This window comes from Molothrus ater, chromosome 25, assembly GCF_012460135.2.
Source record: "Molothrus ater isolate BHLD 08-10-18 breed brown headed cowbird chromosome 25, BPBGC_Mater_1.1, whole genome shotgun sequence".
In the NCBI taxonomy this organism is placed as follows: domain Eukaryota; kingdom Metazoa; phylum Chordata; class Aves; order Passeriformes; family Icteridae; genus Molothrus; species Molothrus ater.
This window is the reverse complement of record NC_050502.2, coordinates 5,860,404-5,929,791: the sequence shown is the minus strand read 5'-3', so window position 1 is coordinate 5,929,791 and position 69,388 is coordinate 5,860,404. Positions and strand designations below refer to the sequence as shown.

Genomic DNA, 69,388 nt, shown 5'->3' with positions numbered 1-69,388 from the left:
TGGTTCTCAAGTTACTTATTTTTTCTTCCTGTAAATTAAGAATACATCACCCTTCTGACTCTTAGCTATTTATTTGCTATTTCTGGTTCTTTTGATTTTTTTTTTCATATTTTTTTTTAATCTTCATGTTTGCATCTTCCTTCTTTCCTTATCTCCTGCCTGCCCCAGAGGCTTATTGCTGCTTTGGCAACATGCTAACTTGTTTAGGAACGATAAGACGTCTAATTAATAGTTTAATTAGCAGTACAAGGTCTTAATAGCTTATTAAAGGAAATACATTCAGAAAATTCTTTTCCTCTCCTCATGCTGGTACAATACAATTTCCCAGCAAATGATAAAACAGTTTGGAACGTTCAGATTTTAGAGAGGGACGTGGGGCTGTGTTGGTGATTTCACGGGGGATTTCGCAGCGCTAATGCCATTATTTTGTTGTTGTTGTTTTAAAACAATTTAAGAGATTAACAAAAGCGATTGGGACGGAGCAGGCGGGGCAGGCAGGAGAGAGGAATGAACAACTGCTTTCCCTGCTCGTGTTTATAAACAAGTCCTGGGGAAGGCGAACTTGCTCTTTAAGAGGCTCCGGCTGAAATGTCAGGTGGAGGTCGGAGCGGGGCACAGCGCTGCCTCCTCCCGCTCCTTTCCCACTAAATTACTGAAAAATCTTTCACTGAAACCGAGGCGTCCTTGGCTCACCAACTCCAGCAGAGTCTGGCCCAGCTCTGAGCCCGGTGGCTGCCTCTGGCTTTGGGCAGCGAGGATGAGAAACCCGGAGAGGAGAGGAGAGGAGAGGAGAGGAGAGGAGAGGAGAGGAGAGGAGAGGAGAGGAGAGGAGAGGAGAGGAGAGGAGAGGAGAGGAGAGGAGAGGAGAGGAGAGGAGAGGAGAGGAGAGGAGAGGAGAGGAGAGGAGAGGACACAGAGCAGGACACAGCAGAACAGGGCAGAGGAGAGGAGGGCACAGCACAGCACAGCACAGCACAGTAGGGCACAGCACAGCACAGCACAGCACAGCACAGCACAGCACAGCACAGCAGGGCAGAGCACAGCACAGCACAGCACAGCACAGCACAGCACAGCAGGGCAGAGCACAGCACAGCACAGCACAGCACAGCACAGCACAGCAGGGCAGAGAGCACAGCACAGCACAGCACAGCACAGCACAGCAGGGCAGAGCGCCGCCGCAGCTCGGCTTCCCCCGCCGCCGTGTTTTTCCTCTGACCCACACAAAGATTTCTTTCTAAATTTATCGCAGCGTTCATCGGCAGTCCCACTTAGCGCAGATTAGGCGGCTGGGCGGGCAGAGCCCATCGCAATGAGGGCAGGGGAGCCCGGAGAACCCCGGGAGAGGGCGAGGGGACCCATCCCCGCTCCCCAGCTCCCCATCCCCGCTCCCCATCCCCGCTCCCCCGGACCCCCAGCTCCCCCCGGTCCCTGCTCCACAGGATGCCCCCGGCGGCCGCAGTGCCCCCACGGTGGCAGCGCCCCGGCTCCCGGCCGGCTCCAGGGAGGTTTTGCCGCTCCCCGGAGGCCCCGGCGCTGGCACCGCTGGGGAATTTCCACTGGGCTGCGGAATTCTGCGCAGGGCGCGGAGCTGGAGCAGCGCTCGGGGAGGGTCGGAGCGGGGCTTGGTGCGGCTCCCCCGGGCAGCTGAGCGTCCCCGCGCCTCCCCAGAGCTCTCGTGTGCCCCCCGGGTTCTACCTGCGTGTCCTGGCCGCCTCTGCGGCGGCAGCGGAGCCGCGGGTCCGAGCCCCGAGGAGCTCCCGGGGGGGACACGGAGGGGTCCCGTCGCTGATTTGAGCTGCACGCTCTGCAGAGATGAAGCCCTGCCCAGGGAGTCTGAGCCGTGTTTGGAATCACGCAGGGAAATTATGCAGTCCCAAGGATGGCATAATTGGGAGAACGCTTGACTAGCGCAATTTTCTTGTGTGCCTGTCAGCAAATCACTTAATGTGTGCTGTGCCAAGTTTCCCAGGCGTTAAATGGGGAATGATTATCCCACCACTTCCTAAGAGGGAGCGAGGATAATACCCACTAATGACTGTGGAGGTCCTGGAAGGTGGTCCCGGAGTGGTGCAGCGGCGCACGCAGGGGCTGCAGCCCTGCAAGGAACACGCAGCACTTTAAACCCGACCGCCAGACATTTATTTCTCCTCATGCTGCTGTTTTTGTTTTTTAAATCCCGAAATAGATCCGCGTCTGTTTGTGCCGGATTCTCAAAGACTGCGCCGTCATCCCCTGGGATGGGACATCCCAGCTCCGGTGGGGAAGAAGAGGAAAATGCCGGGGGAAGGCGGCTCGGAGGGGTCTGGAGCGGACCCCTCACTCCCGCCCCGCTCCCCCCGGGCCTTTTCCCGGCATTTCGCTGCCTCCTGGGAACTGGAGGCGCTGCGGGGTGACCTTGGCGCCGCGGCCGCCGCCTCTGCGAGGGATCCAGGAGGGGCCGGGGGGCTCGGCCGCCTCCGCCGGCCCCGCTCGGCCCGGGCTCCCCGCGGCGCCCCGGGAGCGATCCCGGGCCGGGGATGCTGCGCCAGGCGAGTACCGGGGGCGGGGAGCGGGGGGATCGGGGCCGGGCACGGCCCGAGCGCAGCCCGCGCACATCCCGCGCACGTCCCGCTCTATCCCCGCGCACATGGCGCGCACGTCGCGCTGGATCTCCGGGCTCATCCCGCGCACGTCGCGCTGCATCCCCGCGCACATCCCGCGCACGTCGCGCTGCATCCCCGCGCACATCCCGCGCACGTCGCGCTGGATCTCCGCGCTCGTCCCGCCGCGTCCCCGCCGCACCCGCGCTCACAGCTCGCTGCATCCCCGCGCACGTCGCGCTGCATCCCCGCGCACATCCCGCGCACATCCTGCGCACATCCCCGCGCACATCCTGCGCACGTCCTGCGCACATCCCCGCGCACATCGAGCTGCGTCCCTGCGCACATCCTGCGCACATCCTGCGCACACCCCACTGCATCCCCGCGCCTCCCGTGCGCATCCCCTGCCTGCATCCCCCTGCCCATCCCCTGCCCATCCCCTGCACATCCCCTGCATCCCCTGCCCATCCCCTGCATCCCCTGCATCCCCTGCCCATCCCCTGCATCCCCTGCATCCCCTGCGCATCCCCTGCATCCCCTGCATCCCCCTGCCCATCCCCTGCATCCCCTGCACATCCCCTGCATCCCCTGCACCCCCTGCCCATCCCCTGCCCATCCCCTGCTCACCCCACGCCCCCACTCCCGTCCTGCCCCCCGCTTTTCTCCCCGCTCCTCGCAGGAGCCGGGACCCCCCCCCCCCCCGCCACAGCCCCGGGCCCGAGGGGAGGGACTGGCGTGGGAGAGGGATGAGGATAATTTAAAACCATGATAATGCTGATTATGATGGTGATTATTATGAGAATGTCAATAGGAATAATAATAATAAATAGGAATACTAGAAATAATAACAATAAGAATAATAATAATAAAATCATAATAGTGCTGATAATGATGATGATTATTATGATAATGTCAATAGGAATAGGAATAATAATAATAGGAATAATAATAATAAAATCATGATAATGCTGATAATGCTGATGATTATTATGATAATGTCAATAGGAATAATAATAAATAGGAATACTAGAAATAATAGTAAGAATAATGATAATGATAATGATAATGGTGATAATGCTAATAATGGTGATAATTATATCATAATTATGTTACATAATAATAATAATAATAATAATAATAATAGTGTTACATTTAAATAAAAGGATCCAAGTAGATAAAATCATAGCCAGCTCTGCCCAGGCTCCCTCCTTCCCAGTGGATAAGTGGGACTGACAGCCCCAGGCCAAATGGGAACATGAGGTGGAATTCAAGGGTCTCTCATTCCTCCTATTTTAACCCAAGGCCACGGGGGTGGAAGGAGCTGCTTCGTATTTCCCGTTTTCTATTTAGGGATAATTGCTCCACACAGCATTGTAACTTCCATGCCATGGGCTCTTACGTTCCTGCTCTTTTTTTTCCTCCCAGAATATATGATGCAGGTTCTGTTTGTGGACTGCTTTAATAGCGAGGTGGCTGAGACAAAGTTTACTCAATAAACTTGCTTTTCCCCTTGAGCAGCTTTAGCTTAGATAAACGGGCTTTAAAGTCCCGCTCTAGCGTGGGACTAGGACTGTTTACCATTCATCATTGTTAGTTAATTGCTGTTTGCTTAAATATTTAGTTTGGATTAAGTTCTTTTATTCCCTTTTCTTTAAAAATAATAAATAAAGGTGTGTTTAGCCATGTGGTAAAAGGCTTTTTAGAAGGCTTTTTAAAGACACTGCAGGGGGGAAGCTCCATAAAGTTCTTTATTTATATTTTGCATTTAAATTATCTTATTTTTAGTCTGCTGTGTTGTTATATTTGTAATTAGCCAGGCTGAAGCAGCAAGGACGTTTCACTGTTTTCTGTAGAGGCTGCAGACATTTTTATTCCTTATTTCAAAGAGAAAAACCCTTTGAATCATGGACTGTCCATAGCTGGAAGGGACCCATGGGACCATCCTGGGACCCTGGGACCCATGGGACCCTGGGACCCATGGGACCCTGGCTCTGCAGGGACAGCTCCAAATGCAATTTTTAGAGCGGGTTAAAGCCACCAAACCCAGCTGGGGGCCCGCAGGTGGATTTGTTCCATGGGAGAGGACAGGGGAAGGGCAGTTGGGGAAGGAAGGGCACCCAGGAGGATTCCCAGCCCTGTGAGGTGTCCATGAGCAGGGTGAGGAGCCGAGTGCCGGGGCCCAGGTCCCAGGTGCTGCTCCCTGCACAGGGCAATGAGCAGCAGGAAACTGTGGGGACGGGCTGGGGGAGGCCTGGCAGAGAGCAGCAGAGCTCTGGAAAGGGCCTTTTTTGGTTCAAACCGCCGTGTTCCACAGCAGCAGTGACCCAGTCGTTACGTAAACAAGGGTTTAATTTTGGAACTTTAATATTTCACGGCTTAAGTTTCCTCCCCTCGTTCACACAGGGCCTGGCTGGCAGAACTCATCTCACCGCTGTTATCAGCCACTAAAGGCATGTCCTGTGCTCTGCTCCAGCTCCGGTTCATGAATATTTCATGAATATTTGGTTTTGGGACAGTTCTGTGCCCCAGCAGGGCTCTGCCAGCCTGGGCAGGGTTTGGAAGGTGCTCTCAGCCCAAGTGGCTCCTCTGAGTTCTGCCTTGCCCAGGGAGGACAAGGAGCACCAAAGGCTGCTGGTTTCTTTCCGTATCCTCGCAGTGAAGGTGCCACAGGTGTCCCCTGGGAGGGGACAGAAGCTCTGCCTGTCCCCTGCTGCCAAAGGCAGAGCTGGATTCTCACCTGTGGTCCAGCCCTCCCTCCTTGGCTGGTCTGTTCCAAACCAGCAGAGAATTCAGGAACAGGAGGTAAATTCCATCAGAAGTGCTTTGAAGGAAGGAGTTTCCATGGAGATGGGGACTGGGTGGTTTATTTCAGGTTATTAGGAGGCAGCAGGTCCTTCCCAAATGAACCTGTGTGGTCTCCATCCCACGACTTCTGCCTTTCCTTCCCCCTGGGCCGTGCTGGCAATGGTGGTTCCATCCTCTCCACTCATGGAATGGCTGCAGCTCCAGCTTGGAACCATCCCTGGACCGTTCTGAGCATCCCCTCCCATCCCAGTGGGATGGATTTCCCTGTCTTGGGTCTGTGAAAAGGATTTAGAGAAAGGTTTGTGTTGGGGCCTTTCAAACTCACCTCATTCCACCCCTGCCATGGCAGGGACACCTTCCACTATCCCAGGGTGCTCCAAGCCCCATCCAGCCTGGCCTTGGACTTTTCCAGGCATTCACAGAAGTCAATTTTTGTTCTTTGTGCTGCAGGAATAACCTTGGTATTCCAGGAAAGAAATATTTGCCTTGAAGCTGCAATGGAGCATTTCCCTTGTGTTCCCAGCCTTTTCCTACCTGGCTTTCCCTGCCACAGCATTCCCAGCCAGCTTCCACTCCCACAGAGCACCGGGAGAGGGAATAGTGGGGACTTTGCGCCTTTCAGTGTGATTTAATGTGCATTTCTCAGTGCTGGGCTGCGCAATGGGCAGGGATGTGTTCGGGCACGGCCTGGAGCTGTCCCTGCTGTGCCTACCTGGCACCCCCAGGTGCTGTGTGAGCCTGGCCCGTCACGCTGCCAGCCCTGCCAGCCCTGCCAGCCCTGCCAGCCCTGCCCAGCCCTGCCCAGCCCTGCCAGCCCAGCCTGGCACGGAACTGGCACGGGGCAAGCACGGGGTGAGCCCTGCCCTGCCCTGCCCTGCTGGGGCTGCACAACCCGGCCTGCCTGGAGCTGCCCCTGCACACAGGGGTGTGATGGGAGGGACTGGGGGGTACTGGGATGTGCTGGGATGTGCTGGGATGTGCTGGGGTGTATTGGGATGGGCTGGGATGGGCTGGGATGGACTGGGGTGTGTTGAAATGTGCTGGGGTGTGCTGGGATGGGCTGGGAGGGACTGGGAGGGACTGGGATAGACTGGGATGTGCTGGGATGTGCTGGGATGTGCTGGGAGGAACTGGGATGGACTGGGGTGTACTGGGAGGGACTGGGATGTTATGGGGTGTGCTGGGGTGTACTGGGGGATGCTGGGGTGTACTGGGATGGCCTGGGGAGTACTGGGATGTACTGGGCTGTGCTGGTGGAGGATCCCTGGGCGAGGGCAGGGTGTTAATACCAGGGGGTGACGGGCACCTCTGTGACATAACTCTGGTTGCCATGGTTACAAGTGGAAATCTGGGCTATGGGTTACCTGGGGCCAGTGGCACACGGAGCAGAGCATCCCGTGCCATTTGGGGACACCTGAGGGGGTGTGAGCAGGGCTGGCGGCCACCAGAACCCCCTGAGCCCCCAAACTAGACCCGGAAACTTCCCCAGAGCTCGCAGACAGGAGGGGCAGAGGGGAGCAGCCCCGGGCATGGCACGGCTCGGGCGGAGCAGCCTCCTGTGACAACAGGCAGGAGGAGCCAGCCCCAGCCCTGGCACCTGCTGGCACTTCTGGATGCTAGCACCCCAGACTGGGCTACCCACATTTGGGCAACCCACGTTGTAAGGCTGCAGCCTGGGCCAGTGGAAGACATGCCTGCCCATGGAACAAGATGGGATTTAAAGTCCCTTCCAACCCAACCCATTCCATGATAATTTATTCTTATTTTCTCAGGTTTATTTGGGAAGGATCAGTATTAGATGCTGGCTCAGAGGCTTAAACCCAGTCCTTGCCCTTCCTCAGGTGCTGGCCCTTCCTGCAGGATGAACGAGAATCCTCAGCTTTTTTTTTCACCTTTAAATGAGTAAAATGGGCTGGGAAGGAGCTGGTTTATGTGGCGTTTTTTAAGAGGAAAAGAATTGGCAGGTACATGAGCAAAGCTGAAAGTATTTTCATCTGTTTTGGTTTGTAATGCTTAATGTTTTGTTTTCTACTTGACACGCTATTCAAAGTAATCACTCAAAACAAAGTTCTCCCATTCTGGTATGGGGAAAAAAAATCTGTGTTGGGACTAATGAGATTAACGGCAGGTACACGAGCAAAGCTGAAAGTTTTTTCATCCGTTTTGGTTTGTAATGTTTAATGTTTTGTTTTCTACTTGACACGTTATTCAAAGTAATCACTCAAAACAAAGTTCTCCCGAGTGTGCGGCTGCTTTGGGAGGCACGACGGGGCTTGGGAAACGTGCTGTGATTGATGGGGGAGCCTCAGCCCCGCTCGGCCCCGTTCGGCCCCGTTCGGCCCCGTTCGGCCCCGCTCGGCCCCGCTCGGAGCCGCTCGGCCCCTCTCAGCCCCGTTCGGCCCCACTCGGAGCCGCTCGGCCCCTCTCGCCCCCGTTCGGCCCCACTCGGAGCCGCTCGGCCTCTCTCGGCCCCGCTCAGCCCCGTTCGGCCCCGCTCGGCCCCGCCAGACGCGCTCGGAGCCGCCCCGGCTGCCAGGGAACGCCCCGAGCCTCAGCCTCGCTGCCACGCACAGCATTTATTCTGCTCCGAAATTTAAAAAAAAAAAAAAAAAATCCTGAAGTGCTTTTTATTACCGAAAATTATCATATTTGGGATTATCATATTCATCAGCTCGGCTGGCCGGGGTGTTCTGCTGCTCCTGATGGGATTGGTGCTGGCAGCGCTGCCTCAGCTTTCTCCCTGCCTCTTGCCTCAGCCTGGAAACTGGGACTGGAAATTATTTTGGCCGGGGATAAACTGGCCTAAATAATTTGCTTGTACAGCGCTGAGCCACTGTGGCCTCTGGGTCTCAGCTGAGCCTTCTGGAGGCTTCTAAAAATAAGGAGTTCTAAGCTATTATCTTTTAAAATACTTGGAAAAAAGAGGGGGCAAGACGAGGATTCTTTCACAGTTGTTTTGGCCTCAAACTGCCAAGATTTATTTTTTTAAAGTGTGTTTTCTTGATCAGTTCTCTCCATAGCCTTTCATAAAAAAAGGGCTCACAAATTTAGGACAGGTGTTTTGTACTTCTATAGCAAAAATTATTTGAAAACCACCACTAATTTCTAAAATCCAAGCTACCAGTAATAAAATGAAAATTGATCCTAAAGCCATGTTTTTATGCATGAGTTGATTACTCTTCCCAGCCTGGAATTATTTTGCAAACAAAACTCAATTAGAGAATGAACTTTTCTATTTTTTTCCTAAGAAAAAACAGACATTGTCATTTTTGAAGATATTTTGGATTTTTTTTCTTGCCTAGCTAATTCTCATTAATCTCATTAGTCCCAACACAGATTTTTTTTTTTCCCCTTACCAGAATGGGAGAACTTTGTTGTGAGTGATTCCTTTGTATAACTCATAAAGTAGAAAACAAAACATTAAGCATTACAAACCAAAACAGATGAAAATACTTTCAGCTTTGCTCATGTAAAAAAAAAAAAACAACACATAAACCAGCTCCTTCCCAGCCTATTTTAAGGTGAAATCGCCCCACTCATTTAAAGGTGAAAAAAAAGGTGAGGATTCTTGTTCATCCTGCAGGAAGGGCCAGCACCTGAGGAAGGGCAAGGACTGGGTTTAAGCCTCTGAGCCAGCATCTAATACTGATCCTTCCCAAATAAACCTGAGAAAATAAGAATAAATTATCATGGAATGGTTTGGGTTGGAAGGGACTTTAAATCCCATCTTGTTCCATGGGCAGGCATTCTTCCACTGGCCCAGGCTGCAGCCTTACAACGTGGGTTGCCCAAATGTGGGTAGCCCAGTCTGGGGTGCTAGCATCCAGAAGTGCCAGCAGGTGCCAGGGCTGGGGCTGGCTCCTCCTGCCTGCCCCAGCCTGGGCTCCCCTGGCAGAGCTGGTCCCAGTGGGCACAGGGGCTCTGCTGCTGGCCCAGCAGTGCCAAACGAGCTGCTCAGGAATGCCCAACAGGTTTTTTGTTGGTTTTTTTTTATCCTGTTTGTTCATTTCCCAGTGGGAAAATGTTGCTTTGTTACGCGACAAGGTTGGCAGAACTTTTAATGGGAGGTTTTTGTGTACCCAGGGTGCAGCTCCAGGCAGCTGGGAGGTGACAGCAGGAGGGACAGCCAGGACTGAGGGACAGCCAGGAGCTCTGCCCTGGCCCCGTGGGACTTCTCTGGGGAAGCCATCAGGGCTGTGCAGGGGAATTTCTGCCCAGCAGCCCACAGGTACCAACTGCTCCGCACTGAGTCTGTCTCATTTAAATAAAAACAAAATTAAAAAGCCAAATCCTGGATCTGCATTTCAGTGCAAAGGGCGATTGAGCCCTAGAAGTGTAAATGGAATCTTTTCTGATCAGTTCTAAGCAGAAATACTGTTGCTCCTCAGCACATCCAAACCCTTATCCCCACTGAGAGCTGCCTGCCAGCCTGGACACGATCCTGCCTTTCTCAGGGCTGGGTCCTGGCATTCACCATGACTTTGATTTTTACATAAAATATCCCATCAGGCTCAGTTGGACATTTAAATAAAGCTCATGCTGTTCCCTCTGTACCTGCAGTTGTTCCTCAGGTAAATCCAAGATGTTAAAGTTTGATTTCTGCCACAGAAACTAAAAGAAACCCCAGAGCATTCACTCCTGGTTTCTGATTAAACAAAACTAAGTTGTTACAGCTGAAGGCATTCATTTTCTGACTAAATATTTAAATTGGTAATTAATATCCATCCCTTTGGTGGGAAAAGAGCTGTTTGCCAGAGTTTCCCAGAGTGAACGGGACAAACAAACTTACCAGAGTTTGGAAAACAGAGGCTTAAATCTGTTTATTTCCCACTAAACATTTTGCAACGCTGCTGACAAGAAGCAGCCAGAGAAGCAGTCAAGAGGAGCAGAGAAGCAGTCAGAGAAGGAGAGGAGCAGCCAGAGAAGGAGAGGAGCAGAGAAGCAGTCAGAGAAGGAGAGAAGCAGTCAGAGGAGCAGAGAAGCAGCCAGAGGAGCAGAGAAGCAGTCAGAGAAGGAGAGAAGCAGTCAGAGAAGGAGAGAAGCAGTCAGAGAAGCAGAGAAGCAGTCAGAGGAGCAGTCAGAGGAGCAGCCAGAGGAGCAGAGAAGCAGTCAGAGAAGGAGAGAAGCAGCCAGAGGAGCAGAGAAGCAGTCAGAGAAGCAGCCAGAGGAGCAGCCAGAGGAGCAGTCAGCTCGGAGCATTGTCCCAGAGGAAATCAAACTAGCCAGGATTGCTGGCACAGCCCTGCTGCGGGGTTTAAGCAGAGCCTGGCACGGCAGGAGGTGCCCAGGGCTCGATCTTCGGGCAGGGAGGCCGCGGGAGCTGCAGCCGTGCCCGGCAGAGCTCGGGTCACAGCAGAGCCGATCTGCAGCGGGGAGTGCAGCTAAGCCGGGCTGGGCAGCTGGAGCTGCAGCCAAGGCCAGCAGCAGGGACACTGCTGGCAATGGCACTGGCACTGGCACTGGCACCCTCCGAGCCCCCAGGTTAGGCAAGGACGGGCACCGAGTGCCCCCGGCCCCGCTGCGGCCACCCGGGCACGGAGCCCCTCTCCAGTCACAGCCCCTGTGCCCACGGGGAACCTGGGCAAAGCAGAAGTGTGGCTGTAATTGGGATTAATCTATTTTTAGCAGGCTGTCTGCTGCCCTGTCCACGCTCCAGCTGAGATATTTAATTCTGTCCAGCTCGACTCTTTCTGCAGTGGCACCCAGGACTGTTTTTTCTTTCCTTACAAACCTTGAATTTGTTTGTTGTTTTATTTTTTTTTATAATTCATTGTTATTCCTTGTTTTGTTTTTTTAAAAAATCTTTCCCCCCTCCCCCCCACATACAATAACTGGAAAATCCATCACTGAAGCAATACAAATGTTGCTGTATTAAAAAAAAAAAAGTTATACAACGTTTACTATCATTATTATTCATTTTACTATGGAGTTTGGAAACCTCGTCATAGATCAGGAATGTGTTGTACCCTGCGCTGCACAAACAGCACAGAAGGAAAATTGCCTCTTCCAAGCTATATTGGATAAAAACGCACAGTGATACCAAAAGGATTTTGGTTAAACAGCAGCAGGACAAGACGTTAAAGCCATCTCTGAGCACCTCACCATTTACTGACCCCGCATTTAAATACCTGCCGTTCGTATCTTTAACCTTTTATGAGGTATTTGCAAAGGGAACTTCGAGATTAGCACTTGGGAAAACACCCTGGAACACAGCTGGACCGACATCAAGAGGCTCCTCCGGCCCGGCAATGTTTGCCTTTCCCAGATCCTCCCGCCCGTGCCAGAGCAGGACCCGCTGCCCGGGGATCGGTGCCTTCAGCAGAGCACGGGGCAGCCGGGGCAGCTCCTTGGGCTCTTCCTGCCCATTGGGAAGATGCTCCGCAGGGAAAACCAGGCACCCGTGCCGAGAGCTGCCCCGCAAACCCAGCCCGGGGCCGGTTCTGTGGGGTTTGGACCCTGCTGGGCTCGGACCCTGCTCAGTTCGGACCCTGCTCGGGTTTAGACCCTGCTCAGTTTGGACCCTGCTCAGTTTGGACCCTGCTGGGTTCGGACCCTACTCAGTTCGGACCCTGCTCGGGTTTAGACCCTGCTCAGTTTGGACCCTGCTGGGTTTGAACCCTGCTCAGTTTGGACCCTGCCCGGCTCGGACCTGCCCGGTTCGGACCTGCCCGGTTCGGACCCTGCCCGGCTCGGACCTGCCCGGTTCGGACCCTGCCCGGTTCGGACCTGCCCGGCTCGGACCTGCCCGGCTCGGACCTGCCCGGCTCGGACCCTGCCCGGCTCGGACGTGCCCGGCTCGGAGCCTGCCCGCCCCAGCTGTGCCGTGCCGGGCCGGGGTGACTCACGGAGCTGCGGGTGCTGAGCTGGAGCGCGCCTATTTCCGTGCTCCCCCTGCAATCCCCGCTCCTCCGGCTGCGCTGTCAGGCACCTCAGCACCCCCGCCGCCTCTATTCTTAGCAGCTAATAGCTGAAATAATTCCTTTTGTCTCCGCGCTGTTGGCTCCTTGCTTTCGCTGCCCCCACAGCCGCTGCCAGCGCGGGGAGGGCGGCCGGGGGTCCCGGGGATGGGGGCGGTGTCCTTGTGCCCACCGGGAATTCTGGTGTGGGCTGAGCATCCCAAATACCCCGGCCCCGACTCCAACACGAAGCGGTGCTTTGAGGCAGCTGGGATGTAAATGCGGTGCCACCTCTTTGAAAAGGATCCTGGCTCTTCCAGCTGGGTTTCTTAGATTTCACCGGAAAAAATCCAGGTTTTCAGAGGGAGGGCCAGGTTTTCACCTGCGGGCTCTCATTTCAGTGCCTGCTCTGCGCCGTGGGCTGGGTTCGCACCGAGAATGCAAACGCTCCATGCAAATGCGACTCCCCAATGCCAGCACAGCCGTGCCAGCACATCCCCGACAGCGCCCGGGAGCGAGCCCGCACCTCTGGCAGTGCCGGCAGATCGCAGCACCAGCTGTTCCACACAATTCCCTTGAACCACCTCCCGAGCGGCACTGAGAGCCCCCCGCCCCGCTCTTTGTGGGGCTGTCAGCTGTGCCCACCCAAACAGACGCACAGAATTGGCTTTGGAACTGTCTGGGAAGGGGTTTGTTGCTCTTTATCTGCCTGCTGCTCTTCCTCCTGCCGCTTGGGACCCCAGGGAAAGCAGCAGAGTGTTCCAAATGGAACAGGGTGCCCAGAGCACCCCTGGATCCCTGGAAGTGTCCAAGGCCAGGCTGGATGGGGCTTGGAGCACCCTGGGGCAGTGGAAGGTGTCCCTGTCTATGGCAGGGGGTAGCACTGGATGGGCTTTAAGGCCCCTTCTAACCCAAACCATTCTGTGATTCTGCTGGGCTGGTAAAGAAAGGACTCACTGGCCAGTTCTCTGGAATCCACTAAAGAAGCTTGTATGGAAAACAATAAACCTTTTGGAAAAAAATGAAACCTGAATATTTGTTGTGACTGTCCCTCGCTGAGGCTGTGTTTGTAAGGATGAAGTATCACTGGCAAATCCAACAAGAGCTACCCCACACCAGCACTTGAAAAACCAACTATTCTGCATTTTAAAGCAGCTTTTAAGCCTCTGGCTTGGTAAAGTGAAGAAACTTTTCCACTGCCCCGTCCACCTTTGCCCGATTCTTTGCTCCTTCCGTTGGTGCCCAGCCCCTCCCGCGGGGATGTGCCAAGCCTCCCCTTCCACGGCTGAGGTCGAGGGGTTACAGATTTACAGCTGCCCAGACTTGCTCCAGCCCGGGCAGGAATTCGCTTGGCATAAACGAGGCCTTTGGATTATTTATCTCAGCCTTGCAGTGAAACAGGAACATGCCCTGATTTTAACAATCGTGCTTCCTGCGCTGGGGGAAGGTGTGGCCGATGGCATTTAAACCGAAACCCGAGCCAAGGCTTCCCCGGCAGGAAGCTGGAAGTGCGGGCAGGACCACGAGGGTTTCCTTCAGCACTCAAAACACCAAGGGCCTCCCTCAGGTCATTTTATCACGCCCAGCAGCAATAATGATGCACAGGGTGAGATCTGGGGAGTGTCAGACTCCAGTTGTTGTTGATATTAAGGTCATCGCAGCATGACGGCAGAAAATTGCACAGGAGACGCTGGAGAAGGAAGGATGAACCTTCAAGTACAGCCTGGCACAGAAGCAGGGCAAGCCCAAACTTCCTCTGGAAGCTGAGGAATCGCTCCCTGATCCTTTCGTGGTGTTGAGGGAACTGTCAATGACAGCCTGGAGGGTCAGTCCCCTCCCTCCCTCCTCAAAAAATGGTATTTTCCCCAAATACCCAGCCTGAACCACCCCAGTTGCTAGTCCTGAAATCTTGTTAGAATGCTCAGCACTATAGAACTCTTAATTTTATTAATCAGCACTCTAAGCACTCAGGGCCCAGCTGTGATCAGCCATGGGGTCATTCCCAGTTTTGGAAGAGATTCCTACCTTGCCATTCCGACTGTGACACTGATCTCCCCCTGTCTCACACCACAGCCATGGATTATTCCCATTTTCCAAGCCTCCTTTCTAGCCCAGGACTTTGCACACTCATAGGCAGTTCTTACAAAACCAAAGCTCTGCCTCCTACTTTTAAAGTCTGGAAGGAAAAGAAAAAAAGCTAAAAAAAAACCCCACCCAAACCAGTTTCCACACATGGAAATGGGCTCCAGTTAAACCAGAAAAGCAGCCTAGATTTTTATAGTGGAATGTCGAAGATGCTCGAACCAGAAAATGCCAAATCCTGCCCAAGAGTGTCAGAAAATGACTTTATGTTTTTAGGCCTCGTCACTCAGTTCTGAGGGCTGAAGTTTTCCATTGCCCCAAGATTTCTCACAGTTGATTTCTCACAGCTCTGAGCTCTTCTTGGGAGCCTGAGTGCCACCAGCAAGTACCTAGAGGCAGGCAAAGACAGAAACACACCAGGGCTGGTGATTTTCAAAGGAAAGCAACCCATAAAATAAACGCTGCATTTCCCCTGAAAGCAACCAGAAAGAGTCATTTGGGATAAATCAAAGTCGGTTTCACCTTCCTGACACAGCACAGGCCTGACAAAAGCAGTGTGAGCCGACAGCACCAGCGAACTGCCCTGTTTCTGAGGCTCCCAGCTTTCATCTGGTGTCTCATCTCGCTGTGTCACTTCTGGAGCTCCCTGATCTCGAGGTGGGCTCTGCCTGCCTGCACAGCCTGGTGCAAACCACCAGGGAGAAGTGGGAACACAGAAAATTCGCCGTGGCCCCGCGTGCTGGGGCTCCTGAGAGAATGGGGGTGACTGGAAGCAGCACAGGCAGCTCCAGTCTCAGCAAAGCCCGGCCTGCTTGGGGGGATGACTCATTTCAGGAGCCTGTGCTCGCTCCCAGTCATTAAGGAAGGAGTTAATCCCTGCAGCTTTGGCCACAAAGTGGATGTGTAAGGCCTGGAGTCCCATGGGCTCGATTGCATAAGAAACCATGTATTGTGGCATTTAGTTGATCATGCACTACTTCTTCTGGTCACATGGAGGCTTGATTTCCCCTTGCATCAGCTACTACAGACTTTTCACATTTCTCATGCTGGTGTCTGTTCAGTTCACCGGGGTCATCCCCTTCACCCCACGGCCGAGCCCCTGCTGCTCACCCAGCCCTGACCCAGGGGATCTCGCCCCATTTTTTGTAGGATCCTATCAGAGGAACCGGGCGCTTGTAATTTTTCTCATTTGTGCCTGTGCGTAACAGGTGTCATTTTCAGAGTAGTACAGACAAATCCCAAAATAGCTCAGGCTCTTCAGACGCTGCGAGGAGAAAAAAAACCCGTGGTTACTTCAGCTTTGGTTGTAGTGAAAAACCCAACGCTCGCAGCCGGCTCTGAAGTCAGAATTAAAATGGCAGACGGAGGAGTGGAGCAGGGATCTCTCTGCATTCCGTGTTTCCTGACGGACTGCTCCTCGCTGCTCTGTGTGTGCACATCAACTCCCTCTCAGTGCTGCCTCTCCATCAGCTTCCCTGATTCCCAGGAGCTGCACCTACCACGGATCCTCCTCCACACTTCCCGGTGCTGGCAGAGCTCTGCCTCCCCTGCCGGGTGCCGGGGCTGGCCGGAGGCACCGGAGTTATTGCAGGGATCTGGGGGGCAGAGGCGAGGAGAGAGCGTGCAGCTGCAAAAGGCTCCTTGCCTGGGGATGATGCCTGCTGTGCTGAAATGCAGAGCTGCCTGTGGACTGTCTTTGTCGGGGATTATTGGATTCTGGTGACTCCAGGAGCGCAGTTATTAGTTCCCCTGCCTACGCCGAGCGTTTTGAATCTGTGTGTGTGATAACACTTATTAATGCTGCTCAGATTAAGAAGATCTTGTGGCTTTCCAGCACTTCCAGCACCTTATCTCACGCCATGCATCTGCCCAGCAGCTAAACCACGCTCAGATCAGTGTCTTGTGGCCAGCAGAGCAGGGGCTTGTGGGGCCAGCAGTAGCCTCATGCCCAGAAGTCCTGCATCTGATCACAGCAGCAGCTCCTCTTAAGCTGCCTTGTGTTTTAGGGGATCTGCCTGCTGAGGATTTGCAGGACATGGGCCTAAAATATTTCATTTCAGGAAGTCAAGCAGTGGTTCCTGTCACCAAAACAGTTAATCAGAAAGCACCAACTCTCCACTGCAACGTGTGTGTGCGTGCACGTGTTTTTGTTTTTTAGAGCCAGCAAGATTTGCTTTGGTTTTTTTAAAGCAGAAAACACCAAAAAAGTTGGCTGTGGTTTCAGCTGCTATCGCTCGAGATTTGTACTGCTGACTACCAATGCTAAAAGAGTTAACCTGTATGTAAGTATGACTCAGAAGCAGAGAAGGAGATGCGAGGCTGAGAGCAGGGGAGGCAGCACAGAAACAGAGGTGAGGAACAGAATAATTGCCAAAAAAAGGTGCAGAGTCCAGGAGCGACGCTCCCTCCGGTCTGCCTGGCCCTGGCACCGCTGGCACGGGCTCCCTGGAAAGCTGCAGTTCCGCTCTTATAACACAAGGAGCAGGCTGGAGAATTTAGAGCTGCGTCACAGAGCTCAGCGAGAGAGTGAGAGAGCAAGCTCCGTCGATAGGTCTACCAGCAACAGCCCTGCTGCAGCAAGAGGGGAGAGAGGCAGCAAGAGAGGCAGAGAGGGCTCCAGGAAGAGAAGTGGCACCAACACCACGGACTGGGCTCCTGCCACCATCCACTGCCATTTGCACCTCGTACTGGGGCTCGCTTGGCGTAGGAGGCTTCGCCCATTGACGATGCTGGAGACCCGGCGCGCTTAATCCCACGGGGAGGGAGAGTGGGCAGACACCGAAAGGGTTAACGGGAAGGAAATTTCTGGAACCTTCTCTTCTGCGGCGCTCCAGAGCGAGCGGAGGGCTGAGGACTGCGCAGATGGTGCACGGGCACGGCTCCTCGGTCCGGTTCGTCCCCCTCACGTACGTACCCTTTGATCAGGATGGGGCTGGAGCTGCAGCTACGTATTTGGATTATTTGCAGGGCGTCCCTTTCCCCCGGCGTCCCTGAGTTCGGATCCCAAAGTGCCTTTATTATTATTTTGGCTGGGTAGGATTGCTCTGTTCTGCGTCAGAGCTGTTTTCTCAATGGAGCGACGGCACAGGTTGTACTAATGTCACTCCTGCCGGCATTGCTGTACTGCAGAGGAGGGTAGTAGTCGTGGGGGAGAGATGACAACTTTGCAAAGACTGCTGTTTTCCCGGTTTGGCTGGGCTTTCTATCCCCCCCCGTGTCCCTGGAGGCTGGCATGTCGGCACGGGGCTGGTGCAGGGGTTAACAGGCGCCCTGCGATTCGGAGCTCGCAGGTTTGTCACTGCGTAGTTCGCAAAGTGGCAAACGGTGACGCAGTGATCATTGCAGGGCACGTCGTCCAGTTTTTAAAAGCACTGGGGACAGGTAGACGGGTGCCTTCCAGACGCTTCCACACCAGCTGAAAGGGGTTAAAGATGAGTCGAGCCGGGAAGCCAGCATTTAGGGATTAAATGTCATCATTTTGGCGTTGGAAAGTTGTTTACCTTGCTCTCTCGGTGTCTCCATGCTGGCAGGCGGCCAGCTCACATGTGATAGTCTTCCCTGGACTGCTGCATCATTAACGAGAGCCAGCGCCGGCTCCCATTGGCCGGGGAGGGCGCAGCGCCGGGGCCGCGCCGCCATTGGGCGCGCCGGGGATGGCAGGTGGAGCGCCCGAGCCCATTGGCCGTGCGCGGGTGTCAGCGGAGCGGGCACGGAGCGGGGCTGCCGTGCCCTCTGACACTGCCCGCCGCCGACACTGCCCGCTCCTATTCCCTGCCTGCTCACCGCCTGCTCCCTGCTCCCTGTTCCCTGCCTGCGGGTGTCAGCGGAGCGGGCAGCGAGCGGGGCTGCCGTGCCCTCTGATACTGCCCGCTGCTCACACTGCCCGCTGCCCGCTCCCTGCTTCTATTCCCTGTTTCTATTCCCTGCTTCTATTCCCTGCCTGCTCACTGCCCGCGGGTGTCAGTGGAGCAGGCAGCGAGCAGGGCTGCCTCTGCCCTCTGCTCACTGACACTGCTCGCTGCCGACTGCCTGCTCCCTATTCCCTGCCTGCTCCCTATTTCCTGCTTGCTCCCTATTCCCTGCCTGCTCCCTTTTCCCTGCCCGTGGGTGTCAGCAGAGCGGGCAGCGAGCGGGGCTGCCGTGCCCTCTGATGCTGCCCACTGACACTGCCCGCTCCTATTCCCTGCCCTGCTCCCTGTCCTGCTCCCTATTCCCTGCCCACTGGTGTCAGCGGAGTGGGCAAGCAAGCACAGCTACCTCTGCCCGTTCCCTGCTTCTATTCCCCGCCCGCTCCCTGCCCACGGGCGTCAGTGGAGTGGCCATGCAAGCAGGGCTGTCCCCTGCCCACTGCCTGCTTCCTATTCCCTGCCTGCTCTCTGCCTGCTCATGTCAGAGGAGCAGCCCTGAGAGCGCTGGGCTCCTGCCCTCTGCCTAAGGCCCTGCTCCTTATTCCCTGTTCCCCGCCTGCTCCCTCCTCCCTGCCTGTGGGTATCAGCAGAGCAGCCCTGTGAGTGCTGGGCTGCCTCTGCCTGAACGTTGATCCCAGCACTCCGAGTACCAGCAGCTGCCCCTGTCCCACTCCCTGCCTGCTCGTTGTCTGTTCCCCCTGCTCCCTGCCCATTCCCTACCTTCTCCCTGCCCATTCCTTAGCATGCTCCATGGCGGTTCCCTGCCTGCTGCTCCCTGCCCAATTGCTGCCCATTCCTGGCTGCTCCCACCTCCCTTCCCACTCCTGCTCCCTGCCCACTCTCTGCCCGCTCTCGCTCCATGCTCACCTCGGATCCCAGGATGCCAGGCGTCCCTCGGGCAGCAGGCAGGACAGGAGCTGGTCACTGCTGGCTCTGCTGGGTGCAGTCCTTCACCCATGGGTGCTCCCAGGAGGTCTCGTTTCGCCATCCAGTTGCAATGATGACGTGTCAGAGCTGCAGCCCACGGTGCAGGGGAAAGTACTGGGGTTCAGGGCTTTCCTCCTTGCTTCCTTCTCCCTTGTGACATGCTGGAGTGTTGGCAGCACTGTGAACTGCTTGGGGCAGGGATTGCACCTGGAAATTATGTCGTGGGAATAGTTAAAGAAATGAAAACGACTCTTGCCCAAACTCAGCTTTTGTTTGCACAAGTGTGAGTGTGCCACAGTCTCGGTAACATCACAGAGAGATGGAGACTGCCCTCAGTGATGGGTCTGTAAAGGTTTGCAAAGGAATAACAGCGTTAGAAAGCAAGGACGGAAGGACTGGGAACTGGTTAAGGATGACTGGGAGACTGAGAGCAGAGACCAGCTCCAGAGAGAGGGTAAGGAAGTGAAAGGGAGAACACTTTTCCCTCTTAACCGTTTACTATACTATTTTTTCACCTCTCTTCTTAAAGCGCCCAGCAATGAAGATGGCAGCTCTGCCTGGAAGTGCTGAGGACACAGCCAGCCTTGAGCTTGGTCCTTCTGGCCGAGGAAGTCTCCCGATTATGCAGTGGAGTGGTAACTTTACTTTCTCATACAACAGGGGCCATTATTCCATAGCCTTTCATCATTCTGAGCTTACCCAAGTTTCAGGATGTGCTAGCAGGAGTGTTTAATCTCTGTTACTCACCGGCTGACATCTCCAGCATCAGGGTTGGTTGTTTAGCAACAATCGCTGGGCTCAGGCACCGCGCGGCCGCCGTCCCCATCGCCTGGGCTGCAGCCTGGCCTCTGCAGGGTGCTCTGGGAGACAGGGAGAGAGGGCAGGGCTGGATTTACACCCCGGACGGAATTTTGGAGGTTCGGTCGCGCAGGCCGCAGGCGCTGCGGATTTTTCGCGACGCCGTCCTTTGCGCAGGGCCGCCATTTCCAACGGCAGTGCGGCACAGGGACGGGGAGGGAAGAGCCCAACAGACTGTACGTGCCACTCCCCACTTTCTTTCCTTCTTTCCCATCTCCATCTTTCCTCCTTCCCCTCCTTTCCTGCCAGATTCCATAGGGAATTTCAGCCTCTTACTGCAGTCATCACAACCCCTCCTGACTCACTGAGCCTTCGCTGGCTGTAGCTGGCTCCCTCGGAGCATCCTTGCCTCCCGCAGTGCCAGATCCGCAGAGCAGGGCAACAACAGGAACAGCAGAGGCAACGGTGGTCCCTGCAGACAGACAGACAGGCATAAATACACACACACACATGAGAACAGTCCCAGGGAGCTGTGGAGGGGGTTCTGTATGGCCAGGAGCTGGACTAAGGCATGATGCTGGGTTGTGTGGATGATAGGTGGGTTGAGTCTGTTTTCTCGAGTGTTGGTTGCATGGACAGCTCTTTGTGGTTTTCCCCATCATGGTTGTGGGGTGGAGAAGCCCTGACTTTGTAAAGCTGGTGCTGTTTCATGGCTTTCAAGGAGGTGCCACTGGCTGCTGAATGTGTTCAGCACAAGGATGTATTTGGTTTAATACTTTTTGCCGTCGTGTTTTGGCCGCAGCGATTGTTTAACTGTGCCTAAACGCAGGGAGGGTAAGGAGACGGATATAAGAGGAGTTATTTCAATGTTAAACTCCAGCTGTAAATCTCATTACTCAGGAATTGAGGTTACTGTCAGCAGGTAAATCTGTGGGACTGGCAGGAAACAAGGCTAAGAAGGGGACATGGCATATTTCTGTAGGACAGCAGTGATTGTGTGCACAGGGGTGGCACCGTCACCGTGCGCTGTACCTGGGTAACTGCTCCGCGATCGTTTTCCGCACAGTGCTGCAAAAGGACTGGGGAAAGCTGTGATTTCTCCCTCCCTCTGACACTTGTGTGTGTGACACCGTATGAGCTGATTCATTTTCCTGTATCTGGGTTTCCCTGCTCTGGGGAGTGGGGTTTGCTCTGCCTCGGCCTTGGTGCAGCATCGTGACGCAGCGTTCGGTACCACGCCGACAAAACACACGCAGTTTTCTCGGGCGTTCTGACCGCTCGGGGACCACGGGGTTCGGGGAAGGAAGGGCAGGATTTCACATGCCCATGATATAAATTTAAAAGCATTACCTCTTCTTGTCTGCCAGTGAAGGAAGGCTCTGTGAGGGACGAGACAGCCGTGATCTCCTCCTGCTCTTGTTTTGCCGATGGTCATGTTACATCTGTGACGCAGACGAATTTTGCTGTTAGTTCCTGTCGGTGCTTTAGGGAGTGGAGCTGATGGGGGCACAAGCTTGAATATGGTTAGAAATATTCATTTCATACTGATGTTAGGGTTGAAACTACACCTGAAGGGTCAGGGGTATCAGGTGCACCTAGTGACCCCCCAAATGGTGAAGGAATTTGGAAGAGCCCCAGCACCCCTGGCCATTTTGCTGCTCGCAGAGCAGGCTCAGAGCCTGCAGCTCTGCTGCTGCTGCTGTTCATTTCCATGTTATACAAATACAGCATTGGGCTCTGTGTCAGGAGCTTTCTGATGCTGTGAGAAGCTTAGAGTCTACAAGCAAATGTTTTTCTTTTCTTATTTGGGAACATTCATTAAAATGTCTAAATGCCAAGTGTTCTACCCTCTCTCCTCTGACAAATCTCTCCCAGACCTATCCAGAAAATTCAGTGCTGCTGCGTAGGATTTTTTTAAACTTTATCATGGTGCTTTCTTACAGTTTAATATGGGTATGGCTGGGGGGAAGAGTAAGATTTAATTTGGTTAAATATCTGTAATGCTGATGTTAATGGACAGGGATGTAGGCAAGAGATAAGAGTTGTCCATATCCTCTTTATCTCTGTATTTAAACAGTCCAAGCCCAGGCTGTGAGGAAAAAAGGGAATACTCTATCCCATTCCCACCCACCCAAACAATTTCAGTGCAAAGGCAGCAGGAGAAAAGGCCAAGCTGGAATGTCACAAAATGGTTCCACCAGCACTCAGAGATGCCAGTGCCGTTTATCCTGGCACGGCTCCGAGAGCGGCACCGTGAGCTGCCTGCTGCAAGGTCATTCCCCTGAGTCATGGTCAGCAACCAGTTGGTTCAGGAACTCCCAATCTACTCCTCTTGCAACTGTGCCCATGCCTAAACCTGGAGGGCAGGCTTGAGAATTAACATTACTGCAGCAGTGGGGGCACTGAGCCCAAAACTGTAGCTCCAAAAAAAATCCAATGTCTCTGAAAGATTTTAAAATCCATATCTGTAATTTGTTTCTTTGCTAGCTCCAAAAACTTTCCACTAGTTCCTTCATCCCCTTTTCCCCCAAGACTTCCTCTGGACTGCTGGGAACCAGGAGTGACATGTATTTAAGGGCTCAAACTCTGTTCTAGGAGGAAAACCTCCGTGTACATTTGCATTTCTGTGGCTATCAGGTGGGCTCTGCAGGCTCCCCAGAGCCTGTCAAGCCAGGGGTGTCTCTCAGGTGCTTTCAGTTTCAGGTACCTCAGCTCAGGAGCTGTCTTGTCCCCTCCCAGGTTTCCCCATTATTCCCTGGTGTTCCTATTTACCCATCTCACTTGTATTTTCAGTTGTCTCAGGACAACACCAGCCATGGACATGCTCAGGGCTGTCTCAGCCTCCCAGGCAGCAGAGCAGTGGTTAATGCCTGAGAGCAAAAGAACTTATTTAGTGCCCAAAGTTCAACCTGGGGGCACGTTCTGTGGACAGAGAGGGACAGGGGAGCAGAGCCCTCCTGCTCCCAGAGCTGCCAGCCCACCTCCTGACCCTGCCCACCATGAGCCTTCGCCTTCCTCATCATCACTGCCTGGTTTCCAAAGGGACAGAACCTGGCTGCCAATCCCGATGCCAGTGACGGCTCCTCGCCTACAGGGAGGCAGATGTGATGGCTCGTCTGCTAAAAACTGAGCCAACACACTGTGATTCAGCCCTCCAGCTTTCCAAGGAAGAGCTATTTCTGAGTGAGGCTCATCTCTGCAGCTCCCCCCACAAACACTCACGGCGCTCAGGAGCCCAACAGCAGCCCCTGGGTTTGCATTCGGATCTCCAGCCCAAAAGCTTCTTAAACACCGACAGTGGCTCTTGGACACACGGTGATATTTCAGGGATGGAATGATGGAAACCCTGGGAACAGGGACAGACCAGGGGCTCATGTGCCTGGGGGAGTCAGCCAGGAGTGTTTGGTCAGTGCTTTTCTCCAGCTGTTTTGCCAGGTCCTTGTACTGCAGGCAGTGTTAAACTAAAGGCTGGCTTTCAGCTGTCTTGTTTAAAGGCAAGTTATACTTCAGTGAACATGTGGCTGGGTTTGTTTCCTTATGCTCCTCCCTGGCACAGGACATTCTTTTGTCTCTAGAATGACACAAAAGAAAAATATGGCTTCCCTTGCCATTACCTGGAGGAGCTGGAGCGGTGGTGTTGGGGGAACACCGTGTTCCTGAACTGACTGTACAAATCACAACAATCATCTCCCTGTGAGAGCATTCAAGCCCTGCAATCAGTACTTTACATTCTAAAGTGATGCTTAGGTACAGGAGTTAGGAATAGAAAATGGCCTTTCTGGTTGCAGCTGCTTGGGTGGATCATTTGTTTGAGTGGAATGAGTTTTGCAATGTGCTGCTCACTCAGGCTGTGTAGGGCTAAATTTGATGAGTTTTCTTTCCTACTGCCCTTCCCTGACCTCAGCCACGTAAGTGCAGTGCTCTTCTCGAGTTTGCCCAGTTTCACCTCACTGTTCCCTGTGAATTCTGGAATTCTCCACAGGATCCAGGGGTTCAGCAGCTCCTGTGCCCTCCAAACAGGCTCAGGGTTTGCCCAGGAACTCTCCTGACAGCAAAGCTGGAGGAGAACTGGATGACTCCAGGCAAGTCAAAGCAATTTCAGACGAGCAGGGGGGATCACAAGATGGGGAACTACAGCACTAATATCTAAGCACACCTCTAATGGTCACCACGCTAAAACAGACACTGCAGAGTGCTCTGACAGATTCCCTTTGACAGGAATTGAAATCAGCGACTCAAACCACGCAGGCCTGACTGTCCCACTGCTCAGTTAAAAGGGACACAAAGCTGCACAGGCTTTTACCCCCATCCTGTCCCAGTGTTCAGCATTCCTTGGAGTTCTGGGGGATTTCAGGCACAGAGTGTCTGGCTTTTAACTCCATTTGTATTGCAGTTGTAAGGCTGCAAGAGTAGGACTGAAGGAATAAGCTACCTTCAATTCAGGACTGTAATGTGGAGTTTTTATTGTGGCCTTAATAAAGGAAAAAAAATATCTCCCTTATGCTTCAAACTCGTGAAGGAAGTACCTGTTCTTGCTGCCCATAACAGCAGTGGCCTTTTCAGAGCCATCTCCTAGGCACAAATACCAATTTTCCTGCTCTGCCTGCCCTCAGCCCAGGCCGGTGCTCTGACACACCAAGGGCTCCACACTGAGGACTGGCTCCCAGTGCAAGTCAGAGCACATTTGTCCACAGCTGACCCACGCAGCCCCAGACCTGCACAACAAAGAGATGCAGTTGCAGGCTCCCCACGCTGAGGAGGCTTTTTTTGAAACCTTAGAAGTTCACTCATTTCCATTCCCCTTACAGGTCAGCACTTGTCCTGTCACACCCCTTGTCCTGCACCTGGCCCTGGGCTGATTCATTCCTTCACTGGGAGGATGATGCATCAAGCTCAGATTCTCAGCATGTAAAACAGGGATTATTTTCTCCAGGGGAGACCAGAGCCTGATGAACCACGAGTTTCACCCCATGATGTGAAAATGGAGGAGAAAATTTATGATGCACACTGAGATCTGTTTTGCTTTCTGTAAAAGCCCCAGAACTGCCTTTCTATAGAAGATGCAGGTTGTGAAAAATCTGGTCTGTGACATCCAGGCTTGCCTTGCTCCTGCAGACTGAAGGTCTCAGGGTAGAGAGGAAGTTCCCTTTCACAGGGAAGGCAGGGATTCCCTTTCTGTCTTTGTCTCCTATGGAATGCATAGAACAGTGTGAAGTCCCTGAAAGGCTTTGAGCTGCTCCTCTGAAAGAAGCGACAGCACTGCCACTAAAACATCTGAAAAGGAGGAAAACCACAGAATGGTATTGTACTTTCCCTACTATTATTTAGTGGAAAGTCCAGAGCACTGTGATAAAGCCAAGCACAGGTGACAGTATTTGCTGCTCTCCACACAGCAAATGTTGGAGACCAGCATTGCTTCATTTTCTTCCCTGTGAGGGCGGGGAAGGGCTGGGATGGAATTCCCAGAGCAGCCCCACCCCTGGGAGTGTCCAAGGCCAGGCAGGAGCAGCCTGGGACAGTGGGAGGTGTCCCTGCCCAGGGCAGGTGTGGCACTGGGGGAGCTCTAAGGTCCCTTCCAACCCAAACCATGCTGTGCTCCTGTTTTCCTGCCCATGTGCACGTTGCCAGCAGGGAGCTGTGGATCACAGCATCCTGAGCTGCTCCCTTCTCCTGCCCAGACACACTGGGAGCCTTGGAAAGGAGAGCACAGACAGATGTACCCTTCCCAAATGTGCACCTGCACCTTGCCAAGAAGGGCTGACACCTTCTGGGGAGCTTGTGAAGGCAACAGGACAAGCTCCAGGTAGCCTGGAGGAGAAGCAGCAGCATCTTAATTATGCTGAAGTGAAACCTGGTTTTATCAAAACTATAAATAATAAATGAGCCATTGGTCTGCATCTGCTGCATGATATTTCTGGAAAGGTTGGTCTCCTTTGCAGAGGGGAAGATGTGCAGAGGTGTTCAGTCCTGCTAAGTCTCATACTTTGACACAAGTTCCCACTTTCAGCAGCACAAAATTAAGTGACGTTTCCTCCAACTATTTTTCAAAACCCTAATGAAGATTTCTTTGTAATGCTTACTACTGAGGCAAGGAAAAACCAAAGCCAACCTCAGTGTGAGCCTGTTTCTCAGAGATGCTGCTGTGATTCTGTGATTCTGCACCTGCCTCCCCTCAGCAGCAGCTCCTGGTGCAGCTTTTCAGGAGTAAATCTCACCTGCTAATAGAGGGTGCCTCCTAAATAACTGTGCCACACGGCAGGCACTGGGGAGGGAACCTGCTTTCCACTCGTCTCTCACCCTGTTGCCCCAGATAATGGATTTAGAAATGACAGTCAATATCCAGACAAGGAATCTAGTCCAGTTACTTCCCCTTCCTCCACCCCTCTTTCTTGGAAGGACAAGCTCCTGTCTCTGAGCTTCCCCTCTGCTGCCCGGGAGTGTGCATTAGGATGGGGGCACCAGAGCAGATTTTTGGATGTGGTTACAACAGGAATACACAGAGCTGCCAAAACCCCAGGGCATCAATAAGTGAAACTGCTGCCTCCAGTTGTGCTTTGTTCCATTTCACACTGGCCTCCACTCCAGCACAGGTCAGACACTTATCCAAGGGTTGATAGCTCCTGAATTATGCATGTGTGGAGCAGCTCAGAGGCTTCTCAGCACCCCCTCTATTCCCTCTGCTTTGAGCTGTGGACACTGCAGGTTAAGTGCTCAGCCCTGCTGCAGTTCCAGGAACCATCAGCCACTCATCTTCACACTCTCCTTCCTCGACAACTTCCACTGAACCATTTCCAGTTCAATTTGTGAGCGCTCCCTTTTTGTTCTGACCCACACTCAAAGTACTTTCAATCCAATTTATCTTCATCCCGCCTGCAGAATTTAAAAGCTGTCTCACAGAAATCTGCAAGTCCTGGCTTACTTAAAGCACAGGGACTGCTGACAGAGGAAGTTCCTTCAGGACACTCACATTTCCTTTCCCTGTCACAAAAAGCACCTGATCTGTCCCGTCCTCTCTGATCAGTGAGTGACAGAAAGCCAGAACACTCTCTGTCTTGGACAGAATGAGGTTTATAGCTTGGTTTCATCTGCAGTGAAATGGAAAAAGTGTTCCTGAAGCACACAGATTTCCCACACTCGCCCCATCAGCATCGTGCTCTGCACTAGCAAGAAATAAAACCTTGATCATCACTTGCTGGGAAGAACTTGAGTGCATTCCACCTGGCTAGGGCAGGAAACAACACTCACTGCCAGGCTGGGGGTTTTCCTCACCACATATTTCATTTCTCCTACACCAGCCTCAACCATCCACAAGATGCCACAAAAAAAGCGTGTCCATAAAGTAGCTAAGCCCAAGTAACTGTCTTGCTGTCTAATAAAATTAAATAAATGAATTTTTCTCTAGGTACGGTGGAGATGAAGGATTTTCTCCCTCAGCCTGCAGCCATGCACAAGATGTGTCTTCCTCTGGAAGCTGGTTTCACATGGTGGCTTAGATTTTCCCACTTTGTATCTAGCACCATTTGAAATCAGTGTTCTAGGAGCAAGAATTACAGCGTGGGAGGAGACCAAGCACTTCAACAACATCCTCTGCTCCTCAAATCAGCCCCTTTTCCAAAGGTGCTTTCTTTGCCAGCCATCCACTTTGTAACATCACCTGATTTCTAGACACTTCTCCAACCACTGTATGCACCCTCCAGGGCCAGGGCCACACCAGCACAGCCTCCTGCTCCTGTACTTCTGCTCAATAAACAATGGATATGAGTTCAAGGTGTCCAGAGTAAAGTGATCCGCAAGTTGCATGAAAACCAACGTGCTATTCCTTGTACCTGACAGGCAGAGTATGTTTGATACCCACAAACTAGGATCAACCTTGAATTTACTGCCTCAGAGCAAAAGGATTTCCACCTTCTGCTTGGGGGCTCCATCACCACAGGATTCTCATTTCATAGCTCTGCAAACACAGAAATTCCCCCCGACAATTTGACCTCAGCAGTCAGACACAGAAGCGCCTTCAGCAGTGCCAGACTGGCTTGGGTTGGAAGGGACCTTAAAGATCATCCTGTTCCAATCTCCTGCCATGGGCATCATGAAGATGCCACACAGCACACACAGAACCCACTCCCTTTTCCAGAACCACTTTTCAGCACACACAGAACCCACTCCTTTTTCCAGAACCACTTTTCAGCACACACAGAACCCACTCCTTTTCCCAGAATCACTTTTCAGCACACACAGAACCCACTCCCTTTTCCAGAATCACTTTCCAGCACACACAGAACCCACTCCCTTTTCCAGAATCACTTTTCAGCACACACAGAACCCACTCCTTTTTCCAGAATCATTTTCCAGTTTGCTGCTGGTCCCTCCCAGCAATATTTCACTTCTCCAGCCCTGCATCCCAACCTAGAATGAAGCTGAACTCTTTTTTTGCCCTCCCTGCTGCCCAGCGTGTTCCCAGACATGGAAAAGCTGATCCCTGTGTGGATGAAGGTTTGATCAGAGCACTGAGTAGTCATCTCTAAAGAATGCATAGCTGTCATCTCCAAGAGGATCCTTCTCTGAGCCAGGAAAACGTCTCTTACACAGGCTGACCGATTTCTCTTGGTGTTCAGAGTCTCAGTTTTTGTCTAGCACCATTTGAAATCGGTTATGATGTAGGGGGAAAAGCAACAGTAATGGGAAACTTCCTTCCCTCACCCCCCAGGTCACAAACAAACACCATCCTGAGCACCACCTGGCCTCCCCAACACCACTGGCTCGCTGTTCTGTGACCTGGAGTTCCCCCCACAGGCTGAGCATCCTGCACACAAGAGGACAGTCAGCATCCCCTCAAGTGAGGATGGGATGCTTCCAGACAGAGAGAAGCATCTCCTCAAACATAACTCAGCTTCTTCAACTCAAGCGAGCCAGGGCCTGGGTGTGACAACACAGCCACCCACCCTCCTGACCACTTCTACTCCATGTGCTGTTTGTTTGCCTTAACCTGTTCTTTACACAGATTTTTTTTTTTTTTCCTTCTGAATAAAATTGTGTGCTCTATGCTCCTGGGCTCTGTCTCAGGTAGAGAGATCACCTTGCTCCCTGCTGGACAACACCTAAGTGCTGCAAGTCTCTTCATTTCAGCCCCCAGCTCCATTTTCACCACCCTTAGAAGTATTCAGATTCAGAGAATCAGAATGGTTTGGCTTGGAAGGGACCTTAAAATCATCCAGCTCCAACCCCTGCTACGGGCAGGGCTTAATTTCTACTGATTTTAAGTGTGACACTGAAAACCCACCAACCACAGTCACTCCACATTATTTAACCCTAACCCACATAACTCTGGACCTGTTTTGTTACTCCCACTGCCTCTGTCGCCAGTAGATGGCAACAACTCATTTTTATTCCATGCAGCTTTCCCTTAGCAGAGTTCACGTCCCTTTAATTATCAGTTCCAGACTCCAAAAGGAAATAATTCATGCAGCACTGAGTTGTAGAAAAACAGCACAGGACTCATGACAATTAGACCCAATTAATTTGTAGTGTATAAGTCAGATTCACAGAATCACAGAGCAGAATCCCACAACGGTCTGGGTTGGAAGGGAGATTAAAGATCATCCCATTCCCAGAAACTCTGCTTATCCCCTCAGTGCTCACTGCAATCCCAAACTCCACAGTGTGAAGCTGTGCAGTCTGGCATCATTTCCACACCAACTCACTGTGAGTATCTCAACCACAAACTGCAGAGAAAGACAGCACATGAAGTTATTTTTTCTATTCCACCCTCTGAAAGGCTTCACTCTGTCAGGAGCTGACTCCACAGCAGTTCAGTACATTTCAAGTGTGAACCTCACACAATTCCTCAATCCACTCTCCTTCACAGGTCACCTAAACCCACCAGAGCTGTATTCCCCAAGGATTGCATTTGTCACACTCTGGACAAAAGGGCCAAAACACCTTCTGGGCTTTGCCTCAAGTGTTCCACCAGAAGAGCCCAAATTTCCTCTTCTCCATCAACTTTTCACCGATTTTTTCTCAGGAGTCAACACCGTAAAATTTTGGAGGTTCTGGGAAATTCTCTGCAATTCTAAAAGGAAATCCCAAAAGGTGCTCAGCAAATCAAAGCCCATCCCCTACACTACCACTGAGTAATTCTGTGTACAAACTGCGAACTTCAATCTCAGCAGTTTCCACCTGATATTTGGGACATGAAAAATCATCTGGATAACAATGGGAGAAGAGCTGCTCAGCACAATGATGAATGAAAGACAAACACTTACTGCTAAATAATTTAACATTTTTATTTGGAATATTACAAATCATGGCTAATCTTTACATCCAGAAAGAAGAGCAAAAACAACAGCCACTTTTTACAGTGATTTAACTTCCAAATTAAGAACATTCCAGTGTATTTCAGCACATTGCAGATGCCACACAAAGCAAGCTGAGCTCCTGACCAGCACCACACTCAGTCCCAGTCACACATCCCAGTGTTTACAAACAACTCTCAAGCTGAGCTATCAGCCAGGCCACGAACAGCAAATCCTTCTGCAGAGCCAAAGCCCCTTTCTAACAACCACAGCCTATTATGAGCTCCAACAATACAACTGCTGGGATTGTCCCAAAAAGCCCTATAAAGCCCCAAACAGTTCTGTGCCACTCCAACAATCTGTTTATGACAGGGAGAGCAGTGCCAAGCAGCCACAGACAAGCCAGAGCACTTTCAATGCATCTGAAGCGAGGCTATTTGGGTTTTCTGTGAAAATTAGAAGCTTTCTGGATGCTGATAGTGAGATTCAAGGAGCTAAAACCTGTTCTAGTTAAGATATGGGGTTTGCTGAGGAATTAGAAGTAGCAGTGACTCTAAACTAATGGCAAACACAGTGGTGGGGGTTCCTGGAGTGAGAATCTGGACTAAAACATTTGCTGAACAAGCACCAAGCAGCAAACAAGAGACCGCCACATCTACCAGCACTCACAGAACTGAACTGGTTCGGTTTTCCTTTAACACGAAAAGCGAGCGACAGGGAAAAGCTTCTGCTTCTAAACAGGAATCTGATGCTAAATCCAGCTTTTCAGAGCTTGATTTAACATCCCAGTCTGCAGCCAGAGGTTAGAAATGTGGAATATGTGACTTCAAGTAAAAAAGCAAGGAAAGTGGATCACACAGCACCTGTTTCTACCCCTGAAAGCAAGAGAAGATCTCCAGACCTGACACCAGGGCTCACTAAAATTGAGCACCCTAAGAACTTCCACTGTGCCCATGACAGGACACAGCCACCACTGAGCTCTCAGCAGCTCCTTTAATTAGGGATCTCCTGTCAACAGGCAGGGGATGCCTTTGCTACAGAATCCTTCAGTTTTCAGGTCCAACAAATCCACTGCAGTCTTTGGGAGATTAAAGCAAAGAATCATAAATTTATATATAGCTATTTTCCTTCTTAAAAGCAAAGGAAAAGCTGTAAAACTCTGATTTCAAGGCACACTTTTTAATTCATTATATATACAGCAACCAACTTCGACAGACAAAGAGGTAGAGTATATAAGATCTTAACTGTGATAGTTTCCAAAAGACATTGCCTCCAATGGCACCAGACTCTTCAGGGAACGAGCAACAACACAAAGGAAACAACAGAACCATTCACACCACCTCTGCTGCAAAGAGGGATGGGAAGGACAGCCAGGTTTGAGCGAGCAGAGCTCTACAGGACAGAGGAGAATATTGGACATCTTGTGTAAGCCAAGAGGTGGCACTGAAGGCAGCAGGCACTGGGACAGGGACATTGCAGCACTCCCACAGGCTCTGGCATGCTACAGGTATTGCCCTCCCCCAGCTGACGTGCACAGAAGGACAGGGAGGGCCCAGGAGGCAAAGCAGGATCTGTGGTAGCTATAATGCACACACACTTCTTATCCTATCAAGCATCTCCTCCTCCAGTTCACCAGCACAAGGAACTCAAGGGCAGCCACTCAGTGCAAGGGAACCAATCCTTGTCCAGCTCTGCCAGGGACATCCCAGTGCCCAGACCCTCCCACCCCAGCAAGGGCAGTCATGGTTTACACATCTTATATTCGGCAGAACTGGGAGTGCTGTCACGTTTCCTACAAACAAAAAAACAAGTCAGATCAGAGGGTTTCACATTGCAAGAGGTTTTACATTTACACTGAAAGCACATCCTTAGTTTTGGCATTAAAGCTGCAGGTAAAGTCACAAACTGGGTCATTCTTTAGCCTCTCTTTACCAACTGCCGGACTCAGGAGATTTTAGCTTCATTCAGCTACTGAACTGTCAGCAATGACCCAAGGAGCAGCACAGCCTTTGATCCAAAGGGATCATTCCAAGTGATGACTGGTATTACCAAAAACTAACACCAGAGCAGTTACAGGATTCCCATAACTCCACCAGGTGCACCCTGGAACTCATTTTAATTACAGTGTGCTTAGTATTTTTTTTCTAACCAAAAATGAAATATTTGTTCGTGTGGATTTTGACTCTGCAGTCCACTACCAGCAACTTTACAATACTTAAATACACAAGAATTAAAATTCACAATGATATTCTTAAATATGTCCCAAGTTCTTGAATAACTCCTGTTCTGCTTTAACAAAAAACCCACCCCATACCAAAGCTCAGTGCTATTACTCCAAGTCTCTAAGGAGTTCCTTATTCCATAAGAAAACCTCCAGAATTACCAGTGTCTTGACACACCAGACCAGTAATTTCTCTTATCATGTGTAAAGGTAAGATTGGAATGAAGAATTCTATTCTATCTCCTGATACATTTTTTTTTTCTCTCCAAAAATAAGCCAAATTAACCCAAAAAGCAGATCCTATCTTAATTAGAAACATCTTTCTTCAGAGTGAAGGTAATATTCCTTAATCTATACATTATTTTGGAATAAACTCCAAGCTTAATATTCATATAAAAACTCACCAAAAATACTGAAAATTCACCCGTTCTTTACAAGTCAATAAAATCAAGACTATGCACATGAAAAGACCTTTGCATTAAGCAGGAATAAGAGAACCCATCACCACCTCAGAATCTGTGCAATGGAGAAAAGCAGCAAAAAAAAAAAAAAAAAAAGAAGATGCTGATTTTAAAAAATATTTGTAGTTCCAGATCTGTTGAGATTGCAACGACAAAATACTGGCAAGGAGAAGTCAAACTGAGCTGTCCTGTCTGCAGTGTTCAGCTCAAACAAGGCAGGAAGAACCAGATTTTGGAAGAGCCCATTTGACCCTACACAAGTGCAGGAGGAACCCCAAAATTCATCACAGGCATCTCATTGGAGTGAGGTTAAAATACAGGAGAGGACATCAGCTTCAAAGCAACTGAATTTTGATTCTTTTCAGGGCCACAGAACTCTGGGTTTGAAAAAGAAATCACCTTTTCATAAGAAGGTTTCAAAAGATCCTTGTTAGACCCTTCATTTATTCTTTTCTAGAAAGCAAAAATGCAGATGAATCAGTAATGGTGAGAGATGTGAGCTGGTTTTCTCTGAAGGGATGCACAACTACCTTTAGAGTTTTAGTGCCCAAAGGTGGTTCCAGCTTCTAATTACAGGGAATTAAACTATTAGCTAAGAAAAGTAACTCACCACTGGGACGGGTGCAGACATTCTTCTGAGTATTGTAGGCAATGTGCTACTCATTCTTCAAACACAACACCAAGAAAATGTGATTTACAATCATTGGAAGCTCTTACTGACACTGCTAAATGATAGATCTCTACATATTATATCCTGTTCTCCCCAAATGAGTGAAAAGTCAAGAGATTCTTTCCTACAGGAAGCCAAGGTTCCCAGCTAGATGGATTCCACACTCCTGAAATTCCAAGCAAACCACAATAAAAAAGACACTTAAGCTGCATTGCAAAAAGTCCAAATGAAGTGGAAAGTTATACCTTTTCATTAATTCATTTGTGCAGTTTCTTCCATCTCAGCTGGGACATTAGTTTTTAAAATACAAATGTCCTTGCAACTCTCATCAACTGTGTACGAGCTGAACAGCAGAAAGGGAGAAAGGTCTAATTGAATGTCCCATCCAAGGGCATTTCACACACAAAGAAACAGAGGCCAGGAAAGATCTGCTGTCACTTGGAGGCTACAAACTGCAAGGATCAGGGGCTGGAAGCACAACAACAAAGGCTCAGCTGCATCAGGAACTCAGAACACTAAACAGGGAGATGGAGGCTTTCATAAAAGGAGATTAGATCAGGGTTTTCAGACAAGAAAGAGCTTTAACAGTCAGATGTTCAGAGAGGAAGATGAAGGGAAGCACTAGGCACAATAAGGCTTTTCATGCTGTCAGGTATTCAGGGATGTCACAGAGTTTAATTTTTGATGATGCTGCTTTAGATCCCTCCTGCTTTCTACGCCCTGAGAAGTCTCTCCACGGGTGAAGGCAGCAAGTGCTGCCCTGAACTGCAAGAGCTCTCCTCTGGCCCATCCAGGCTGCAGAATATCCAAGTACTGAATAAAAGCAGTGGCTCAAAAGCACCAAATTGCTCAGAGCACACTCTGGCCCTTGGATTGATACTCCACTGTCTATTTTTAAGGCTGAAACCTCACTGGATAAAAACCCCCTCCAGGGCTCTCCCAAGTCCTCTGCATGGACCTCATTACAAATATGAACCACAGGAGTATTCCCTCTGGTTTGCTTCATTTAAAGCATTCCTTCCTTTGTGTCATGTACTGCAGATAAATCCCAACAGGTTCTGGAAAAAGACAACACTGATGAGATGCTCACCCTGACATTCCATGTGTACCACCTAACCTGCCCTGGACCAGCAGCGTTTTGCATTCTACAAAATATTTCTCTGACAAAAAGTTTTTTCCCAGAAGATAAAATCAGACATCACAGCAAAAAGCAATGCACAAAGAGGAACTTAAATCTCCTGCCTCTCCACGAAAAAACACACATAAACCCCAGTTGTTTTGAAGATAAACTTTAAAACACCCTACATGTCTCATTAAAAACAGAACACTAATTGCTCGTGCACAAATCTAGTATTTTACAGTTGATTTTGCAAGTCTTCAACATAGGGACACCAACATTGGGGCTGAAGGAGGAGAATAAAAACCTGAAAACCTTCTGGCAGCACGAGCCCATACAACCAAGACTCCCCCTGGCTTTAGGAGATAAACTGATATGTTTGAAGCAGATGGACAAAATACTTTCCTTGGCAAACACAAGCTTGAGAACAGGGTTTTTCCTTCCTTGAAATTAGTGCAAGTGTTAATTAGCAGCCTAGCTGAACAGCAGATTCAAAACCAAAGACAAATTCATGGTTAGGCTTTAGCTCCCATCAGCTGCTGGGAGGAGCTCACACAAAATCAGACATTTGAAAAAGAAAGGGCACACAAAGCTCAAGAAACTTAAACATCAGCACAGCTTTGGCTCAGTCATTTGGAAACTTGCAGGATTAAAAAAAAGGAAGCTTACTCACCCATTCTGTGAGAAGAATTTCTTGTAGATCCAGAAGGCTGCCAGGAGCACCACAACTACCACAATCACTTTAGGAAGAAGTGAAAAAAAAAAAGCACCTTAGAGTAATAAAGATCATCTCCAGCTCACAAAAAAGCATGGAAAATTTTGCAGAAATAGCCTTGTTTTCATCTACAGGTCTATCCCACCTCTACCCCCCTAAAAAAAACCCACAACCCAGCTTATTTATGGAATGAGCCATGTAAATTAAATATTTGATTCTTCAAGATAGTTCAGCTCAGAACCAGTGACCACCAAGATGGCAAAACTCCACCGGCTCAGAAACTAAAACAGGAATGACAGGGCCCCAGTGTTACTTTCTACAAGTTTGTGCAAATCTGGTTAAGGAAGGCCAGGACAGAGGATGAACTGAACACTTCTGTTCACTGGCAGAGTTATTTACTCACAGTGAATATTTACTCGTTGGAAACTGCCTTTGAAATGTGACCTCACCACATGAGAAAATACACATTTCACACTAAATTAAACTGTAATAGCTAAGTCATCTTTCTTTGAATCATGCAGCTTTAACCAGAACTCCAAAATCACTCTGCTGCAGTCCTAGGTGATTGGAATAAAAAATGGACTTTCACATAAAAAATATAATTTGTATCGTATTTTTTTAAGGTTTTAGAAAATACTTACCACAGATGATGGCTATGATATATCCACCTGAAAACAGAAGGAATCAGCATCACAAGAGGAACACAGATGCTTCTTGCTCAAATATTATTATAAAAATATTCACAGAGCTATTTCAAGTCAAGTACTTCTATCAACACAATCTTTGAGGCAGACTAATTTAAATAATAATATTTAACTTAGAATATGAATATTTTAATTCATTTTAACAAACCCTATTTTTCCCCATTAAAATAAAGAAGGCAGCTGCATTAAATCATTTCTCCTGAGTACAAAAGGACTGTTTCCTGAGCTGTATTTTCATCCTAGTGGAGATTTTGCAGCCTGTACTTACTGAGCTGGCAGGTTGGCACTGCAGGCACCCACTGGTTGTTTCCAACGTACTGAATCCGAGCCTCCCCATTCAAGGTGTAGCCCGTGTAACATTCAATGGTAATGAAATCCCCCACAGAGTAGGAAGATTTTTCTCCATCTACCACTCTCCCGTGATTTATGACTGGTGTGGAACCAGAACCTTCAGATTCACCTGGAAAGAAAAGGTGGGAGAAAAAAAAAAAAAAAAAGTATTACTAGATCAGATATTTACAACTTGTCAGTCTGCTCCCGATTTTAGCAATTTTACTCACAGGAACACTGCTGTAAAGCACCCCAGGAACTCTGTCCTTGGCAGGTCACTGTCATCTCTGCAGAGCCATCAGGGAAGGAGCAGCCACCGTTGCACCTGATCTGCACTGACTCTCCTTTTGTATAGGCAGGTTTGTCTGGAATCAGGGCCCCGTTGGGGATCTTCGGGGCAGGACACACATCTGGAGTAACTAATACAGGAATTTAAAACAAGGTTAGTGAGAATAAAGCTTATTTCATTACTCAGTAACTCATTCCACAAACACAAGTTGCCTTCATGTAAGAAAAATAGCTCAGCACATGTCGGAAGTTTAACTTCACCCCAATTTAAAGTGCAAATATTCCCCTTAGAAAACTTAAACATCACTGTAGACATTCATTAGGGTAATACAATCCTGTGACATGGCAGCTCAGAAATCCTTACTGGTTCATTATTTCTCTGAGCTCTAGAATCATTTCTAGAAAGCAGGAGCTGAAGAGCTGCATAAAAAAAACCACACACAAAGATTTCAACTACTCCAGAAGGATACTACAGCTTTCCTCACTGTGCACACTCCTAATTCCCTGTATCAAATATTTTTTCCTGTATTCCACATCTTTTCTCCTGCCTTCACCCATGAAATCACTACAACACCAGGATGCTCTATTTTAGCTAAAACACTTTCAACACACAAGAGAAAAGGGAATATTACAGAAAGTCTTACTTTTCTCACAGGTTGGTTGTGGAGGAACCCAGGTGTTACTTTCTTCACAGGTAATTACCTGTGCTCCAACCATGAAATAGCCTTGATTACACTCAAACACAACTGAGTCCTTGTATCTGTAGGGAAATCCAAATCCAGATATTTTTCTCCCATTTTCAACTCTGGGGTCTCCACATTTGACCACTGAAAGAGGCAAAACATTTGTTAACACAAACATGCGTTAATAAACGAAAACAAAGCTTGGACACATCTGTTAACACAAACATTTGTTACCAATGAAAACAAAGCTTGGAAACATCTGTTAACACAAACATTGCACCAAACACAACATCCTTTTCCCTACATGCCAATTTCCACAAGTTGTTTTGGAGAAGCTTTGTAGAAACATTGATTCCTGCACTTCCCTAGTGGCTGTGTTTTTAGGAACAGGATTCTTCCTTAGCTTTTTACAAGTCCTATCCAGCCCCCACATCTTTGCCCTTGACACAATTTTTCTGCAGGATTTGTGGTCTTCCAGTTCCTTCACTTTGGCCTTGTCACTTCTACCAACAAGACACTCAAAATACAGGTATTTTTCCAAGCTTTAACTTAAATTTTAGCAATATTCTATTCATAATCCATCCATATCCACCATGCTGATGTAATCTCCACTGGAACCGTACCAAACTTTGTACCACAGCATTTGTTCCTCCTTTCCTAGAGGCAAAGTCCACTCCCCCCACCCCACTTCCAAGGAAAGGGTCAGACACTGTAAAAAAAAAAAAAAAGAAAAATCCCAACAACCTCGACACTCTGGAGGTGGCCCACTCCAAACTCCGTTTGAGTGTGCATCAGATGCGCAGTGAATGGTGTCTGAGCCAATGAGGGAGAAGGGATCACTGCCCTCGGGGACACCCAGGCACCTGTAGGTCACTGAGGTCTGGTACACGTAGCTGTCTCTCTCCTCGTACTCCCCGTTGGCTATTTTGGGAGGTGGCTCACAAGGAATTACTGTAAATCAAGCACAAAAACTGGTCAGATTGGTTTTGCTGTGTTAGCTGGTTCATCTCAAAGGGCAAGCCTTGGTTTTCCAGTCATTTCACTGAAAACCTGACACAGCCACTCGAAGTCAAGCTACAGAACCTCAGCTTCAACAAGAGGTTGGTTTTAAGATGAGATAATAAAATGAGATAATATGATTTTAATAGGAGACAATTACCACCAAAACTGACATTTTTCAGTGGTCAATCATCAGGCATAACCCAAGTAGAAATAAAAAAAAATCCCTGCTTTCCCATCATTTTTTATACTGGAAAGTTGGTGGCACAGCTGTTTGTAAATAAACTACCCCCCCTCTGAACAGAAAATCAAACATAGCAGTAATTTACTTACTTTCACAGTAAGGCAGAGCTCCACTCCAGTCAACACCTCCACTCATGGAGATTTCACAGGTAATCTCTCCCTTACCCCGTAATCGGTATCTAAACAGGTAAAAATTTTGAAGAAGTGAAATTTAAATTTCTCATTTCTCCAACAAGCACAAAAAAATTGGTTCTTATCAATAATTCTGTTCCGTGATTACAGGGACATAACACAACAAGGTTTTGTTGCAATGAGAACAGAATCTTGCTTATTTTGCTGACAGTCTCACTTTGAAAACAAAACAGAAACAACAGAGAAATCACTAAGGAACTGTGGAAGTCTTACAATTTTTAGAAATATCCTCCAATATTAAAGTCCTAAAATTACTGATACTCAAGGAAAAGGAAAAAACCCTCCTTAGTGTTGTTGACTTAATTATTCAATAATGAAGGATGATGAATATATATCTACCCCCTCTGCCACAGGAGCATTAAAAGAAGTCACCAGAGGTAACACTGCAGTTTTGCAGAATCTCACTAAAGAACTTCAGGTTGATGCAAAGAGTAATTAAATCAGAGAATCAAATTAAATTAAATCAAATCAAATTAAATTTTGCTGTAATTTTATTTGCTACAGGTAGAATTCAAACTTCAGGTCAGAACTGGAACAGAAAATTTGGGTTTATTTCAAATCTGGTGTAAACATAAAAAAAAAAAAAAAGAAAATATTAACTTCACCAAAACACTTACCCTTCATTACAATGAAATGTCAATTTTGAACCAAATGCAAGATCTCCTGGATCATAATAACCATTTTCCAAGGATCCTGGGTATTTACATTGTCTCGCTGGGGGAAGGCGGCGGGGGGGGGAAAAAAAGAAAAGAAAAAATTCTACATTTTTGTAGTTACATACAAAGACAAAATCTTTGGCACTTATTGCTCTTACCCACACCAGCGTTTTCCAAGCTTTATTTAAAATATGGCAAAACCCTAATTCCCACTTGCAAAGCAACTGGAACTGTTAAATGTCAGTGGGAAAAAAAGGGGTACAAAAACTCACCTTTACAGAACACGCTTGTTTGTGACCACTGCAAGTCATCACCACACGTCCAGGTCAGTGACTTCCCTGGGACCCTTATGTATCCTGGCCGGCAGACGAAGGTGATTTTGGTTCCAGGTGGAAAATCCTGGATGTCCCTGGAGTTCTCATCGAGCTCTGCATTCTGCTGCCGCTCTGGCTTGGGACACGAGCCTGGGAGAGGAGGGAAAAAACAACACATCACCTTAGGGACAAGAAGAGAAACACACTGAGGTGTAACAGCACAGGAGACAGAATCACTCCAGAGCTCTTAAGGATATATTTAAGTCGTTCCAAATTTTTTAATTTGCGTTTTAACTGTGTGCAGCGTCCAGCTCTACTCATGTATATGGCACGTTACTCACTGTTTCCTTAAGTTCTTTAGTCATTCTACCCAGACAATGCATTTCCTTCCAGATCCTATTTTCAGATTCTTGTCTGTTTGCCTTTATTTTGTAGTTAAACACCCGACTTCACTCACTGTACACCCATTTCGTTTGCTGCACGAAAAACAAACACGCCAGCCGCACTCACAGAGCTCATTGTCCTTTCTTAAGGAAAACGGAAAGCGGGTCTGAGGGACAGAAAGCCGAGTTTAGAACCGGCTCCAAGGCCAGGCTGGAGGGAGGCTCAGCGGCAGGTGTCCCTGCCCAGGGCAGGGTGGAACGGGATGCGCTTTGAGGTCTCTCCCCACCCGAACAATGTCACAATTCTCTCGATTCAAACCCGCCCAAACCCTCGCGGCTGCACCACCGCCCTTAGAGCCATTTCCTTCCTTCCTGCCAGCCTCGCCCTCCCCATCCCGATCCCGATCCCAATCTCAATCCCGATCCCGACCCCGATCCCGTTCCTGACCCCGATCCGGATCCCGATCGCTCCTCCCAGCCGCGGCCCCGAAGGCTCCGCGCCGCGCCTGCCGCTCCGAGCGCCCCTTCCCCACCGGCACCGCCCGCTCAGCGGAGCAAGGAGCGAGCGGCCGCTGTCTCACCCTGAGCCCGGGCTCCGCCGAGCTGCCACAGCACCAGCACGGACAGCAGCAGCGGCGGCAGCACCGAGAGCCATTCCATTCCCGCAGCAGGGCCGCAGCGGCGGCCGCTCCGCTCCCTCCCGGCGCCGCCGGAGACGCAGCGCAGGGCCGGGTGCGCATGCGCGGCCCGCCCCGTCCGGCCCGCCCTCAGCGCGGCGCCGCCATGGCCGGGCCCGCCCGCCGGGGCCCCTCACGCCGGGGCGGCGCCGTGGGGACAGCTCGGGCCGCTGTTCGGTCGGGGATCGCTGATAAGCCACGGACCGAGGTCTGCGTGCCGGTGTTACACACAGGGCTGCAGGGTAGGGCGGTTTCCAGGCACAGCCGCTGTGTTGTGATGAGTTAATTGCTACGCTAATGACGCAGTCCCGGCTCGGTTCAACGCATGCTCGGGGAAGGCTCTGATTGAAGCGAATGTGTGATTTTTAGCAGGGTAATAATCGCTGTTCAGCTGAAGAATACTTCCGCCTTGAGTATTTTGCCAAATACATACATCAGCATCTTGATTTACTTCATCCTTAAAGATAGTTCATTCGGGGATGCCCTTGACTAGGATGCTCCTGCCTGCTCCTTTTTTATGGATTGAAAGTATACAAAGATCTTCCACCAAAGAATGCCCTGACTTAAAGTAATCTTGGAATATGTGGACATAGTCCTCATTTTACAACACCCTCAGCGTATTACAGCCCTGGGTGCGAGGAGATTGAATCCTTTCCTGGGCAGCCCAAGGAAAGAGGGGAAAAAATTAAAGTGTGTTTAGATGCCACATTGGAACACCAACAGTGATAAATTAAAAATAACAGCCAGCTCAGGATGTACATTCCTGTGCAGTGCTGCTCGCCTTTGGAAGTTAAATTTGAAGTTAAATCCCGTGTGTGGTGGAGCAGCATTAAAATAGAACAGCCCAAAAAAGTTTAAAAAAACCAAAACAGAAAAGACTTAAAGTTCTGGGTAGGTGTAAAAGAAGACACAGAATTGTCATCACAAGCTTTTATTAGGTTAAGCATTGGTAGAGGAACACTGCACATAAGCGTTGCTGGAAGGAAATAAAGATGTAAATACAGCTGTAATTAAGACATTAATTAACCCATGGTTACTCCCACATTTGTTCAGGTATATTTTGGTGGGCATAGGGAGACAGGGAATGGGGGATATGGCCAGTGCATTATTGATTGTTTCTTCCCACCAAGGCTTGGGGTTATCCAGTTTTTTGGGGACAAAGGAAATACTCTTCATCAGGAGCAGTGCACAGAATTCCCTCAGAGGCAGCACCTGCACTGTGTGCAGTCTGAGCCTCATCAGATCCTTACAGTAACTGCTGAGAGCAGAAGAGCATTGCAGATTTACAGTAAAATGTCCTTTTTTTTTTGCCACAGAATTCCAGTATCCGTGTGAGCGGCGCTTCCTCGCTGCAGGGAACGAGCTGGGTGCCTGGCTAGCAGCAGCAGGGATGAGATATCTTTCCAGCCTAGGAAAGAGATGATATCCTGGTTTTGAAATCAGGATTTCCTGGCTTTGTACTGGTGTGTAGAGATTCCATCGCCACCCGGAGAGAGAGGAGAGAATTTCTAGGAAATGCTTTGTTTCAAAGAAATTACACAAAATTGATATTGTTTCCATGCCCCACTTTGTAGGTGAAGTGCTGTTAACATTGAAAATTCACTGCTGGCTCCAACAGATCCACCATAGAAAACAGATTCACTTGTAAGTAAAAACACCATTTTAGTCAGTATGAATGCAATAAAAAACCCCAGGAACCAAGTTCAGTGTCCTTTTCTGACTCTACTACTGCTGATGCAGTTTTTCAGCTTTTTCGTAATCTGTACAAATTAAAAGCAGCTTTAAGTCAGAAGCAAGGACTGGTCTGGAAGTCTGACCTGTGCACACCAACCATCCAGACTGTGGAAAAGGGAAGACACACTTTGAGGGTGGTGTCAGAAAGAAAAATAGGATGTTTTAAACCCCCAATATGTTTAAAACATCTTCTATTCAGCAAAATAAAATATCCTATAGAAGACAAAAAGAAAAGAGGTTTCTAGCTGAATTATTGTATTAGGAAAATAGTCATTCAAGGAGACAATGCAGTCAGCAATATAAACAAATGACAGTACAGTTATTGCAGCTCTAACTGATACTTTGTGCTGAGGAATATAAATCCATACCTCCTATGGCAGACACGAGCCTTCGTGTTCAGTGTCTGGGTTCAGGGGGGTTCTGTAATTATAGTTTTCATACGTATGATAATAGCTACGTGAAAAAGAAGAAAACAATTGCCTTGTAAAAGAACACTTGGTTTGGTTTCCTTTAAGAAAGAGAGGCTTGAAATAAAATGACTTAACCACACCATGAGTTCCAGGTTGTATCATTTGCAACCTGAGCTGAAGATACAGAATTACAAGGCCCGGACACACTGAGGCAAATATTTCAAGTGTATGAAGCGTATAAAGCTTGGGACTTGGCACCAAGGGACAGGAACAAAGAGCCAGAGCTGCCTTACCCTTGCTTCTGCTTGGAAATGATTTTCCAGACAACACCTGCCCCCATGAGCAGCAGAACTGCTGCAGCTGCCACTCCTGAGGGAGAAGAATGCAGGTTATTCTCACTGTGTAAAGTACACAAAATGCACAACTGGGTGTATCTGCCGAGTAAGCAGAGGGAGGCTGTGCCACTGAGGCCACTGAGCTGGGGACAAAAAATGTTTGTAAGCTGCTTACCTAGGCCTACTGACCCGGGCTTGGGGGACGCTGGAGGGAAGGGAAAAAAGGAAAATCAGCAAACTGTTCTACCAAAATACAGCGTTTCTCAACTGTCCTTAATCAACACCAATAAACCTTTTAGAATCACAAGACAGTTTGGGTTGAAGGGACTTAAAGCTCATCCAGTTCCACCCCGCTGCCATGGGCAGGGACACCTTACACTGTCCCAGGCTGCTCCAAACCCCAGTGTCCAACCTGGCCTGGGACTCTGCCAGGGAACCAGGGGCAGCCACAGCTTCCCCATGCCAGTGTCTCACTGCTAACACCACAACACCAGGTTTCTGAAAACCACACCCGTGTACACTTCCTTAGTTTAAAAATACAGCCAGATATTTGCATGTTTAAAGTGCATTTGCATCTTCTGTTTGATCTTTGCTCTGTTTACGTTCCACTCACTCAGTTTACAGGCTGGCACGGGAGGGTCCCAGCTGAAATCCTCTTGGCACTGGGTGTGACTGATGCCTTCCAGCACGTAACCATCGTCACATTCAAGAGTGATGTTAGTGCCAGAGCGATAAGTACTTCCTTTAATGGCTTTTTTAACACCTTGGACATCCGGGAATTCACATCTGATCTCTGAAATTGGAAGCAGTAAAAGGAGGACATTTAGAGGGAACACAAAATATGAGAAACACAGCTGTGGGTTATTCAGGACATTGCTCTGGAGTTCCTTCTGAGTGTAGCCAGGAATGAATTCTCATTCCGCATTCTGCAGAACTGGGAAAGAGCCTGAGTCCCAGGTGGAATTCCAAAGATCAGAGGAAGCACAGACTCACCTTTGCACTGCGGGAGGGGCTGGCTCCAGGACCCCGACCCCGTGCAGTTGATGAAAGCATTCCCAAGCAGGGAGTAACCGGGATGGCAGCTGTAGGACACAGCGGCTCCGGGGGGAAAGGTGGCAGAGGCGTTGCCTTTCAGCCTCCCGTTGGTGATGTTTGGAGGCTGCGGACACTTCACAGCTGGAAAGTCAGGGAGAGACAATCACCAGGATGCTGAAGGGTGGCCAGGGAGTGACTGAGGCACCGTCCCTCTGCAGCCTCGACTGCTCCCTTTGAATTTCTTTCCCTGCACTCAACAGCCCGGACCCCTGTAACTCCAGCAGGCTTTGGAAAGGTTAAAACTCGAGCTTGTGCTTATCACACATTCTGTACTGAGATTTAGACCTTCTACAGACCTTCCCCTAAGGCAAGACTTGTTAAATGTCCTTTGTTCTCTGCTCTCTGCAGCCAAAACAAACCTTGACAGACGGGAGGAGGATGGCTCCAGGCTCCAGATTCTGTGCAATAAATGGATGCTGTCCCCAGGAGGGAGAAGCCAGGCTCACAGATGTAGTTTACAGATGTTCCCACAGTAAAAACTGCCTTTGCTGGGCCACGGAAAGACCCGTGGGTGATATCTGCAGGCTTGGAGCAGTGCAGCACTGAAAACAGAGAGTGGAGATCAAAGCAGAGCTCAGAGAGACAAGAGGGAAAACTTCTGAACAGCTGGGGAAGGCTGAATGCTCCCTCCCCCAGCACTGACCCCAACAGCTCTGCCCAACCCTCTGGAAAGTTCCCTCAAAAAAGGAGGACAGGTTGGGAGGGGGACTTAGTGATTAGTAAATCAAATCTTGCCTCTTCAGGTAACAGACCTACCTGGCTTTGCAGTGGGTTTTTTATCAGGGTGGTGATAACGTTCTGACACTCCATCTAAATGCAGCATTAAGAGTTTAAAAACATGGTTGAGCAAATAAAATGTACACATTTACCTTCATTTCCCATCGTCCTGGTGTTATATTTCCAGGAAAAAAAAGTCACAGCCCTCTGATAGTCAGTGTCCTGCAGCTACCAAATTCCACATTTCCAGGGAATTAAGAGAATGTGGATTATGGATTGCAACAAGCAGTGTGAGAAAGTGCAAATCATGTCAGTACTTACAGCATTACCCAAGCCCTGCTCATCTCCTGTGTGTGAAGAGAGGCATAAATGAAAGGTAAAATTTCTGAGTTCTCCTTAAAGTAGTTGCAGCAAACAGGAAAAATAAAACCAACTTTGGCTTTGGTAAGCGGGCAGGAGAGAAATCAGGTGAGAAACCAGGAGGAATGTGCAGTGCCACCAAGCCCAAGAGCTGATTCTTACCCTGCTCACAGACAGGTGCAGGTGGGTGCCACCTCCTGTCCCCTTGGCACTGGGACGTGGGGTGGCCTCGCAGGGTGAAGCCTCTGCGGCACTTGAAGGTGACAGAGTCCCCGTAGGTGTAGCGGGGCTTGGGGACGGCCACCCTCCCATTCTGGACCTGTGGGGCTGGGCACACCACCCCTGAAAGAGAAACTCCTATTTAGGGGTACAGAGCCATGTGGGTGCTGAATGAACGCATCCTAAAGTCCATTCTCAGGGTGCTCAGAGCAGATTCACAGGTAGGACTTAGAGAATAATTCCAGGAACTGAGGGGAGGGGTTTCAGTTCTTTTAGGTACCTTAAGGATACCACAGTATTATATATATATATATATATAAAACATAGATGGTGTGGATATATTCTAATAAATACATGGAATGGGGTAGAAATCTGTCAGTACTGTCATTCTTGTGAATGCTTTACTGTCCCAACCTCAAAAAGCAATGCCATCTGAAAAAAAAGACTAATTGCAATGATCAACCCCTGCAAAACATCCTTGTGCTTTGGTTAACAGTTCAGGTTCGGAAAATTCCATTTCAATGGTACTCAAAATATCACTCTTCTACAAAACATATTTTTTCACTTGATTTCTTATTTACTGTTGTGAAACAAAGGGGACAAGTCCCTGCAGGCATCTCACAACTCTTCAGTCTGAATTGCTGTGACAGATCAAAGCTTACACATGGAAGATTTTTAGAAGAAACCAAATATGCAAGCATAAAAAAAACCCCTAAAAACCATCCCAGAGGAATATTATCCTTTAATAGTCGTATTCATTTAATTCCATTTATTTAAAGGAAACACCTTTTAATTTTAAGGACTTAATATGGCAATTTTGGCCCCAATATAGTAGTGACCTACTTACTTTTACAGATGGGAGGCACACCGGTCCAGGCAACATCTCGTCCCAAAATCTCACATCTCCTGTGGGACTCTCCAACCAGGCTGTACCTGCAGGTGCAGAGAGAGAAATATCAGCTCATACCAAGCCCCTCAGCTTGGATTTTTCCCTCCCCAGAGGTTTCCTTCTGCAGCCTCCTGATTCCAGCTGATCACCAAGGTCTCTCTGCTGGTTTGACACGTGGGAATGAAGGATGCAAAGTTGCTTCTTCCCAGATCCAAGGGGAGCAACACTGACCCCAAAAACTCTGGGTTAGATTGGTCAGGTGATAAATCGGGACCCAACTGATTTCCAAAGGGCTGGAGCCTCCTTGCAGCACGGCCTTGCTCCCACTCTCAGCTCCTGCTCAAGGGCATCTGAGAAGGAAAACTGAAACTGGTTTGCAAATTAATCTGCTGAGCACAGGAGGGAAGAATGAGACAATTCTCCCTTTCTGGAGCAGGAAACTACAGCGGAATTGGAACCAAAATTCCAATTCAGGTCTGCTGTGGGAGAACAGCTGTACAGAGGAGTGGGCTCTGATTGTTTACCCACCACCAAACTCAGACACAGAGTCAGCAAAGGCAGCGTGGGACTCACCCTTCATCACACGTGTGGCTCACAGTTGACCCAAAAAGGAGATCTGTCAGAACAACAACTCTGCCATTCCTGAGGGGTTCTGGGTGTCTACATTGCTTCCCTGGGAAAGAACAAGGCTTTGTTTAAACTCCTCTCTTGAGGCTGTGCTACACACTATGAGAAGGTACCTTAGGGCTCTGTCCATGTTCTGCCACCAACAAAGATGTGATTTCAAAAAGGCCCAAAGCGGCCCAGACCATGTGACTAGTAAAGCCATGTACCAATCCTTCCTTCAAAAACCCACAAAACAGACAATTTCCAATAACCAACACCAAATGGATGGAGCTATTCACTTTTACAGAACTCTAGGGCTTCAGACCACGTGTGGTTTTGGAGGCAAGTCAGAGTTTGGGGCACTCCGGGGCGTCTCGAGTGTCCCGGCCGGCAGCTGTAGCTCACAGTGTCCCCAACAGCAAATTCCAGCTGATTTCTGTATTGCTTGCTTAGCTCAGCAAAGGTGAGGTTTGGAGGTGCACCACAGCCACCTGTCAGGGGAGAAAACATGGGGAGAAATGGGGATGTCAACCACAAAAGTTGTTTTAAAATGCATTTTGCGTATGTACGGCTTAAAATTGTTGTGCAAAATGGGTAAAAGAAGGGGAGGGTAAAGGAGTCAGAATTTTGGGAAGGGTAAGGATGAATCCTACAGGTAGAAAGTGCCATAAGTCCAAGCTCAGAGCCACAGTGTACCTGCACACTGAGGGAGAGGGAGGCTCCAGTTGCCAGAGCTGGTGCAGTAGATGGATGCCTCTCCCCGGAGGCTGTAGCCAGGGTCACAGCTGTAGTTCACAACCATCCCAGTGGGAAAAACCTCCAAGTCCTGGCTGTCGTGGGTTCCTTTGGCAATATTTGGTGGTGAAGGGCATTGCAGCACTAAAGAGAGAGGACAAAGCAAAACTGAGAAAAGGGCAGGGCCACGACCCTGGGACAGGTGGGGAAGTTGGGGTTGTTCAGCCTGAAGGGAAGGCTCCAGGGAGACCTTAGAGCCTCTTCCAGTGCCTAAAGGGGCTCCAAGAGAGCTGGAGAGGGAACTTGGGACAAGGGATGGAGTGACAGGAACGGCTTCCCACTGCCAGAGGGCAGGGTTGGGTGGGATATTGGGAAGGAATTCCTGCCTGTCAGGGTGGGCAGGGGGCTGCCCAGAGCAGCTGAGGCTGCCTCATCCCTGGAAATGTCCACGGCCAGGCTGGACGGGGCTTGGAGCAAGCTGGGGTAGTGGAAGGTGCTCATGGCAGGGGTTGAGATTAGCTGATTTTAAGCTTCTTTAACTCAGTGTCATAGGGGAAGAATCACTATTTCCAGGAGTCTGCCCAAACCCTCCAAAGGATGGAATGATGAAGGGGAAATTACAAGGCTTCAGCGCACAACAATTTAAACCAATTAGAAGCAGCTGCAAAACTTACTTTTGCAAAACTCCTGGGCTTCAGACCATGTTAGATTTTCAAGACATGTGATAGATGGTGTTATCTGTGGCTGTTCCACGTATCCAGGCCGACAAGTGTAGTTCACAGTCATCCCAACAGGAAACTCAGTTTGATTTTCATATTCCTTGCTTAGCTCAGCAAATAGCAACGGTGTTGGTGTGCCACAACCGGCTGCCAAGAAATGAAATGAGCATGAGAAATGTGTCCTTGGCTGTGAAATGCAGCTAAAGAGAAACAGGTGCATTGATAGGCACTGCTAAACCCCAAGTTATAAATGCATCTTCTATGTAGTCTGACATTTGTCTGCATCAAATAACACTCTGCATATAAGGACACAGGCACCTAATTTATGTGGTCTTGAAACAAAATGGGATAAAGCAATGCCCAAAACTAGTTTGGTCAGTGTGATGCCTTCACACAACTCTGGGCTGTAAAGTACATAAATCTTTAATTTCAGTATTTGGAACACCCAAGCCTGTCTCCTTTTGGGAAACCTGAGCAGTGCCACCAGCTTATTCCCAGTGCCACCAAAGCGAGCACAGCTCCTGCTGTGGTTCTCCCCATGCCAGGCAATCCTGCAGGTTGGCAGGTTTGCCTGATCCAGGGTGAGCCTGGCATGGGATGGATGCTGAGTGTGGTACAGAATGGATGCTGGGCCTGGCACGGGATGGAGGCTGAGTGTGGTACAGAATGGATTCTGAGCCTGGCACGGGATGGATGCTGGGCCTGGCATGGGATGGAGGCTGAGTGTGGTACAGAATGGATGCTGGGCCTGGCACGGGATGGATGCTGGGCCTGGCACGGGATGGATGCTGGGCCTGGCACGGGATGGATGCTGGGCCTGGCACGGGATGGAGGCTGAGTGTGGTACAGAATGGATGCTGGGCCTGGCACGGGATGGATGCTGGGCCTGGCACGGGATGGATGCTGAGGCAGCCCCACCTGCACAGCGAGGGTAGGGAAGGCTCCAGTTGCCCCAGGCCGTGCACAGCACGGAGGGGTCCCCGAGCAGGGAGAAGCCAGGCTGGCAGCTGTAGCTCACGGAGGTGCCACTGGTGAAGTTGGTCCCGGGGTCGGCGCTGAGCGTGGCGTGGGCGATGACGGGGGGCGGAGGGCAGGGCCGCACTGCCGGGCAGGAGCAGAGAGCAGAGGTTGTTTTAGGGCTTTCACCAGAGGAGGAGCACTGGCACCACGGCAAAGCCGTCACTGGCTCACCTGGCTGGCAGGTGGGCACCGCGGGCACCCAGCGGCTGTCAGGCTGGCACTTGGCCCCACGGCTGCCCCTCAGCACGAAGCCTGGGTGGCACCGGAAGGTGACGTTGTCCCCAGGGTGGTACACAGCCCTCCGGCCCTCAGCCACCTCCCCGTCCTTGATGCTGGGGCTGCTGCAGGTGATCACTGGGAGGGAAAAGCAGCAGAGCTCAGGCTGGGGGCACGGCTGGGGGCATGGCTGCCAGAGCTGAGGGTGCTCCTCTGGTTTTGGGAGGCCCTGTGAGTGCAGTGCTCTCCCTTTGCACTGGGGGGTAGCAGCATTTGCAGCTCACCTTCACACCGGGGGTAAGGGATGCTCCAGACTCCCGATGGCAAACAGGAAATCGAGCTTTTCCCAGTGAGGAGGTAGCCTGGGTCACAGTGGTACTTCACTGCCATGCCAGGGATGAACTCTGCCACCCCCTTGCTGTCGTGCTGGCCATTTCTGATAGTCGGAGGGGAAGGACACGGCGGCACTGCAAGGAGAGGAAAAGATCCCAGCTAGCCAAGAGCTGGTACCACAAACCCCCCTGCAGGCTGAGGCAGCCTTTTAACTTTGTTCTTTCCCAAAAATTTCTGCCCAACAGCAATGAGGGCTGTCACTGAATGATATTTCCATCCTACCCTCTCTTTCCTTCCAGCCTTCATGTTTTCTGAGCTTATTGACATAAAAATGATAGTTTCTCGCTATTTAGGCATCTACAGTGGTTAGTTTCCATCTGTGGCCCTAATAACTTGCTCTGGTCCTTCTGTGGTTGTGAATGATATCAGGTACCAGCCTGGATTTCGTGGATTCATTTAAACAGCCCTACATTTAACAAGGGTCTGGATCACAGAAACATTCAGGTTTGAAAAGCCCACTACCCCATGTCCCAAGTGCCACATCCACATGTCTTTTAAATTCCTCCAGGGATGGTGCCAGATGATGCCCACTCCTCCCCAGGCAGCCTGTTCAGGGGTTTGGATGGGGATTAGAAGGATGGCAGGACATATATGTGCATCTTTTTCCTTCCCAGCCCCTTTACCTCCTTTATAGGGGTTCAGAAATCAGCTGTCCCTCATTTGCACTTACACTTCTCACAGCTGGGGACAGGAGGGTGCCACTTGCCCCCAAACTGGCACTGGGACTCTTGGGAGCCCTTCAAGGCATAACCAAAGTTGCACTCAAAGATGATGATGTCCTCCAGGTTGTAGGTGGTCTCTGACCCAGCCACTTTTCCATTCTCGATCTCTGGCCTGGTGCAGCCAATTGCTGGAAAGGAAGAGCAGGAGATGTGAAGAGCTGGGGATGTGAAACCCCTCCTGGCTGTGGAGGGGCACTGGGCAGGGACAGCACCTGCTGCTGGGCCTTGCCATCCCTCTCACAGGCATTTCAACATTTCTGACTCTTGTTCTTACTCTAAATACCATTATTCAGCTGTTCCTGAGCGTTTGTACTCAGTGGGAACAGAAAGGGAAACCCACATGGGGGCACATGGGGCTGCTCCTGCCCCGGCACCTCTGCTCGCTGCCTGTCCCTGGGGATTTGCTTGCAGTGATTAAACCGAGAGCCCAGAAGGAGCAAGGAGCCCCTGGAGCGCACCTCGGCAGCGGGGCTGGGGCCGGCTCCAGGTGCCCCTGGCGGTGCAGCGGATGGAGGCGTTGCCCAGCAGGGAGTAGCCCTCGGCGCAGGTGTAGAGCACCACGGAGCCCGGGCTGTGCCTGGCCCCGGGGCTGGCGCTGTGCTGCCCGTTGGCAATGCTCGGCGGGGCAGGGCAGCTCACCTCTGCCGGGAACAGGGAAAGGCAGGTGAAAAATGGGGCAGGGCAAGATAAACACCAAAAAGCCCCAACCTGCTGAAAGCAAAGGGAGCGAGATAACACAGGTGCAATCAGCCGGGACAAGGTGATACGGAATTTTTCCAGGAACTCTCCTTAGCTCTTTGCTTCAGCAGAAACCAACGTCCTGGTTTTTAGAGCTTCTTCAGAAGCAATAAATCAAATTAAGTTGTAATGAAAACTGAAGCAATAATAGTACTCCCCCATCAGCATCAAAAAGAGAAAGCTGTTATAGTAAAGCACTAGCAAATACCCATTTTATGCGTAGAAAAGTGATTAAAAAATTGTAAATCCTCCGAGTTGTTTTGAACACTGACATTAACTGCTGTGAATAAATAGAATCGCTTGTGTGAGCTGTGTCCCCCAGGTTGTCCCTTGTGCCAGGGCCAGCCAGAGCTGGCTGTGGGCACGCCCCGAGCCGTACCTTGGCACCGTGGCACTGTCCCACTCCACGTGCCGCGCTCCCCGTCCACAGAGGTGCAGGACAGGGAGGTGTCTCCAGCTGGGGCCAGCCCCGAGGCACAGGTGTAGGTGACCACGTCGCCCAGGGAGAAGGTGTCCCTGGAGCCCCCGCTGTGTGTCCCGTGGGGAATGGCCGGAGGGGCAGCGCAGGTGACACCTGTGGGCAGGACAGGGGGGATCAGCACTGCCCGGGGCCGCAGGGCACACACACTGCCCAGGGAGGGCACTGACACAGGGGAAGCCACCTCAGCAGTGACTCAATGACCTGATGCTCCAGGAACAAACTTTGCATGGATAAAAGCACACGTGGGAATGAAATCTGTCCCCTCCTGTGAGTCACTTCCATGCTGCCCGTGTCTGGAGGTGCTGGGACAATTCTTACCTCCCTTTCCGTAATCATTGGTGACACAGAGAGGGACTGGCCAGTGAGAAATACTTACCCACTAACAGGAAGTTTAAAACATTAATGTTTCTTCCCAGTTTGCACCAGAATAAATAAAAGACCTTTGAAACCATTTTCAGAAGCATATCCAAAACAAAATGAAAAGAAAAAGGAAATATTTTACACATTCAGTGACTTGAGAAATCTTTTGCAATAAAACCTTTGGCTTGAAAGAAGTTCCACTTTATCTTGTAAACCATCTCCAAGGGCCTGTTGTGGTGGCCTACTTACGCTGGCAGACTGGAGGATCCCCACTCCATGAGACATGTGTGCCAGAGACCTCACAAATTCTCTGGGAGCCTCCCACCAGCTTGTACCTGGACCACACAGAAGGATTCGTTATTTTAACAGTGAGATTTTTTTCAGCTTGAGATTTCTTTACAACCCTTGCAAGTGGCAGCCAAGAGTTCTGACTTGGGAACTGGGTTGTGTAAAGCTGAAAATCCACTTCACTCTCCCCAGGGCAGGACTCACCCTTTGTCACAAGTGTAATTAATTTTGGACCCGAAGAGGAGATCTGTGAGGACAACAGCCCTGCCGTTCGCTGGGTTCCCTGGGCTGGGGCACTGCTTCCCTGGAAGGCAATGCCAGCCTCCATCAGCCCTCAGCTGTGCCCACATCCCAGCAGGGATGGCACCACGGAGAGCAGGCAGAGGCACCCACAGAGCTGGGGAAACACAGAAACCAGCCAAGCCTCCCACTTCAGGCTTTCCGCGCTTGCAGGACGTACTTTTGCAGAACTCCAGGGCTGCAGACCACGTCTGGTTCCTGAGGCAGGTGATGGCTGGGGACACCCCCAGGAGCTGGCTGTAGCCAGGCTGGCACACGAATTCCACCCTGCTCCCCTCAGGAAACACTGTCTGGTTCCGGTAGGGCTCCTTCAGCTCGGCAAAGCCCAGCCTGGCAGGGGCTCCGCAGCCAGGCTGCCAGGACAGAGAGCAGCCTGGGTGTTAAAGAGCCATAAAAGGCGGATTTGGAGAGTGGGGGAAGGTTAAAACCTGTTGGGACACTTGCCCTGCTCGCAGACGGGCACAGGCGGCTCCCAGGTGTTGTTTGGCTGGCACTGGATCTCTCTGTGGCCACGAATGGCATAGCCTGGGTCACACTGGAAGGTCACAGTGTCCCCGTGTGCGTAGGCAGCCCTGGCAGCCAGGATCCTCCCGTGCTGGAGCTGTGGGACAGGACAGTTCGCCTCTGGAAAAAAAAAAGAGGTGCAGGTGCTCAGAACAGGCCCTCAGGCAGAGCTGGGCAGGGCATTTCAACATTTGTCCTCAGGCAGAGCTGGGCAATGTGAAGCCGCCAAGGGCTGCAATTTTAAGACACAAGCCTGAAAATAATTTTCTTAGAGAAGATGTTGTGCCCGCATCCTGCAACAACAAACATTCCAAGGGGAAAGGGGAGCAGGGTGGCTCTCCAGCCTCCCTGCTCTGCTGGCCTCAGCCCTGGAAAATGCTGGGGCGAGAATTCCAGCTAGCTGCGGTTTCCCAGCCTTTCCCAACCCGGAGCAGCGGCGCTGGGAGGATGGCTGGGGGTCCCCGCGCCCTCGGGCAGCCCTGCCCACCTCCGCAGGCCGGCAGGGGCTCGCTCCAGACGCCGTTGTGGCCGTCGCGGGTGGTGCAGTGGATGGAGGGCTCCCCGTGCAGGGGGAAGCCGCGCCGGCAGCTGTAGGTCACGGCCGTGCCGTAGTGGAACTCGTTCAGCAGCCGGCCCGTGTGCTGCCCGTTGGGGATGTCCGGCGGTGGCTCGCAGGGGATGCCTGCAGAGGAGCAGAACCTCGACTCAACAGCGGCACCACAGCACCCGGAACCCCTCGGGCTGTGGGGCACAAACACTGGTTCCAAAGATGGGATGAAGCGACCTCCCAGCTGAGAGCTGGTTGGGAACAGGATCCCCCCCATGGCATGTAGAAAGCAGAGCGGTCATCAAAGCTCTCTGTGGAGGAAACACCTGCGTGCTTTGCACTGTCTACTGTTTAAGAAATAAGAAATCGAGTACTTATTTAGCAGCACTTGTATAAAATCCTGCTGCCAAGTTTTGGAACAGGCACAGTCTGTGTGTCACGCGTGGTTCACACCTACCTGGAGAATCCGGGAAAACGCTTTAAAACCTCAGAATGTACCAGCAAATGTTTCTTTCTTCCGCATGAAACGGCCCTGATCAGCCACACTACTTGATCAGCAGAGAAACCGCCAGGTGGAATTGCTGAGGAGCAGCACAGCAGCTCTTGGGCACTCACCAGTGGCGGAGAGAGGGAACAAACCCCCGGTCTGGGATTTTGGGATTCGCTGCTGGCCCTGCCTCAGTGCTCTGCCTCTCCTTAGGACTGACCCTTGGTCTCTCTGGGTCTGACAAAGCAACCCCTAAGCTGAGCGTGTTTTCCCTTCCTCTCCTGCAATGGGCTCCTGGTGTCAGTCAGCAGCAGGATGCTCAAGCACTGCTGGAAAAGCTCCAGCTGAGGTGTTGCTTTCCATAATCCCTTCAGCTTGGGATCTTGTACCTTTTCCCACACTGCTTTCCTATGACTTCCAAACCTTCTGGTAATTTTCCTGCCCACAAAGGGGAGAATTGCCTGTGAAAGCTTTGATTGGAAAGATGTGGCAGTCTCTGCTGGAAAATATTCCCCAGATCCCGTGCAAACCCCTGAGCCACGAGCTACTCACGCTGACAGAGGGGAGTATGGCCAGTCCATGCAACACGTCCCCCAGAGATCTCACAGCGCCTGCTGGCTTGTCCAATTAACCTGTGCCTGGCGGTGAAAGTGTTGGTCATTCACCCCAAGCCATTTCAGCTGGAATTACTGTTCCTCCCAACCACCTGGGATGTGGGATCAGCCCTGCTGGCAGCAGAGCTGTGGCTCTAAAGGGGAAATTCCTTCCCTGATCTGCCTGACCCATTTCCCAGCATTTATGGGGGATATATATATATATATCTCCATTATATATATATATATATATCTCCATTATATATATATAAGATATATAGATATATATATGTCCAGAATCCATTTACTGGGAGTGAATGAACAGGGGTTAAAAAGGGGGACACTTACCTAATCCACCTCCAAAGCAGGACTTACCCTTCCTCACAGCTGTAAACCACTGTAGACCCAAGCTGGAGATTTGTCAGGGAGATAATCCTGCCATTCACAGGCTCACCTGGGTGACTGCACTGTTTCCCTGGGAAAGGAAAACACCCTTATATCCTGTCTCTCTACATCACAGTACCAAATACGCAATTATTCCTCCAGTCCCCTGCCCACATTCCCAGTCTCCCCCAGCACTGGATGGTTTCCAATTTCAAAGGTTTACATGGCTTTACTAGTCACATATTCAGAATAACATCAAGGTTTTGGCAGCATGGACAGAACCTGAGACCTGTTCCTCCTGCAACAACAGACACCAAATCAAGGAGCTATTCACTTTTACAGAACTCTAGTGCTTCTGACCACACTCCACTCTCAAGGCATGTCAGAGTAGGTGACATTCCTGGCACTTTAGCATATCCAGGGCAGCAAGTGTATTGCACAGTCTTCCCAACAGGAAAATCAATGGCATTTCTGTGCTCCTCATTTAGCTCAGCAAACTGCAACCTTGTGGGAGCACCACAAGCACCTAGTGAGAGAGAAAAGAGATGTGAGAAGCAGGCAGGACAGGCACATTGAGGCCAAGCACACAAAGAGCACTGTTAGGAGGAAAGGGGTTTGGTTTGCCTTGTAAAAATGTTCGTTTTGATTAATATAGCCATTAATAAAGACATTTTCCCAAAGGATTGCAGAGGATTAGGTTCTTATTCCCAGGATAGGCTTGAATCTTCCCCTCAAAGGGTTTAACAACATTTTTTAAACAGGATTAGGGGACATAAACCAGCAGTTATGTCAGGTACCTGGAGACCTGGTGAAGGAGTTGTGGTGGGGCAGTGCTCTGTCACACACAGGAGCAGGGGGCTGCCAGCTGCCATCCTCCTGGCAGGACAGGCTGGCACTGCCCTGCAGGCTGTAACCATCGTGGCACCGAAATGTCACCGTTTGCCCGGGGGCAGAGAGAAGCCCGTGGCCACCGACTTGCCTTCCATTGGCTACGATTGGACTGATGCAGACAGTCCCTGGAAATGAGGGTGTGCAGGAGGAGATGGAGCAAAAGAAAACACAAAACCACCGGCTGTTAATGTTGGAACCACAAAATCAGCACAACGTCCACACAAACCTCCCCAGCCGTAGGAAGGCTTGGCACGAATTGATTCCATGATACACTTTACATGGAATTAACCCTCTTGGAGGATCTGTTTGCACTGGTGAGGGTGTCCCCTGTGCTCAGAGCCTGAGGGGACAGAGCCCGGACTCACTTTCACAGCGAGGGCGGGGCTGGCTCCAGTTCCCCGATGCTCTGCAGGACACAGCGGCATTTCCGACCAGGTAATAGCCAGGATTGCAGCTGTACCTTACAGACATTCCCATGGTAAAAAACGCTTTGTCCAGGCTGTTGTGATTTCCATTGGCGACCTCCGGAGGCATCGGGCAGGGCCGGACTGCGGGAGGGAGATGGGAAATTTAACTCAGCGAGAGAACGGGGAGCGAGGGGAAGGGCACGGATGGGTGAAATCCCTGCCTGCAGCCCCCGATCCTGAGCAGCACTCACCGCTATGGCACACGAGCACCGGCGGGTCCCAGGTGCCCCCGGGCTGGCACCGAGCCTCACCGGAGTCCTCTGCTGCATAGCCGGGGTGACAGTCAAAGTGCAGAGTCTCTCCAGCTCTGTAGGTGCTCTGCGCGTTGTGCACCTTCCCGTTCTGCACCTCGGGTACCTGGCAGCCGATCGCTGGGGGAGCAGTGACAGCGCCCTTTAAACTTCACTGCACGAGGAGCGGATCCCGCACACACAGAGCCCTCTCCTGCCCTCAGTGCCATAACCCCCCCTGCTCTGACCCTACAGCACGCCCAGCACCCCTCCTGCCCCCAGCCCACGAGAGAGGCCCCCACAGACCTTCACAGCGGGGCAGGGGCCAGCTCCAGCGCCCGGAGTCCGTGCAGGTGATGGACTCGTTGCCCAGCAGCTGAAAGCCCTCCGTGCAGCTGTAGGACACGGTCACTCCCCGGGGAAAGCTGCCCGAGGAGTGCCCGGAGTGCAGCCCATTGGCGATGCTCGGTGCCCGGGGACATGTCACCTCTGCAGAGGGAGGGGAAACCTCATCAGAGTTTGGGAGAGGAGATTTTGGGGAGCCAGCTCAGCCCCACCCTTCCACATGTCAGACTTTGGGAGGACAGAGGACTCAAACCCCAGGTACTGCCAGCTGCATCCTGCCAGCAGCCTTAGGGTCTCCTGACTCTCCTCTGATTTTTCTGGACAAAGAGTATTGAAATGATTCGTTCAAACTCAGCTGGTATGCCCCTAAAAGCTGTGTCCCCCCGCCCGTGCCCCATGCCTGGTCTCAGCACTGCCACCATCCATGGATATGACTGGAGCACAGGGAGGAGGGTGCTGGCTCTGGACACGCGGATTTTAGCTTGTTCTCTACATATTATAAACCCATATATTTCATTAAAATGGAATTCAGTCTCTCACGGAAGGTCTCAGGTGGGTTTGGTGAGGGTGTCCCCTGTGCTCAGAGCCTGACGGGACAGAGCCCGGACTCACCTTCGCAGCGAGGGCGGGGCTGGCTCCAGTTCCCCGATGCTCTGCAGGACACAGCGGCATTTCCGACCAGGTAATAGCCAGGATTGCAGCTGTACCTTACAGACATTCCCATGGTGAATTCTGCTGTGTCCCGGCCGTTGTGATTTCCATTGGCGACCTCCGGAGGCATCGGGCAGGGCCGGACTGCGGGAGGGAGATGGGAAATTTAACTCAGCGAGAGATCGGGGAGCGAGGGGAAGGGCACGGAGGGGTGAAATCCCTGCCTGCAGCCCCCGATCCTGAGCAGCACTCACCGCTATGGCACACGAGCACCGGCGGGTCCCAGGTGCCCCCGGGCTGGCACCGAGCCTCATCGGAGTCCTCTGCTGCATAGCCGGGGTGACAGTCAAAGTGCAGAGTCTCTCCAGCTCTGTAGGTGCTCTGCGCGTTGTGCACCTTCCCGTTCTGCACCTCGGGTACCTGGCAGCCGATCGCTGGGGGAGCAGTGACAGCGCCCTTTAAACTTCACTGCACGAGGAGCGGATCCCGCACACACAGAGCCCTCTCCTGCCCTCAGTGCCATAACCCCCCCTGCTCTGACCCTACAGCACGCCCAGCACCCCTCCTGCCCCCCAGCCCACGAGAGAGGCCCCCACAGACCTTCACAGCGGGGCAGGGGCCGGCTCCAGCGCCCGGAGTCCGTGCAGGTGATGGACTCGTTGCCCAGCAGCTGAAAGCCCTCCCTGCAGCTGTAGGACACGGTCACTCCCCGGGGAAAGCTGCCCGAGGAGAGCCCGGAGTGCAGCCCATTGGCGATGCTCGGTGCCCGGGGACATGTCACCTCTGCAGAGGGAAAGAAAGCGTCCTGTGGGTCTGCTCTGAGCTGGTCGGTGCTCCTGGCACAGCTCAGTAACAGCAGGGTGATCTCCTGAATTCTGCTCTGGGCTGCATTTGCTGGTTCACGGCTTTAGCTCAGCTTTCCCGGTGCAGCTGCACCTGGAAGGGAATCACTGGCAGTAATGAGAGTCCCGACAGGACTTCGGGCACATGGCAGGATTTGGGAGGGATCCACACTGATGTGGAAGCAGCGAGAGCAGTGAGAAGTTGTGATTACTCTCCACTCCACAATGAAGGTGAAAATGCCCCACATCTGCCCAGAAGCAGTGTCAGAACCCCCCCGGCATTCAGACCCTGCCATCCTTCAGGGTTAACCTCTCCCCATCCCTCTCAGGGCCCCAGACAGGTCACAGCCATCCCTGTGTCCCACCGGAGCTGTTTCTGTTTCTCTGCCAGCCAAGCTTGGGAAGGGCAGCCAGGACAGATCCACCCCAGCTTTGCCTTCCCAGTGAATTTGGGAGGACACAAGAGAGTGTGGGGCACTGGTGTGACACTCACCCTTTTTGCACTGCGGCAGAGGGGGGTCCCACCTGGAGGCAGCCCCGCAGGTGCTGCTGCCCGGGCCCCGCCGGGTGTAGCCCGGGTTGCAGGTGACGCTCACGGTGTCCTGCGTCCGGTAGAAATGGCGACGAGGGGACACCCTGCCCGTAGGGCACCCGGGGCTGCGGGCACCAGGCAGCTGGGAGGGAGAGAAGGGAAATGCTGACCTGCCCGGCCCCGGGGCGCTGCAGGGTGTCCTGTGCAGCCTGGTGCCCGTGGGCTCTGCGGGCTGCAGCTGGGCTGGGGTCCCTGGGCTGCAGGACCCTCCCTGCGCTCCTCGGGGACCCCGCTGCCACCTCAGCTGACAAAACCTGCGTGTCCAGGATCTCATGTCAGCACCCAGCAGGGTCAAGAGCCTTTCCTGGCCCTCCTGAGGGCCCAACCTGACCCAGGAAACCACTGACAGGGCAGCCCAGGACGGACCCAACAGCCCCCCGGGGTCTGTGCTGTGCCAGGGGGCTGGGGGTGCCCAGCCTGGGCTGGGGGTGCCAGCTGTGGCTCTGGTGACGTGCCAGCTGTGGCTCTGATGGCCCCAGAGGGTCTCTGCCATCAGCAGAGGGGCTCAGGGCTCTGTGATGCCGAGGTCCACCTGGGACCAGTGCAGGGCTCCCGTTTCCCTCCGCAGAGAAAAGCACAGGGATCAGCGAGGACAGAGGAGTGATGAGGAGCAGGAGGGCCGTGGGAGGAAGGCCCCAGAGGAGCAGAGCTGCTGCCCTGCCTTACCTTGAGCCCCGGGCGTGGTGCTGAGGAGCAGAGCGGAGCTGCCCAGCAGGCAGAGGGTGAGGGTGGGCACCATCCCTGGCACAGGCAGCGGCTCCTGGGGGCACGGGGCAGATATGGGCGCCCCAGTTCCCCCCACTGCCCCCGTGGGAGGAAGGAGATGCTGCTGGGGAACTTCCCAGGACTGTGGGACAGGAACTTGGGGGCTCCCCAGGACGTGCAGGCACAGCCAGCACCCCCGGGAGGCTGCAGGTGCCTCAGGCTGCTGCTGCTGCTGGTTTTAGCAGGGGAGGATGTTAAAAGAGGGGTGGAAAAGGGCTGGGTGCAGGCAGAGGTGCTGTAGCTGCACTGTGCCCATGGAGCAGAGTGTCCTCCCGAGGGGAAGTGGCCCAGGCTCTGTCCCAGAGCCCCAGGGGATGGAGGTGGCACCTGAGGGGCACGGCACAATTCACCTGCCCAGGGGTGGGATGGGCACTGGGGAATTCCCTCCTTCCATAAAAATGGGACCAGCTGGGGACACAAATCCTCCTGACCTGACCCTGGGCTGATCCTCCTCCCTGGCAGGAAGAATCAACTCCCAGCCAGGACTTTTGGATGAGGAGCAGCCCCAGCAGCTCCAGCTGCCCACCTCCCACAGGTGACACTTCCTCAGCCTAAAGCAGGCAGCAAGACATGAACTGCTCAAGTCCTTTTATTTCTTTTATTGACAGAGAGCTTCCAATACTTACAAATCCAACGTTCACACTTCAGAATTGCACTTGGTCATTTGCACTCAGATTATAAAGAAAAATTATGTGCAATTGATTACAAATACTGTAAATAAACCTTCTCCAATGGTAAATTTTGGTGACCACAGCTGTAAACAATGTTTCAGCATTCACAATTCCTTTCATGTGATTGTGGGGAGATAATTCCAAGCTGATCCCCAAATCACATGTTAAATAAAACAAAAAATCACTTTGGACTATGCAGTGTGAATAAATGTGCTGGGATTAAAATAGCAAAACCAAACACAACCCAGAGCTGTGAGGTTTCAGGTTGTGTTTTGTCCATTTAGTCACTCACATGGCTTACGGTAAAAGAGCAATAAAAATAACCAGCAATGTGCAAGTGCTTGTTCTGCAAGGCTGAAGAAACAGGATCTGCAGTGCCCCTGTGCCAGCTGAGCAGGACAGAGCTCTGCTGGGGAGGGAGAACTTGGGGGCCTGTCTGGAACAGGGCTGATGTGTGCATGGAAATGGTTATTTGTGGGTTTCCTTCTTATTAGAGATGTGTTCCTGCTAGCAGGGGAAAATGGAGAAACCAAAGGTCTGTAGCAGACACATTTTGGGTGGTTCCTATTCCCAGTGTGCATCATGAGAAGCTCCCAGATGGGTGATTTACCTCTGCAGCAGACAAAACCCCAAACCTCAACATTTTGCTTTGCCAGCAGCTGAAAGTCTGAGTGTCTCAGGCTTAGGCAGTCAAAATTCCACCACAGTGGCGTTTCCCTTCTAAACAGGAAACCTTCCAATCTTAACTCCATTTTATGACAGCTTATCCAGTGAGCTTCAACCAGGCTGAGTTAGAGCCAGGAAAGGACACCAATGCCTCAGCATGGCCTTGCCCTCAGCCAGACAAATCCAGGGCCTTTTGCCCACATGGTCCCTCCCTCACCTCTCTCCATGCTCACACACATCCTGAGCACAGCCACGAGTGGCTCAGGGCAGGCAGGGTGAAAACAAAGTGCCCAAAAGCTGTGGGGTTGGTGTCCTGCTCCCAGGACAAAGGTCTTGGCATCTCCATGGCTTCACACAGGGATTGCTGCCCTTGAGTTCTCAGCAGCATTCCAGAAGTTCTCAGCAGCATTCCAATACGAATATTGAATTTATAATAAGTTCTCAGCATCGTTCCAGGTGCCTTCCAAAGCACTCCAGTCCCACACAGCAGTGCCAGGGTTTCCTGGCAGTCGCTGCTTCAAGGCCACTTTGTCAGGAGGGAAAAGCAGAGCCCTGCCCCACCTCCATCATCACAATTCCCAGGAAAGCTCAGGCACTGGACACCAGTGCAACAGCAGCAATTAATTGAGCAGAAGCAATTAATGAACTTGATTACATCTGGCAAATAATGAGACTGCAAAATCATTTAAGCCACTCTATGGGAAGGCTTGATTAGTAAATATGAAAAAAAACCCAGAGCCAGGATACCAGTATTCTTTATTTTATATTCCTTTTATTTACAAAACAGTTTTACTATAAATACTGTAAATTTTGCACTTTTATCTGCACACTAGGAAAGAAACTTCAGTTAAAAAAAAGTAGTTTAAGAAATACAAATAAATCTTGTAAGATTGTGCAAAGTGGAAATTGTTTTCCTAGCGCAAAGAAACGTTTACTGACTTTTTAAAGTCTCACTTTAAGAGCTGCAAAAATACTTTGTTCATACAAAAACAAACAAAAAAGTGGGCATTAAACCAACAGAGAGGTGGGTTTGAAGTATGTTTGGTTTTTCTGCTTCTTTGCCAGCCCAGGTGAAGTCAGAGCCTTGACTTGAGGTCCCTTTATTGCGCTCAGAGCTGAATCCCTGCCAGGCATCGGTGCTGAACTCCCCTTCCCTCCTCAGCTCCTGGATTTATCCTGCAACGGGAAACAAGCAGGGATCGGGGGAGCCCCTCGGCCTGGGGAGGGTTTGAGGAGCCCTGTGCCCCTCCCCAGGGACCCGGGGTGTTTGGGGTGCTCCGAGCAGCTCCTACCATCAGGTGCCAGGCGCTGGGGCTGGCACAGGTGAGCGTGGGTGGGCACCGAGCACACGGGGCACAGGTGGCAGCTGGGGCTGTGCAGAGGGACCAGGTGGGCTGGGGTCCCCTCCCCGGCCAGGGGACACACGGGGCTGCTGGCTGTGTCCCCGTGGACGAGGGACAGGAGCTGTCTGTCCATGCAGGGGGCGCAGACGGGGCCCTGGGGGCTGTGGGGAGAGAGGTGAGTGAGTCCCAGCAGGGTCATGACAGGACCTGCCCCTCTCCAAACCGCCCTGCACAGGCTCCAGCACCCACAGAGCTGCTCTCCTTCACTATTTCCCTTTTTAAACTCCAACAGGCAGAGATTCAAGAATGCAGAACTGAACCAGCTCCCCCACGACTGGGGCTCCCAGCCAGTGGAGCAGGCACTCACAGGAATAAATGGAAAAACCCTGAAGCAAATGCAGCAGCAAGGAGTTCACACTTCCCAAAGCCAAAGCAAGCAGATCCACATGTCCAACCATGTTTATCTGGTTTTTCATGTGAATTTGGCTCTGTCAGTGGTGTCTCTGTTGAGGAAGCTTTGCCAGCTTGAGAGAGCACCGGACTCACATGGGCAAGTGTCAGAAGATAAATAAATAAACTGAGCAAATAGCTTTACCTCGTCACCTCTCTGGCCCAAAACCTCATCCTGCCACAAGCAAAGGAACCACACCCACAGGTGGGAAAAGCCCTGGGCAGTGGCTGAGAAGAGGCTCCCGCTGCAGGGTCTCACCTGGGCTCAGAACCAGAGCCCCAAAGAACACGAGGCTGAGTCAGGTGAGCACAGCTGAGGAGCACAGGATGCTCCAGGGACACCCAGGGAAACCCCACAAGCATCATCTGAGTGAACCTCACCCAGTCCCACATCTCTGCTTGAGCAGGCACCACCCTTCTGCCCTGGCACGGGGCGAGGAGCAACCGACACTCACACACTGCCACCTACTTGTGTTCTGAGTTCAGCAGCGAGCTCTGGGCCCTCACTGCAGTGCTGACAGGAGCTGGACAGGAGCTGCCTGCCCTGGCCACACTCACCCCTTGTGCTGCCACTCCCCCGGTGTCTCGGCACTGCTGCCACCCTGGCCAGTGTGGGCACGGAGCCAGCTCTCACAGATGGGACAGATGTGGTCCCTGTGGAGAAGAACCATTGAGGATGAGCGCTGAGAGCACGGATGTGCCTTCCAGGCCATGGTTCTGGGGCTTGGAACAGCCTGGGATAGTGGGAGGTGTTGGGGTGGCATGAGATGAGCTTTAAGGTCCCTTCCAACCCAAACCACTCTGGGATTCTCTGATAAGCACCGTTCTGAAATTCACTGATTTTTGCCCATGACCCCCATGGCATCTGGGTGTTTTTAGGTGGAAGGCTGACCTTTGGTGGTCCATGGGCTGCTCTGCCTCACTGCTCCACGGAGCAGCTCCTCCTGTGCCATCTGCCCTCAGCACATCCACAGCTTTGGCAGGAGAGCTGAACGCACAGAGAGAGAACACACAGAGCCTGAGTGTGTGGCTTCCCAAAAACACCTCCTGCCCAACAGAGCCACTGCTCCCCCATATCAAACCCTTGCTCCTGCTAAGACAGGAACCACATGAATTCCAACTGCAAAACTCACTTTATGCACATAGAGATGCTTCCTCCCCCTTTCCCCTTGTTTTGCTCCCCTGTTGGATCTGTACCTGGTGCCTGCTGGGCTCTGGCTGTCCCCACCACCAATGCTGGGGACCGAGTAGCTGCGGGGTTTGTGGGGCTGGGAGCTCAGCCAGGCCTGGCAGGTGGCACAGCCGTGGCGTGGGGGCTCTGAGAGAGGGGCCAGGTCACTGTGGAGCTGCTCCTCACAGCTGGGACACACGTGGCACTTCCCTGTGTGGCTGTGGATGAGAGAGATGGGGGAAATCCACCCAGCAAACCCCAAACCCTCCTGAGGCCCCCTTTGGACAGCAGGGTGCTCATCGTGGCATTTGAAAGTCAAAAACTGTTCAAATACCTTCTGCACAGGTGAGCTCAGCAGCAGTGAGACCCCTGGCTATAGTCACAAGTAAGTCTGGCACAAGGTTTTGGGCAGATGAACAAGCAAACCTACCAAAAATAGGAATTCCAGGGCTTGGGGTGCTTCTTCTCATCTGTAACCTCCAGGTGCATCGCTACATCCCTTCCCTTCACCTCCTGCTTTTGTGAATTCACATTATAAGAGCTGGAGAGACAGAAAGGGTGAAAATTGTAGAATAAAAACTTCACAACATGGAAAAATCATGCTAACCATGCAAGTATACTGAAGGGATACGGTTTGAAAGGAAAAATCCACTTATCCCCAGGGAAAGTTCTGACTTTGGAGGGGCAGCTTACTGCTTTTCACTCTCTTTCCGTCTCATGATGATCCCAGCTAGAATTCCAAGGGCTACTGGGGGAACTAACAAAGAAGGGAAAGGGAGAGTGAAATCAACCATTGACTCCAGGTATTTAACAGCAAACAGCTTTGGGGTAGGAAAGTGTATTTTCAATTTTAAGCTACTTACCAATGCAACTCGGAATGAGGATGCTTGCTGGGGAGGAAAATAATGAAAGGGATGTTAAAAATATGAAGGCCAAAATGTGGTGCAATTACAGCAATTAACAGGACCTCTAAGAAATGGAGCTCTTACCCAGCCAGTAAGGATTGTCTTCTGAGGGTTTGGTTTGGTTTGTCTCTGCTGTGGTTTTAACTAGGGAGAGACAAAAGAAAAGCTCTCAAAATGTGATTTTAGATGGTGCTCGGCTTGTACAAAATATATGAAATAGTTCAGAGAGGAGTAAACATCACATGGGCAGGTGATTTGTGCGTCTCAGGCTGTGGCAGGGACCTCTTGTGCCACTCCAGGCCTTAAGGACAGAGGGGATTCTGCTGTTCCACTCGGCTTTATTGCCTGGGTGTTGTTGGACCCGAGACATAAATAAATCCTTTCTAAATTCCCTCCACCAGCTTTGCAGCCACCGATAATTTCCCCCATTGTTCATTACATTTCTGCCTGTTCCTCTTGAAGGGAAAACATAAAACCAAGTCTGGTTCTGCCCCTGGTGCTCCTCAGCAGAGCCTGGCGCCTCGCAGAGCAGGTGCTGCTGCCCTGGAAACAAACCCTGCAGAGTCCCTGTGCGGCCAGGACGGGATCGGGAGCGAGGGCAGCCCAGCAGGAGCGAGCTGCGGGGGAAGGAAGGGGCGGCTGTGAGCGGGATGGGGCTCACCCCGGCAGGCGGGCGGGGCCCCGCTCCAGGTGCCGCTGTCGCCGCTGTCGCCGCTGTCGCCGGTGCAGCGCAGCGTGTCCTGTCCCACCAGCTCCAGCCCCGGCTCACACGTGTAGGTTGTGACGGAGCCCAGCGCGAACTCCTCCGAGCCGTTCCCACTGTGCTGCCCGTGGGGGATGGCTGGAGGGGGGGGGCAGGAAATCACTGCGGGAGAAAGAGGAGAGAACTCAGGAGGGGACCCCTGGGATGCTCTTCTCAGCAGAGACTGCTCCTGCCAGGCTTGCACAGGAACCAGTGATGCTCCTGGGGACTCCCTGCTTGTGACAGCAGCTGTCCCCTTGCAGAGATGCTGGCCTGACTTCACTTAGTGAAGTAAACCAAAAATTCAGAATTTCTATGTTGGAATATTTGTTTTTTCCAGTCAAGCACTGGACAACTTCACTCACCCTGACAAGCTGGAAGAGGACTCCAGACAGCTTTGTCGCCCTGTAGGAGACACCTGATGGAAGGTGATGCTCCCTTTAATCTGTACCTGCGGGGACAAAAGGCACATCCCAAAATCAGCTGGTTGTCACCAACCAAGAATATGTCACCACAGAGGTGCTGAGGACTGCATGGGCAGAGCCCCATGTCCCAGTTCACACCCCAGTGACTCTGACCAGGCAGCTGGGATGCAGAGGGAAGTGACTTCACACTCACCCATGGTCACAAACCACTCTGGCTGTTCCACCCAGCAGATGATCTTTTGGGATATCTTTTAGGATGACTTGGCCATGTTCTGGATTGGCTGGAATACCACAAGATTTCTCTAAAAAAGAGTAAGATTATCCTTAGGACACCATGAGGCTGGGAAAAGCCCCACAAACTTAGTTTTCATGGCGGTATGGCAATGTCAAATCAGGCAGTTGATGGCATTTCATGTTAAATGTCATTAGAAAAGAGCAATTTTAAAATACAGGCATGGCGCTTGGAACACAGCATTGGGGAAAATGAAATGAGATGGGGACAGGGACACTCACTCTGACACAGTTCAGGAACTTCTGTCCACGTTAAGTTGTCCAAACAGGTGCTGGTGGGGGGCTGGGCTGTGGTGTTGTCATAACCTTGGCGACAAATGTACCTCACCGTGGTGTTAACGGCGTAAAAATTCTGCATTTTGTCTTCTGGTGATAGTGCAGCAAATGGCACAGATCTGGGTGTGGGACAGCTGCCTGGCCACCACAGAGACACCCAAATGTCCGGTTACAGAGCAAAAATAACAACATTTTTCTTTCAGCTGTAAACATAAATCCGAGTGATAACACACGAGTCTCACTAAGAGCACGGACCCCCCAAACAGTGCCCTCCTCCCTGGCCACTTCCAGCAGGGAATTGTCTGAGGTGGGGAAGTGCAGCCAGTTCTCACTGGAGAAGTTTCCAAATCCCCAAAGCCAAACCTCCCAGCCTGGTTAACCCTTTGGTCACTCAGTGCTCTACCCCTGCATTCCCTCCCCTTTTCCATGCTCTTCCCAAGCTGTTCCTCTATTTTCATTAACACACAAGTGCCATGCAAGTGGCTCCAACGGCTTCGGTGGAGTGTAGGAAAAAGGGGCAGCAAGAGAAGTGGCCAGACCACTTCATCCTGTGTGATGAGGAAACCCCTGAGGCAGCGATTGCCAAAGCTGTGGGTGTTCCCACAAGCAGCCCGCACCCTCCTGTGTCAGAGAAAGGGAAACACTCACGGCCACAGAACTCTGGCAGGCTGGACCAGCGGGAGTTCGACAGGCACCGGATGGTGTTGGAGAGAAAGGGGAGCTTGGTGTAACCTGGGACGCAGCCGAAGGTCACTGTGGAGCCCACACTGAAGCTCTGCTGGTGTTTGGTGTCCCCCTGGGGCTCGGCGTGGCTGATATTTGGCAGTGGCCCACAGTCCCCTGTGGGAAAATAAAAGGAGATTTAGCAGGGCTCCTTCTGCATATATATATCACACACACTGCCGTGGATAACCCACACTGCCGTGGATAACCCACACTCCCATGGATAATCCACACTCCCGTGGATAACCCACACTCCCATGGATAACCCACATTCCCAAGAATAACCCACACTCCCATGGATAACCCACATTCCCATGGATAACCCACACTCCCATGGATAACCCACACTTCCGTGGATTACCCACATTCCCAAGAATAACCCACACTGCCATGGATAACACACACTGCCATGGATAACCCACACTCCCGTGGATAACCCACACTCCTGTGGATAATCCACACTCCTGTGGATTACCCACATTCCCATGGATAACCTACACTCCCGTGGATAACCCACATTCCCATGGATAACCCACACTGCCGTGGATAACCCACACTGCCATGGATAACCCACACTGCCATGGATAACCCACACTCCCGTGGATAACCCACACTCCTGTGGATTACCCACATTCCCATGGATAACCCACACTGCCGTGGATAACCCACACTGCCATGGATAACCCACACTGCCATGGATAACCCACACTGCCGTGGATAGCACACAGATCCTACACTCGCATACCCACAGGCGCAGAGAGCGCTCCCACATGCACGGAGAGCCCAGCCCAGTGTGCCCGGCTCCCCGCACCCCGTTCCCCTCCAGGGGCTCACCCCACGCCGCGGGCAGCTCCAGCAGCACCAGCAGCACCAGCAGCAGCGGCAGCAGCGAGCAGCGGCGGCCGGAGCCCATCGCGGGTCCCCCGGCACTGCCCGGGCAGCGGAGCCACTCCCGCGGGGCTGCTCCGAGCTCCGCGGTGCCCCCGCCCGCCCCTCCCGGCCAGCCCGGCTCAGCTGAGCTCAGCTCAGCTCCGGGAAGGCTCTGACGAAAGCCGTGAGCGCGGTGGGGAGCAGGGCTGGGTGTGGAACGCGCGGGGTGAGCGGTGCCAGGCGCGTCTGGCATCCCAAGGAGCGGCTCCCCGGGAATCCGCTG

The 69,388-nt window shown here is 51.3% G+C and overlaps 2 protein-coding genes and 2 long non-coding RNA genes across 4 annotated transcripts in view; 1 reads left to right on the top strand and 3 right to left on the bottom strand.

Moving 5' to 3' along the window:
• Positions 1-2,927, bottom strand: part of LOC118696448 (cuticle collagen 19-like) — a 4,423-nt gene extending 1,496 nt beyond the window's left edge. The window contains exons 1-2 of the mRNA XM_036398611.2: positions 2,870-2,927; positions 1,696-2,786 (exon numbers count right to left, since the gene is read on the bottom strand). Of these exons, the coding sequence (XP_036254504.2) occupies positions 2,317-2,786; positions 2,870-2,927 (528 nt within the window). The 3' untranslated portion in view covers positions 1,696-2,316. The remainder of the gene's footprint in view (positions 1-1,695; positions 2,787-2,869) is intronic.
• Positions 2,928-19,066: 16,139 nt separating this feature from the next.
• CR1 (complement C3b/C4b receptor 1 (Knops blood group)) lies at positions 19,067-69,138 on the bottom strand. The gene is made up of 62 exons (XM_054517315.1): positions 69,070-69,138; positions 68,161-68,352; positions 67,459-67,650; positions 67,139-67,247; positions 66,886-66,971; positions 66,440-66,643; positions 65,863-65,922; positions 65,737-65,763; positions 65,567-65,630; positions 65,304-65,414; positions 64,900-65,091; positions 64,595-64,690; positions 64,261-64,356; positions 63,202-63,413; positions 60,474-60,567; positions 59,709-59,872; positions 58,974-59,156; positions 58,628-58,807; positions 58,335-58,517; positions 57,684-57,866; positions 57,339-57,518; positions 57,046-57,228; positions 56,587-56,805; positions 56,124-56,315; positions 55,781-55,880; positions 55,365-55,450; positions 54,266-54,460; positions 53,719-53,898; positions 53,435-53,626; positions 53,179-53,278; positions 52,936-53,021; positions 52,225-52,419; positions 51,566-51,748; positions 50,277-50,459; positions 49,948-50,130; positions 49,675-49,857; positions 48,712-48,903; positions 47,999-48,181; positions 47,602-47,793; positions 47,270-47,369; positions 46,655-46,740; positions 45,751-45,930; positions 44,871-45,053; positions 44,410-44,592; positions 44,030-44,209; positions 43,592-43,621; positions 43,375-43,450; positions 43,054-43,124; positions 40,842-41,069; positions 39,836-40,027; positions 39,525-39,621; positions 38,806-38,894; positions 38,218-38,424; positions 37,435-37,617; positions 36,733-36,921; positions 36,441-36,632; positions 36,110-36,136; positions 35,427-35,493; positions 21,346-21,437; positions 20,361-20,467; positions 19,945-20,057; positions 19,067-19,404 (listed from the first exon to the last, which is right to left on the bottom strand). The coding sequence occupies exons 3-61, from the start codon at positions 67,592-67,594 to the stop codon at positions 19,977-19,979; spliced, it is 8,427 nt and encodes a 2,808-aa protein (XP_054373290.1). The 5' UTR covers positions 67,595-67,650; positions 68,161-68,352; positions 69,070-69,138; the 3' UTR covers positions 19,067-19,404; positions 19,945-19,976.
• Positions 30,251-33,875, bottom strand: LOC118696340 (uncharacterized). The gene is made up of 2 exons (XR_004981645.1): positions 33,366-33,875; positions 30,251-32,076 (listed from the first exon to the last, which is right to left on the bottom strand). It is a non-coding gene; the product is annotated as an uncharacterized LOC118696340 (long non-coding RNA).
• On the top strand, positions 41,052-42,638 carry LOC118696339 (uncharacterized). The gene is made up of 2 exons (XR_004981644.2): positions 41,052-41,145; positions 42,254-42,638. It is a non-coding gene; the product is annotated as an uncharacterized LOC118696339 (long non-coding RNA).
• Positions 69,139-69,388: the final 250 nt, after the last annotated feature.

Bases quoted from the DNA above. Each gene is read 5' to 3' on its own strand.
- CR1 (XM_054517315.1), bottom strand. From the start codon at position 67,594: ATGCAGAATTTTTACGCCGTTAACACCACGGTGAGGTACATTTGTCGC. The intron at 54,461-55,364 runs GTGAGTAGCTCG...GCTCCTCTGCAG, and splicing joins CCATACTCCCCTCTGTCAGC to GCATCCCCTGCGAGCCACCG. The intron at 48,182-48,711 runs GTAAGTTTTGCA...CTCTCTCTTTAG, and splicing joins AGCCCAGGAGTTTTGCAAAA to TGCTGCAATGCCCTTCACCA.